Source organism: Mus musculus, chromosome 5 (assembly GCF_000001635.26).
Source record: "Mus musculus strain C57BL/6J chromosome 5, GRCm38.p6 C57BL/6J".
Lineage (NCBI taxonomy): Eukaryota > Metazoa > Chordata > Mammalia > Rodentia > Muridae > Mus > Mus musculus.
In genome coordinates, this window is record NC_000071.6 from 52,526,653 (window position 1) to 52,598,401 (window position 71,749).

Genomic DNA, 71,749 nt, shown 5'->3' on the forward strand with positions numbered 1-71,749 from the left:
GTTCGGGGTCTCGCTTCTACTCTGTGAGTGATGGGAAGTGGTACCTTTTGCCCTGAACCACCTGTGCTTCACTCTCCACAGGACCCCTCAGACCCTGGGTGGAGAACAGACTGCAGTGATGGAAGCCAGGCAGGCAGCTGGGACCCACAAGACAGCCAGGGCAGAGACCCAAGATAGCCAGCAGTGACTTGAGAAGAAGCAGGCAGATTCTGGAGTGATTTTTAAATGCGCTTTTTTTTTCCTGCTCAGAAGGTTCATGATTTTGCTCAGCTTATCAAAAAAATTACAAAGCGCTTGACAGTCACATTTAGGATATGACCAAAACCCTCTGGAAACATTTCATCTCTGAGTGCCATTGTACAAACAGCTGCACACACGCGTGCATGCGCACACGCACACACACACGAATTGTACGTCCTTCATTAAGCGTTGAAGGATACTGCTTAGCATAGGTTATAACACATGGGGCAACAAAAGTTTGCAGAGAGTGCGAGAACGGGCAAAGCAGGAATTTCTCTCTATAACTACAAGAATGTATGGAAGTAGATTGTGTACCAATCCCCCAGAGTCGGCTATAAAGCAAATCTTGAGGTTACTTTCTTTAAGATGGAGACTTTTCACTGGAGAGTCCTATCGGGTAAAGAAAGGATTGCCAAGGCGAGATGGAGGTGTGGCACAGGCTAGTCCACTCCTGCTTGAGCAGCCTCAGCCTCCTGGAACTCCTCAGGCCATGGGCCTTCACGGCCCTGCTACTTCATCAAGGAATGGGTGACGCTGCACATAGATCCCCGTGGGTAACATGCACTTTCCCTTGCGTGGTAAGGACTAGGCACAAGCAGAAAGTGACCAGGTCAGGCTTAAGGAAGGGTTCATGATCTCTACACTTCAGCTTCCTCCCCAGACCAGCCAAGGCTCAAACTCATGTGGCCCAGGCCTGGTCTCTCTCACGTGCTGGCACTAGAGGGAATGGCTGGCTAAAGGTAGCAAGACAGCGAATGCAGCCGGCTTCAGAAAGCATCGCTCGTGCCTATTACTAGGCAAGGGCTACATCAGGGTCACATACACATGTTCTGTATTATCCTGGGCAAATGTCATGAACAACCCAAGTCTCAGCTCCTCCAATCATATTTAAGTTGCTCATGAAAAACTTCACAATAAAGTAAAAACTGTTCACGCATATACGCTAAACAGAGGCCAGCATCGCTCTGCCAGGATGCCCTCATGGCTTGTTGACAGTGCCTGGCAAGGGTAAAAAGTGGGCTGCTGGGGAAAGTCATGAGATTTAGGGGAGTGAAGAAGAATAGAGATGGGGAGAACGTAGTTTGTATTTCAGGGTGGTGGGAAGATGGCTCAGCTAATTGAGTACTCTACAAGCATACCTCTAATCTCCCCCCCCCCCTCCCCGAAGCTTCAATTCCCAGCACCTAGGTGAGAAGTGGGCCGTGGCAATGCTGGAAGGTAGAGACAGTTGAGTCCCTGAAGCTTGCTGGCCAGCCAGTCCGGCCTCACTAGTGAGCTCTGCATCAATGAGCCATTGCTTGTTTGAAATTAAAATTTTACTGAGCAATCCACATTGTATCTGGAAACTCTATTATGAGGGGAGAGATGGGGGATAAATTGGTTATATTTGTGTTCTGGGTACAAAGCTGAATAATTTTTCTAACCATTCTATACCATGTTGCTCTAGTTTTGCCACCCTTTCGCTGTGTGACCTTAGCAAAGCCCTCAACCTCTCTGTGCCTCTACTTCCCCATCTGTAAGATGGGCAGATGGAGAGCATCCACTTCCCAGAGGCCTCCCAAGAATGAATGAGAGAAAGAAGGAAGGTCTAGTCCCACTGCTTGGTGCCCAGTACCCAAAAAGGTCACGCCCCTCTCTGCACTCCCTGGGTAGGGGTGAGGGGACACGCTGGAGGAACAGTGAAAACCCACCAGGCCTGGATTCTGCAGTCAGCACTTCCTCCTGCCCCAGCTTCCTCCCCACTACCACCCCTGCAACAGCTTTGCTAGAATTTGCTCTCACTTTCCCTTCCTCTGTGGTGTCATGACTGTAAATCATTGCCCGGGAATCCTGGGCTACACGGAGCCTGGGCTAGAACCTACACACTGGAGGTTTGCTCGGGTTATTTATAGTGTCAGAGGGTGCAAATGGCTGGCAGTCAGCAGAGGGAGGGAAAGCCACCTCAGCAGTCTGTGCCACTGCAAGTGCAGATGGCAGGCCGCGGGGAGCTGTGTTTTCAGTAAATAGAGCAGATACTCCACTTGGCTGGAGATACAAGCCACCAGAAAACGTCTCACTTTCTATGTGTGAATTGACCGGCTTCCTTCAGGACCCGGGTGACACTGTAGCTCCCTGTCATCAGGATGCTGCAATATGAAAATCTGGCAAGCACAGACTGGTGAGAAGAGAGGTGAGGAGATTGTTGCCACCTTGGCCAGGTCCCCGTCACAGACCTCATCACCTGTACTGCAGACTCATCCTGTCCCTCCTTACCAAACTCTTCTCCTTCCCTAACCTGCCTCAGAGAAGAAAGATCTTCTCCAACGCGGTAAAAATAGATTCCCTGGTCGCTGAGCAGAGTTTGCAAATGGAATCAGGGGACAAGGAGCCAAGCTCCCAAGGATACCAGGAGTGTTGGCTTGTCCTCAGAAGGGGACAATTGACAACTGACCTTGATGGAAAAGGTTGGTTTTTTTTTTTCCCACTTCAGAGGATTCCTTCCCCCATATGGGAATCCTGCTATGAGATTCCCAGCAGCCTCCTTGGGGCCTTGCTCTCTCTAGCTCCTACACAGTGAGTGAGCTGAGTCCTTTAGAACCTGGAAAGTGGGCTCCTTGATCCCTACCTCAGTCTGGCCTCTCTGGTCCTCTTGCAGAGAGTAAGAATGCTCCCCCCCCCCCACCCCGGCTGCTCATTCCTGTCAGCAAGTCTGCACCGTGGTCACTACAAGTCCCATGGTATGATATTTATTACTAAACAAACAGGTGCTGGGCGGACCTTGGCCCTGCTTCTCAAAGGATTCGGTACTCAGGTACTCAGATGGCTTGAGACAGAGTGATCTCAAACCCCAGGAGCTGCCAGGGACTTTATATTATAAGACCTAGAATGCTGTATGGTAGCCATACTTTCGTTTCAAATGAGTGGGCTTAAGCGTGCAGCTTAGCAGTAGCCAGAAGATGGACAAATGCCATCAAATCAGGTGCTTATGACATCCAGTAGAGATGAATAGATGTCGCATGGAGAGAAAGTTAACAGAGGTGTCATTTGCCAGTCTAAGCTTAGGTTATTTATGTATGGAAAAATGCAGTGGGGCATGTGTTGTTTCCTAAACCTTCTCAGAGTAACAAATTCCATCTAACAGTGACTTTATCCGATGTGACAATAGAAAGGGAATATATTACCCTCTGGTTCACACTAAACTTCCCCCCAAACTCGCCAGTTTTTAAAACAATAAACACTTAAATCTCACATTGTTTCCGTGAGCTAGTAATCATGCAGTGGGTGCCAGGCACAGGGAGGTGACAGTCAAGATGACAGCCAGTTCTGGGTCATTCAAAGGCTCAGCAGAGATTGCCACCCTTCATGGGAAGCCCATTTCTCCTTGGACTCCTCAGCACACTCCTGCAGTAGCTCACAGCAGCAGGTCTTCCTCAGAGATTGTGCTCAAGGAGATAAAAAAAAAAAAAGAAAAGAAAAAAGCACTCAATGCATTTTAAAACCTGTTCTCTTGAGAGACAAGGGCTGGCCGATCACTGTAAGTTCAAGTCCAGCCTGGTCTACATAGAAAGTTCCAGACCAGCCAGGGTTGCATCAAGAGACTCTGTCTCAAAAACAAACAAACAAAAATATTCACCTATTCCTATAAATCTTTAATCATTGTGCTACATTTTTACCCTACAAGCAAGTCTCTAAACACAGCTCACACTCCAGGGTGAAAATCCAGGTCCCACCTCTTGATGGAGGGAGAATGGAGGAATCTGGGAAGACGTAAAAGTTCCCAGAAGTAGAGCAGCATAGAAGAGGGAAGCCAAGGCAGAAGGGTCTAACTGAAGGGTTAGCTGAACTGAGGAAGCAGGGATGAAATACATGAGTGTTAGCTGCTGCCTGTGTCCCACTCCCTCTCTCTGCTGAGGGAGATGGGTGTGGGAAGGAGAAGGGGTCAGGTGTGGACAGAGTGGAGAGCTTAAAGAGGACATTAGAGAGAGATACAGAAGTGGCCTGTGGAAGGTTGGACAAAGGCCTTCCTCTTCGGCTGTGGACACAAGGAGAAGACCTCAAAACAGCTGGTCCTGTCTGTGTGATGTGTGGGCTGTTTCATTAAGGGTTGTACCCCCTCACTCATGTTCTCTCTCTCTCTCTCTCTCTCTCTCTCTCTCTCTCTCTCTCTGTCTGTCTGCCTGTCTGTGTCTGTGTCTGTGTCTTTCCCTCTCCCTCTCCCCCCTCCCCCTCCCACCCCTCTCTCTTTCCCTCTCTCTCTCCCCCTCCCCCTCTCTTCTCCTCTCCTCCTCTCCCCCTATCCCCCTCTCCCTCATTGGCTGACTAGGGCTATGTGTAGACCAGGCTTCAAAACTCACAGAGCTCTGCCTGCCTGTATTAAGGACTTGTGAATTCTGAGTGTTAGCCCGAGTCACATGGTGAGAACTCAGAATTAGCTAGAAAGAGTCGGATAGACAAGAGACTTGGGATTTTCGTGGGATGTAAGATCCAAGATGCTGTATGATATAAAGGGACTAGGAAAGGAGGTAAACATGAAATTCAAAAACAAACCTTATGGAACTGCAGTGTGTCCACCATTCATGGAAGACTGAAGAACACGAACATGGGAGTCTTGGGGGGGACAAGCATCCAAAGTGGCTCTTTACCCGAAGCCCCTCCCCTGGTTCATTGTTGCCTTTGACTATGATGCCCTCCCTGAGCAAACTGGGTTGTTTGCAGTGACTATCTCTCACCCAACCTGGAACTAAGACGGGGCTCTGAACTCTGTGCCATCTTGAGGGGTGGGGGCAATGTCAGTCTTGATTCAGTGAGCTAAACTTTCTCCTCTTGCCCTGAGGGAAACCCAGCTGTCCTTCCCCTCCTGTCCGTTGGAAGCCTCTTGGACCAGACACCCAGAGGTCTATATAGAAGGTTCTAGAGTGGTCAGAGATGGCTAAGCTACCGCCTGAGGAAGCCTTATACCCCCCACAGACTTCCTGCCTGGTTTGCTGCCTGACTCCAGACAGGACCAGAAGTTCACACTTAAGGAGAGGCTGCCTGGAGCGGAGGCCAGAAGGTTGGGTTTGTGGGATGCCTTCAGCTTCACCTCTGCTACCAGAGGGGTGTTTGTTTGTTTGTTTGTTTGTTTGTTTTTTAAAGTCATCTGTGCCAATTAGACCTGGTAGTAAAGGAGTGTCCAGTCTAGGAGGCAGGTACCAGTCAATTGTACAGCCAGTTGATCAGTGACGGTGGCACATCTCTTGGGGCTCCAATTCTTCCCAGACAGTTCAGCTTCAATTAGTGCTCTGATGAATGAAGAAGGAAAGTGTCTTTGCCTCTATTGGGGTTGCCAAGCCTCGAAGATATCCAAGACCAACCACACCAGGGTGTCAAGACCTGCCGCTGCCTTAATGAGCTCCAGGCTTGCAGGCTTGGAGATTTATGTTTCTTTTCCGCACTTCACAAACATGAAACAACAGAATAAGAATCCAAAAGACTTTCTCTGGTATCTTTCTGTCACTAAGGTATTTCCTGTGGCCCATGATGACCTTGTCCCTAAGAATCAGCTCTATGTACAGCTCCTGTTGCCCTGGGTCTGAGAGAATGCCAGTTGATGGTTGGGGCTTGTTCTGATGAAGTCCCCATAAACTGTGTCCTCATAGAGACCTTCAAGGGATGAGAGCAGAGTCTGTGACCTGCATCAAAGCAATAAAACCAGGCCAAAGTGTTGGGTTTTCTCTTCTGGGCTCCAGAGGACCTGGAGAAGCCCACAGATATGGGGCTGAAGGAACACCGGAGAAGGGCAGGGGCCTGGGGGTGGGCTCTCGGTGCTGAATGAGGCCCCCAACCAAAGGCCAGCAAGGAGATGGGGACTCCCACATTCCAATCATGAGAAAGTCAATTCTACGACGTGAACAAGCTGGTTCTCTGGGGGATTCCACACACAGTCCTAGGGGACCTTGAACAGAGGCACCAGCTATGCCATGCCTGGGCTCCTGCCCCTGGGACTGGGGTACAACTGTAGCAATAGAAAGCTGGTACTGTGTCAGGCCTGGGCAGTCATCTGTCTACTTATGACCCCTAGTGATTTGTTGTTGTCGCTCAACTAGCAACACAGCTGTCTATGAGCAAGTGAACTACACCTAAGTACTTTTTATGAAATTTCACGGCACATCAGAGTGCTCCGCACACAGTAGGTATTGTCTCCGTTATGTAAATTAGGCTGTTGACCCTTCCTTTGTCCAGGTACACCAACGGGTCTGAGGCTAAGGTACATGTGACAGCCATGTGTTATAGACCTCTATGCGTCACTTAGACCCTAGACACACAGAGGGCTGAGGTCCCTCCCTCTAATTGTCCCAGGTAACCACAAGCTCCTGAGAGATTCTTGAACCGCCCCCCAGACCACCCAGCAGGCTTCAGAGACCACAGATCAGGTAGCACGTTCTTCAGCGAATATTTAATGGCTTTTAGAAAAATTCTTAGTTTCCAAGTGAAAAACCAAACCGTCCCCATGGTGCCTATCTTCTGTTTAAACAGCAAAGCAGCCACATAAGCCTCTCCATCCTCCCAACCCCCCCTCCCCAACTGCTCTCTGTATCACCCTTCAGCTCTGCCATCCGGTGGGTGCATCCATTCTTTAAAAGTAGACCAGAGATCAAAGCGGTGTTAGGCATTTACTACTTTTTATTCACAGGATTACAGAATATATAGAAGAATCAAGAGGCATATCATGTGTCCAATCTATTTTCCAAAAAGAGCTAAGTAGATACAGCTTTAAAACACATCCAGCATTGTCCGTCCACTGTAAAATCCACGTCCATACACGTATAAAGTATTATTTCACCTAAGTTGTGCATTTAAAAGACATAAAAACAGTACCAAACGGCATATTGGACTAGTTTATCACAGTTCTCATACATTCCTGATAGTCAGGGGGTTGGATAGGGAACGCATAGTTTCCCCGCTAGAAAGAGGTGGCTGCTGGCGCAAGCAATGAGACAGGGTAAAGAGCAGAGTGCTCGGCTGAGAGCCCAGTGGCCCAGTGATGTCACTGTTGTCTGAATCAGCATTACAGTGGATGCTGTTCAGTGATTGGCATGCTACGGATGTGCCTGGCCATCCTACCCTCTGCTAAGGCAACGGAAGTTATCATTGCTCTTTCAAGCTCATTCCTCCTTCCCCCACAAAGCATCCACTCCCAAACCATCTGCCCTGCACGCCTCCCCCACTTTTCCCATGGCGCCCCAGGTCTAAACCACCCTATTCTTTGCACCCGCTGCTAGGTTGCTGACTCTGCTCTGGCACGCTGTCGAACACAACCCTTGGCCCTGCCTAAGGAAGCAAGGAGTGAAGTCACACAAGGAGCGAGTCTCCTGCAGAAGACTCGGGAAGCTGGCTCAAGGCTTCCTTTAGGGGGCATGCAAACCAGAGCCCTTCCTGCAGACCTTCCTCTGGTTTGCCTGGAGTCCCCTAAGCCAGAGAAATCTCCATCGTGAGCACTCCCAGAGGCTCAGCTTGTAGAACCTCATATTGATTTTTTTTCCCCTAAAAACATGCAGCCTCATTCCACGAGAAGAACACAACACTGGCCCGGAGCAATTCACCATTGCTCCTGAGTTGGGGTTTTTAATTTCTCTCTCCTAGAACTCATCGTATCTGGTAGACACCATGACAAGAACCAGATGTGTCTAGCCTCAGTATTCCCTCCATGGCTATATGTGAGAAGACACAGTCATGCCGGCTAGAAATCCTCGCTAGACAACTGAAGCCATCCACCACTTCTGGAAGGCTTTCTCAAGCCTGGCTAGGCATGCCCCACAGTTCTGAGGTGCTTGCTAGTTGTTCGATGGCATTGACGATTGAACGGTGTGTGTCAGGCATGACTTTCACCCCTGGCTCTTCATTCTGCTTGTACGTAATCTACAAGAACTGCTGCTGTCTTCACTGTCATGGTAACAGAGTCTGACTTTGGGTGGGCACAGCAGAGCATTAGAAAGAGAAAATGCAGCACCTGTCGTCCACGGGAAAGTTCTAGCTTTGCTGCTTAAAACCGGATAATCTCAGGCAGGCCATCTACTTCGGTTCTGTGTCTATTTCCTTCTCTATGAAATTAGAATAACACCTGCCCTCCGTAAACCAAAGAGCTACATGTGACACGTGAGCAGAACACAGATGCACAGGCGGGAATGACAGGAAGCTTCCGGGATGCGAGCTGATCTTATCCACAGCCCAGGAACAAAGTGCTTGTCAGCCCTAAGGTTTATTTTTAGTCTTTATAGAAATCTACTGCGGATCCTACAGAGTCTGAGGACTAACCCTTGCTTTAGGTTATGGCCTTAAAGCCGCAGGACTGATTGGAGGGATCATCTTCTGAAGCCAGCTGCAGAGACGGACAAAGGGCGGGCTGAGCAGATGTCAGTGCATGGGTGTTGGGAAGGAAAGAAAGAAGAAATGAGGAGGGAGGAAGGAAGAGAGGGAGGGGGGAGGGAGGGAGGAAGGGGGAGAGCAGGAAGGAGGGGGAAGGAGAGACCAGTCCCCCTCAGCTGGACAGTCCTATGCATTTCTCTGCCTTGGGCTCTTGTTATAGCTGTGTGGGTGGGTTTTGTTATTTTACTGGAAGAAAGCATTTTGCAGAAACTGCTTAAAACTTCAGGGATTCTTGGGAGAGAGCAGTAAGATTAATGAAGCAGAGCTTCCCACCTTATGCCAAGAACATCTATGTTCCTTCGTTAAGTTGGCCAGAACAAATATCTCCTCCCATAGCGCAGGACTCAGAAGGCTGCAGACTCCAGTCTGGTATAAACTTGTCTTAAAAAGAAAACTCGATTGCTGGTCCTCTCATACCCCTGCTGCACCACCCACCAGGGTCTTTTTCACTCCCCAAATGCTTCATCCGGGTCTGACAGCCTGCCCCACCCCCAAGTCAAACCCCACATATCTTGGCTTTTTGAACTCTAAGCAATGGCCATGGCTTCACCCTGTGAGGAAGCACAGAGAAGCTGGTACCAGGCTCTGTAGAGGTGGCACTCTGAGAGATGCCCCTGTGGGTTCCTCTACAAGCGGTGAGAAGCAAAGGTGTTCTCTCTGCCTGACATTAGTGCTACGTGCCTGTCTGCAGGACCCATGTATGGAGGAACATGGCTCACCAGTTCTTCAGAGAAAGGAAAAGCAACCATCACACTTCCAGCCTCCAATAGGGAGAGCCAGGAACTCATGGGCAAGCCAAATGAACCAAGAAGACAAAAGAAGGCGAAGAACGCATACGTGTCATTTACGCTTAGAGCATTAAAACAGACCGCTCTTTCTATTTGCTTGGCATTTAGCACCAGCAGTCTAAGCAACCACACTATAGAGCCAGAGTTCATTAAAGTCCTTGATTCCCCCTAGGCTGGAAGCATCAGCCAGGAGTGCTGATTACCATCAATGCATAGCTCTCCAGTATGGCGTACCAATCATCCCCTGCTGCTTACAGTCAGGAGACAACAGACTCATTCGCATTTGTGGGGTACCCTCTACCTAGCTACAGCGAGGATGACCATTAAAACGACATCGTGCTGCAGTGGGACTCTGCAAAACACTCCCCTAAAGCAGCTGCTTAGACAGAATATCCACTGTGCAACCATCTACACAACCAGACCCCAAGCATTTCCCTGCTGTCCCCACAGGAGGCCTATTTTGAAATAAGCCACCTGGTCCCACACACAGACCTGGCCTATGAGATTACGCTCATCTGGTTCCAGCTGGTCTCGCCTGAAGCTCTATCAGATACCCCAGCACTAGCGCACGACCTGCCTCCTATTGCTAGCGTGCTGGAGGAGGGAGGTGTGTTCCCGTGATTTTGACTTTTGTATGTTCAGAAACTTCTGCAGGGCCGCACGAGCCAGCCACTGTGCACACCTACAACTTAACAAAGGACTGTTCCAGGAGGAAGGGAGGCAGGTGGGCAGGTAGGCAGACTGCTATTGAATCAATTACTTGAAATATTAAGTTGTCCAGAGGGCAAAGACATGCAACAATCAAAGGACCCCCTCTGGGTCTCAAAGCACATGGAGATCTGAGTTAAGTGCCCTCTGACTCCGTAAAATCTCACTTCAAAAACCCTACCCAATGCCCAGGAGATGGGAACACCTGTTCCATCCCTCTAAGGGACAGATGAAAAGCACCAGTCAGCCTTTGGCCTGCCTGCCAGTTACCCACAAACTAAAAGGAACGGCTCAGAGATTTGAGCGCTCAACGGATAACATCAAACACACATGATTGCTCCAGCCACCTCGAGGGTTACCTTTAAACCACACACACACACACACACACACACACACACACACACACACACAGGGAAATCCCTTCATCTTGGGCACATTCCAGGCTGGCCTAGACACGTGTCACCAGAATATTTTCTCTGTGGCAGAGGAAACGATGTTAAACATTAACCTATGAGCATACTCATGACAGAGATCGACCCTGATGAGGGCAGAGCCAAGGTTCTACTCTAAGGAAGATTCTGGAAGACTGGCCTGGCCATGACTTTCAGGAAACTAGGATGGCTCAAAATAGCACTGTGGAGTGTTCTAAGATTTTCAAACAAACAATCAGCAAATCTTTTCAGCTCACTTTGGCTTTACCAGTTCTTAATTGAAAGACTGCCTTATCAGTTTTTCTTAATTTCTTAATTCCTATCTTAATAGGAATGGAAAGGTCAGTGGAGTTAGATGGGTGGGGGTCTCTTGTCTTAATTTCACTAGAAGGGCTGGCCCATCTTGTCTGTTTTATCCTTTTTTATTGAAATTAAAGTAGAAGCACACTGCCTTCTAGATGGTAAAGATGCTGCGCTCCTGTCTCAGATATTACAGGCTTTAAGATGTCGCTTGTAAACAGCAGCATAGGCCTCTCATGCAATCAGCCAAAAGAAAAATGCAATCCCTGGTTAAAATGTGAATCCTAAAAGTTTGAAAATGTCTAACTATTTCCCCCAGTGCATTGTGAATTTTAGTTTCAGAGCTCTGAGCCTGGCTTATTTTATGATTTTTTTATTATTATTATTATTTCTTCTTGGTCCTGTCTCTCTTGTGAGAGCTAACACTACACATCTTTGAAATGCTTCTAGTCACACCTTCACAAACTTAAATCAACAATGATATGTTCAAAAATCTTTGTCTTCCCTTTGAAACTGGATGCAAAAAAGAAATCTCTCCTGTCGGTGGAGACGGCTGTGAAGGACCGAGGCGCCTGCACATAGATTTCTTTAAACTTTTTAAACTGCTGTTTCTCTTTATCCCACTGGTAGATCTGTGAGAACGTGTAGTCACTCCCCAGGGCCAGGTAGTGGTTATCTTTGAAGGAGAAGGGTTGCAAGGTCATAGCCCCCCGGGAAGGAAGAGCCTGGACCTCCACAAACTGCTTACTGTTCCAACGCATGACCCGCGAGTCCCCAATGAAACGGGTGAGGGAAAGGTAGAGGGTGTTCTGCATCCGGAAGCTCTTCACAGCCAGCACATCCTCCATATTGGGGATGTCACCATGGGGGACAAACTTCTTGGAACTTTTATTCCACTGCAGGATGATGGGGACCTGGGAGCGGCTAGACAGGATGAGGTGAGACTTCCCGTCGATGTCAACAAACTCCGCATCTGTGTCCCTGAACCACTCATGTAGTGACTGGTAGGAGTAAAACCCTTTGCTGTTCCACTTGTAAACTGTGGACAGCCCCGCTTTGGAGCTGTCGGCGATGATGAAGAAGGTCTCGTCGTCGATCTCGAACAGCTCAATGTCGTTGGGCTTGGAAATCCGAGACACCTCTATGTCTTGGAACTTGACAAACTTGGTCCAGCTCTCGTCGTATTTGTAAATGTGAGAGCCACCGAAGAGCTGGGCCACCACCACAAAGACCTGGTCGTCAATGAGGATGGCCTTGCAGCCCACGATGGACTGGCCTGTGGCCAAAAGAAAGAGAAGACGTTAGTGTGACTGCAGTGAGTGGTAAATCTCCCTCCGGACCATGGATCAGGCACCGCTGGCCTAAAGGTACTGTGTATAAGACACCGTGTGCTTTCTTGTGAACTTAAACCTAGACTGGCCAAATGACAATTCTATTTCTTGATACAAACCCAAAAAAGCTTAAAGCAAGGCCTGGAAGAGATACCTGGATACTAAATTGAGAGACCAAATGTTCATTTTAGTCACTTCCAAAGGGACCATTGGGAAAGATGAAGAAGGCGACTTGCAGTTGGGGTCTGAAACAGCCAAGCAGACCAAAGGAAAGCCAGGGCTCTAGAAACCTGACCTTGGTTGTGTTTAAATCAAATGTTAGGGTTGAACAGTGAGGTTGGTGTCTTAGGTATGGCTTCTATTGCTGTGATAAAGATACCATGACCATGACCATGACCAAGAGCAACTTTGGGAGGAAAGGCTTTATTTGATCATCTGGGTCCATATTACAGTTCATCACTGAAGGAAGGCAGGGCAGGAACCTGAAGGTAGGAATTCGAGCAGAAACTATGGAGGAAGGCAGCTTACCACCTTGATCCTTGTGGGTTTGCTCAACCTGCTTTTTTTTATACCATCCAGGACCACCTCCCCAGGAGTGGCACCACCCACAGTGAGTTGGACAACCTCCCCCAATATCAATCATCAATCAAGAAGATGTTGTACAGATGTACAGATACACATGCCTTCAGGACAGTCTTATGGATACAGTTTCCTCTTCCCAGATATGTTTAGATTTGTGTCAAGTTGACAAAAGCCAACCAGAGCAGTCCCTGGGAACATTGGGGAAAATACAGAAGAGAGCTTGCAGCTGGGGTCTAAGACAGCCAAACAAACCACATGAGAGGAGAGGCAGGGCTCTAGGAAAACCAACCAAGCCAGTCTTGGCCAGAACCCACAATCCCACAGATTCCTCTTTGGGGAATGTCCTGGCCAGTTTTATGTCAACTTGACACAAGCTAGAGCCACCAGAGAGGAGGGAGCTTCAGTTAAGAAAATGCCTCTGTAAGATAACACTATGAGCAAGACTGTAGGGTATTTTCTTAATTAATATTGGTGGGGGAGGGCCCAGCCCATTATGGGTGATGCTATCTCTGGACTGGTGGTCCTGGGTTCTATAAAAAAGCAGGCTGACAAACCCACAGGGAGCAGCACCCTCCATGGCCATCTGCATCAGCTCCCATCCCCAGGTTCCTGCCTGGCTTGAGTTACTCTCCTGACTCCCTTTGATGATAATCCGTGATGCTGAATAAACCCCTTCCTCTTCCCAGTCGCTTTGATCATGGTGTTTCATCACATCATCACTAGAAATCCAAGCTAAGACAGGGAGCATGAACCACTGCCCTTTCTCTGAGTAAACTTGTCAACTGCACTGATAGTTACACCTTTCTTGCATTTCGATGCATTTGTGCATCAAAGACATTTAATAACAGACTGAATTGTGGATGAAAATGATTCAAAAAAAATATTCCTCAAGCTATTTTAGAAAAGGGACCACCCTAAGTCACCCCAAGGGTGAATCGCTGGAGATTGGTTAAGTCAAGGATTAGAAGTCCAGATGTAGAGATGGCTTACTGCCAGGCTGCTTGGCTGGGCCTGGCCTCCATTCTAGTGGGCATATTTACTTTCTCTTACCCTCCTGTTAAAAAATAAACAGAGTGCTCGTTCTAGCTGTGCCCCTCTGTGAGCTTTTCTTCCTCAGGAGAGCAAAGATTTCTGCCATGGCTGGGGCTAGGGGGACTTCAGGAGTAGGGATTTCTCCATCTATAACAACTTTGAGGGAACTGTGCCAGGAAGTAGGGGTCTGGAGCAGTAACTAGGCCACTCATGATCAGAACTACCCTGACAAAAGAAACACTAGGGACCCCCTTCTGCCCTTTCACCATGAAGAGACTTGGGCAGGACTGGAGTGGGGTGCAGTTGCACTGAGAGACTAGGGAAGTGGCTCTGGGCATAAGCACAAGGATCTGAGGTCAAATCCCCAGGTCCTACAGTCCCCGTGCTCCTATAGCAAGATGGGAGATGGAGACAGGGGAAACTCTCCAGCTAGCTAGCCTGGTGCAGACAAACAACAAAAGAGAAATCTGTCTTGAACACCACGACAGGCAAGGATGGACATCCAAAGTTTTCGTCTGACCTCCACACATGCAATGTGGTACGCATGTGCCTGCACTCACACATGGAAGCACTCATATACCACACACATATGCACAGCCATGATGGGTGATCTTGCACCAGACATAAAATCTGCTGGTCTCTTGATCTTGGATGGCTCAGACTCCAGAACTTGAGAAAGAAATTTCTGTTGCTTATACGCCTCCCTGTAATAGCAGCACTAAATATACCAAGACAGTCTGACTGAAAGCATCATTACACACAGCAGCTGAAAGGTGGATGCTATATCCACGCTTCCACAGACAGATGAAGGGATAAACCAACTGTGGTCCATGGACACCAAGAATAGTATTCAACCTCCAAAAAGAAAGAAAGCCCGATGCTTGGTACAACCTGGACTAGCCTCGAGGACATTCTGCTAAGTGCATAAAGCCAGCCATGAATGGACAAAGCCATCAGTCCTCCTGCAGGTGGAGTCACAGGCACAAAGACTGGACATAATGGGATGAAGAGGGGAAGAGCTACTGTGTAGTAGCTACACTGTAAAAGAGACATGAAAACTGATCGCCCACAATGCCAGTATACCTAACACCACACAGCACAGTACACAAGAAGTGGTGGAGATGGTGTTTTGCACTGCATGCCTCCATGGGGCAGGGGGTGTCCTCAGGGCCTCTGAAGACATCAAAGGGTATACAAGACCCTTAGTGCATGGTGCTGGCACACAGGAGTGGCTGGCATCACACGATAAGTGAAGTAACTGAACTGTCCTGACAATCTCAAGACATCCCTCACCTCTTAACGCTTTCCCACAGTTCAGAAATGCCTGTGGAGTTTACAGTAGTCTGAGACCCAGCTCAGTATCACAAGGGACCCACTCCCACTCTGCTCTGGGTTGCCACGGGCATTCTCTCTACACTGGATTCCCATCCCCCACTGAAGAAGGCCACCTACCAAAGATGACTGCCCCTCCTTCGAGATCGTAATACCGTTTTGTCTTTTAATTTTCCTGGTAATTTGACCAAAGTGAATCTGGTCTGTAAATTACAAGGATAATGACCCAATTTCTGTCCTAAAGATTAGCTTTGGGGCTAATCAGTGGCTTTCAGAAAGGTATTTGTTTTTCTCTCTTTTATTGTTCTGAACTTCCCGCAACCTGATCTCTTGCCTTTGTTTAAAACAAACTCTTGAATTGTATTTTTCTGAGGGCAAAAGTGAGGTTCACCAAAGCAAAAACTGAAATCACCACGGGTAAGACTTAGGGAAGCGGGTCCTCGTAAGCAGGTCCCATCCTAAGGACCTGTTCCTGTCTGCTTCCTCTTCCCAGGCACTGCTGGAGACAGTACAAGTCCTACCAGCATGTTCATCTTGCCAACGAGACTCAGAAGAGCTAAGCAGTTCATAGAAAGTCACATAGCCATATGTGATTGCACCTGGGTTTTAAGTCTAGATCACCCGTACTCCATCACTAAAGTACCAAAAGGACACACCCAAAATTAAAACCTATGCTGAAACCAACATTAACGGGTAAATGTTAATATTTTGATATATTTCCTTAATCTTTAGTCTATTATCAATATCTATATATCACTATATCAAATATGCTTTTTAAAAAAACATTGGGGGTTATACTATATACCTGCTTTAAAAAAATCTGCTTTTATGTGTATGAATATCTGGTTATCATATATGTACATGTGTGCCTGGTTATCATTTCTCATTGCAAGCCCCAGGCATCCAGCTGTCTCTGCCTCCTCAGAGCTGACATTATAAGCACAAGGCACCACATCTGTCTTTTTTTTTTTTTTCTTAATGTGGGTTCTGAGGATCAAACTCAGGTTCTCATCCTTGCCAGCAACGCTTTCCCAACTGAGCGCTCTCCCATCCTTAGAACCTACTTTTTTCACTGAACCCATGTGCAGTTAGCTATCTTCTACAACTGGATTTTTTTTTTAATTACTATGTGTTGGTGCTGGAGAGATGGCTTAGAGTTTAAGAGCATTTGATGGTTTTTGTTTTTGTTTTTATTTTGTTTTGCTTTCCAGAGGACCCCAGGTTAGGTTCCAAGCACCCACATTGCAGCCATCTGTAATTCCAGTTCCAGGGATCTTATGCCATCTTCTGGGTTCTGTGGTCACCAGGAATGCAAGTGGGGCACATACAAATAGGGAGGCAAAACACTCATAAAAATAAAGTATAATAAAACTAAAAGAGAAAAAAACCCACAGCACTATGCAACATTATACCACATGAATGCACCAAATCCTATTTAACTGATCCTATACTACAGGACAAAGCCGTTCGAATGTGTTTCATTATTGATAATTCCTTCCACATACCATTAAATAAACATGCTTTTAAAACCTCTGACAGTATTCTCACATGTAAAAATCTGCTAGCATAAATGTTGGGTGTCTTTTCTAAGGCTTTAGGGCTTGAACTACCAACATGGCTCTTCAAGAACTCCCACTCTATAAACAGCAATTCTAAATCAAGCTTCACTTTTCCCTGGGGTGGAAAGGCTGGCTAAAGAGGTCCCTATCCCTAAGGGAGGCCTTAGAAGTCTGTCTGTCCTAGAGAAGGATTTCAATCCCATGGCCCAGATGACCAACCTACGAGTATGTCAGTAGCAATAGAGATTGAGTGTGTGTGTGTGTGCGCGCGTGTGCGTGTGCGTGTGTGTGTGTGTGTGTGTGTGTGTGTGTGTGTATACACTCAATATACACTCATATGTCTCTCTGTCTGTCTGATTGTCTGACTGTCTGCCTGTTAGTATAGGAACAAAGATTACAAGTTTGAACACGTAGAAGTCACAAAACAACAAAAATACAAAAAGAGTGAGAAAGGAGGAGAGGAAGCCGTGGGCATTGATGTGAACACGAATTTTCTCACTGGAGACAAAGGAACACCTTACCAGGGCCCCAGAAGAGAAACCAGGTGCCTCTCTGATTCCTCCGACACTCCATCTAACAGGCACACACTGAGAACACACTGAATAGCTTAGAGTCACCCATGACTGAGCAAGATGATGGAGGAGGAAGGTCCTGCCCAAGGAGGCAAGAGCCATCCACTCTCTCCCTACTCTTGTTTATGGCCAGTGGCTCCACACATGGCTTTGCCTGACCACCCAAGCCAGAAGGACTCTTTCATACCAAGCTAAACTTCAGCTCCCAAGGACAGGCACATATTCTTCCCCTGCCTGAACAATTCACTCGCAGAAGTCTCAGCCAGTTCTGGGGTTCTCTGTGCCTATAAAAGTCTCAGAAGTCTTAGCTGAAGTCAGAAAGGTACGGTCTCTGATGGAGGAGAGCTGGTTCCATTTCCACCATAGTGGATAAGGCTACCATTGGCCTCAGGGTCTGCCCACTACACAATACCTATTACATCCTTTCCAGACCCCAAGGCCAATACTACACTAATCCCATTTCATTGATGAAATAGAAGCCACAAAATTCCCACTGGGCAGATGAAAGAAACCTCTGAACATTAATGATCTTGCCCAAATACTATGTCCCCACCAGCTAGAATGCAGCTAGCTCAGAGAAATGCCCAATAAAGAATGCATGAAGAACGAGTGATTTACAGTTGCTACCAGTGCTAGAGTTTTAAAAATAAAATCTTAACCAAGAGACATGAATCTCTGGGTGGGAGGAAAATCTACTTTAGCAGCTGGGCTGGGTCAAACACCTTGGCTAAGGACCACCTCCAGAGAGGAAGGCTCACCTTAAGCCATGCTAATGAGTTAGGTGGACTAATTAGTCTTTTAATGAGATTTTCCCATCCCAGAATCCTCTCTTCTGGTGCAGAAGCTCGCAGACCCAGACCACAGCCGAGCAGGTTCATAAGCCTGATTTTCTGAATTGGTCAGATAAGGGTCTAGCTTTTCCTTTTCCTCTCTCTTTTCTGAGTCTGCTTTGCGCTACTCTTCAGCCTTTGGCTTCTTCCTTACCCTTTAGAGAAAGCCTTCCTCCCCACCGCGTGGCCTCTTGCTCACCTGTATCTGACTGCCCCAGCTTAAATGGCATGGCTTTTTCTTCTCCTTCGTTTACCCCTCCAGGCAGCTGCTGAGACTTAGAGCTGTGTATCCTGTACTGCTCCTTCTAATACTGATAACGTTCTCCTTGTGCTTACATTTGAGCTCATTCTTAAAACCTTCTATAAATGAGACTAAAGGGGGACCCCAGTCTCCCCTGCATGGCCAGCTGCCGTGAGTGGCAAGGGCAGGTGAACAACAATACTACTCCCTTCTGTCCTCTTCGGACTGGGACAGGGACACGCATAAAGGATAGGTTCTGCCCCTGAATGAATAGAGTAGGTCACTCATAAAGCTGTGCCAACTGCACTGTCACAGAGGCAGGAGCCAGCCCATGCAACCTCCACCAAGCGCTAAGCCCAAAACCACGAAGCCAACTCTGCCAGGATATTAAGCTCTCTGTGCATCCTCTCTTTCCCTTGCCGCGGTCCAGGTTCAAGGTCCTTCATGCAGATCTGCACTGGGTCTGAGCTTCTAAACTCTACACCAAGGACAGTGTGCTCCACATCAGAAGGCCAGGTGTCTGTGGCAGCAGCAACTAGCTCATCTGAGATGGCATCTCCTGGGCATCGGGGCTCATGATTAGACTCATTAGTAGCCCGTTCCCCAGGGGTGAAACACCGTTTCTGCCTACCTATGCGCATGCATTTGCTGTATAGCCGCTTGTGCCTGAGAAACTCCTATGATCTTCTCAACCCAGACTTTGTACCAGATCCACTCCAGAGAAACAGTTCAATGCCTCCTGGAGCCTGGGCAGGACAATGGTCAGACTTTCAGAGTGCGGTTTCTAAACGCCGGTATCAGTTACATGGACAAACTGAGAAGCCTGAAGGATTGTTTCTATCCCTAATTTTATCCTTTTACTTAAGAAGCAAACAGATAGCTTGTCTTTAGTATCACTAAAACCCTCAGAACTCATATATCAGGATCGAAAGAAGCCAAAGGTTTGAACTTATGACCAGTCCATTCTCATTGCTATGCTTTTAATGAGTGTGAGCAGTGATCATCATGACCCAGCAAAGGAGCATGGGAGTGAGCACTGGGAGGAGGGGTGGTGTGTACATGTATATGTGTGTGTGTGAGTATATGTATGTGTATGTATGTATATGCATATGTGTGTGTGTTGAGTTCATTAGTTAATAATCAGCTTAACAAGAACAAAGCAGTAACTTAACTCTGATACAGACAGGCCACCCTAACTATGCAAGACCATTGGATTCCCATGGGACTTCATGCCATTGAAGGAAGAAGCTCTCACCGTTCTCATGGAGTCGCCACCTCCCCTTTTCCAAAAGGATCTCCACCAGTGAGAAATCACCACCTGAAATTCTACGCTCATCATCTCTAACCATATGGAGAAAACTTTAGAGGGACCATTAGCGTGGACTGGAATGTAGTCCCTGCCTCCCCTCCAGCTAGGGCATCAAGCCTTCCCTTGACGGCGGCAGGGGGTGCTTCTCCTCACAACACACCTGTGATATTGTCATAACTCCGGAAATTCATTTCTATGTGGTCCCACTCCAACACCATGCAGTTCTCCATGCTGGGCTGAGCGATGGCCACGTACACATCGTTCTTGGAGTTGAACGTGTCTACTGACACCGACTGGTACGGCAGAGTCTGATGAACGACAAAATCTGAGAGTGGGTGTTGAAAAACAAATATTAGTTCACAAAATCCCAGGGAGAGTTCCAACTGCCATCCTCTCTGCTTGGCTTCATCAGTCTGGGGACCTGGGGAGGAACAGGTAACTCCACACTGCCCTGGGGAACGTTCTGCTCTGTAGACTCTGAAAGATAGGACTGTCAGGTCCATGCAGTTTGTGATACTGCTTCCTGGGGACACACCTCCAAGTTACCAACAAGGTCTCAATGGTCTAAGCAAATGTGGCAGACCTGGCTTTCAGAAAGCCAGGGCAGAAAGAAGGTGGCAGGAAATACATGAAGCTGGCATGCAAATTATTCTGTGAAAGGGGATGCTGTGTTCTAGTAAGTTCTGAGAATGCTAAGCCTCTAGCTCTCTCAGAGCAGCCCCTGCAGGAAAGAAAATGGCTGAATATAACTTGATGATATTCTTCTCAAACTCACTCAACACAGGGACCCTGTGGTCACCCATGATTTAAACCCAGTTCCACAAACCCCTACCGGGAAACAGCGCCCCTGCAGGCCACAGTGAGTACTACACTCCAAATAGGGCATGCATAAGTTTGGGAACAAATACCTTCTGCAGTGGTCTTAGAGGTTTAGGAAGGGCCCCCCTGGGGAAGTTGACAGGAACCTAAATGAGCTCCCTGGACACTGGTCTTGATGTCCCGTGCCTATGGTCTGGGCATCATGACATAGCAGCAAGCAGGCACAGAACTCTGCAGGAACATGTGGCATGGGGATTGAGTGTTCTCACCCACAGACAGTCCATAACCAACTCTCTCTGAAATTTGGGTATGGCACAGAACTGCCAAGGGACGAGGGGCTAGGGGCATGCCCACAGTGCTAGCATCACCTGTATGTGGAGGAATTAGAAATCTAGAAAAGAAACAAATTTTTAAGACACATACACACACACATCAAGATGTGTGGAGCATGCCTCTAATCCCAGTCCTCAGGAGGCAGGCACAGGCAGATAGGTGGATTTCTGTGAGCCCAAGGCCAGCCTGGTCTATATATGAAGCTCCAGGCCAGCTAGGGCTACAGTGAGACCCAGACTCAAAAAAACAAACAAACTAATAAACAAACAAATAAAACCTCACAACGAATGGTATAAAACACAGACTAAGCAGTTCTTCTGGCCGGAAATGCTCCAACACATGCAGCCCGTCCAGGGGGAGTTCACAGCCAGGAGGAGATGCAGCGCTTTCTCACCTAATCCTTAACCATCTCAGTTCATGTCACCTACAAGGCCATCTCTGACCAGCCCCCACAACATTAGCTGGGCTCATCTCTGGACACTGATGCTTAAGTCGTAATCATAAGACTCCAAACAATAGTGCCAAGAGTCCCACTTGGAGACACTGTCTGATCAAAGAAGTCACAGGGGCCATGCATGGAGGGAGCCCGTTCAATCACAGAGGCAGGAGAAGTGACAGCGGCTGCACAAGGGTTGGGGTGGCAAGAGTGAATAGGGGTGAGAAGGGTTAGTAAAGGCTAGTGGTGAGAAAGTCAGGGCTCAGGGGACGAGGACTGTGTGAGGTACTAGGGTGAGCACTGTGCCTGGAGGCAAATGGCCTGAAGCGACTTCCTGCCCTTAAGACCCCAGACTGGTGACTTTCAGGTCTTAGTTCATCTGTCAGAAAATGAAGGAAGGAGCCGGGCGTGGTGGCGCACGCCTTTAATCCCAGCACTCGGGGAGGCAGAGGCAGGCGGATTTCTGAGTTCAAGGCCAGCCAGGTCAACAGAGTGAGTTCCAGCACAGCCAGGGCTACACAGAGAAACCCTGTCTCAAAAACAAACAAAGATGAAGGAGGGAGCCCCACCCCCCCACCCCCTCACCTCCATGGTGGGGACAGATCAGATCTTGCTCGGTGAAAATGCTCACCTCAGGGCTGAACATACACAAATGCAGACAGAGGCTGTCCCACCTGAGTCTGTATCACCCATCTTTGTGAGGTGAGAGGTGTCTATGTTAATAACATTGTTGCTGAGTTGATTCTTCATGTACTGAGTAACCTTGGGGAAATGACATTCTCTCTCTCTCTCTCTGTCTCTCTCTGTCTCTCTCTCTCTCTCTCTCTCTCTCTCTCTCTCTGCCTTCCTATGTGTGGGGGAAGGGAATGCACGCATCTGTAACACACTTGCATGCATAAGAGCACCACTTAGCCCAACACAAAAGGAAGTTCCATACACCTTTACTGTAAGAGGTGCCCCTTCTTCATCTGGGGTACCCAGTAAGTGCTCACTACGCTATTTTACTTAATTGGTGGGCAGAGCCTCAACCCGGGTCTATCGTAGAGACTGTGGAGGGCAGCAGGCAGGTCCTGTGAGAAGGGGGAGACAGGAGAGGAGTTTGTCACTGGGCACTAAGAGTAGATGCTTCTGTGGTCCAACAGGCAGAAGGTAATTGAGGGGTGGTAGAGGAATAGATGTGTCTAGAGAAGAGGACGCCCCTCCTCATATTCCAGCAGAGAGCAGACTCCATGGTGGACAGGCAGGTCAAGCTTCCACGTGACCAAAGGTGATCAGAGGAGCCTACACTTCCAAAGGCAGTGGTGGCAGGCATAGCACCTGGCCCATGTCAGTCATGGAGGATTTTTACTTCTGCAAGATGACAGTAGCAAGCCACCTGCTGAAGACTTTGGGAAGATGCCCTATAGCTTCTAGGCTGCTCCTCCTGACGTCCCCACCAAGAAAAAACTGCCGCCCCAGTGCAGAAGGCAAGGGGCAAGTGCTCAGGCTGCTTCTGTTCAAGGCAGGTGGACAGGGAGAAAGGCAGCTCCTGCAGGCTCCCTCTCTTGGCCTCTACAACATGGAAGGACACAGCTCTTTCCACTTCAGTAGACACAGTGAGAAACTCTTTAGTAAGCTGCTCTTCTTTCATCATGAAGGCCACAGGTTCTAAGCGCTCCCTGACATCTACCTGCTGGCTCCCGTTTCTCTCCCAACTGTGTGTGTTCTCAAGGCCCAGAGATGTAAGCCTCTGCAGGAGAACGTGCGCACTTTAAGGCGAACAAAAGCTTTTCACCTTTCCTAAGGAATCCTGAAATACAAAGGATCCACCAGAATAGGGGCTGCAGAGATGGCTCAGTGCTCAAGAGGGCTTGTTGCTCTTGCAGAGGACCCGAGTTCAATTCCCAGCACCCATGTCAGCTGCCTCACAACTGCCTGTAACTCCAGCTCCAAGGGATACCACACCCTCTTCCGGTCTCCACAGGCACAAATGTATGCACAAATCCATAGGTATATCCACACTTTAAAAAAAAAATAAAAAGAATTTTTTTTGTTTAAAAAAAAAAGTTCTAGCCCCCAAATTTATCCTGTCTACAAGAAATGCTGGGACAAGGATGGAGCGGAGGCTGGGGGAATGGCCAACTCAATTTGAGATCCAACCCATGGGCAAGCACCAATCTCTGACACTATTAATGATACTCTCTTATGCTTACAGACAGGAGCCTAGCATAACTGTCTCTGAGAGGTTCCACTCATCAGGTAACTAAAACAGATGCAGAGACCCACAGCCAAACATTGGGCAGAGGTCAGGGACTCTTATGGAAAAGTTGAGGGAAGGAGTGAGGGACCTAGAGGGAACAGGAACTCCATAGGAAGACCCTTGGGGCTCTCAAAGACTGAACCACCCACCAAAGAGCATACAGGAGCTGCACCTAGTCTCCCAGCATATATGTAGCTGATGTGTAGCTTGGTCTTCATGTGGGTCCACCAACAACTGGAACAGAGCTATCCGTAAAGCTGGTGCCTGTCTGTGAACTATATTCCCCCTAACTGGGCTACCTTGCCAGGCCTCAGTGGGAGAGGATGCACCTAGCGCTGCAATGAATTGATGTACCAGGGTTGGAGGGATACCCAGCAGGGCCTACACCTTCTCAGAGGAGAAAGGGAGGGGGGATGGGAGGAGGAACTGTGAGCAGAGGGACTGGGAGTGGCGGCAGAGGTCTGGACATAAAGTAAATTTGAAAAAAAGTTCTACTAGAACACAGAACACGTTATACAAACCAAGCTTCCCTGGCCCTGTTTTAATTATTTTCCAAATTGAATTCATTGTTTCATAATATTTTCTATACTCTGACTACCTAGTATGACACACACTGTTAATCACCGAAATGACTAATCCTACATAGAAAACCTAGGACCATACCGACCACCAAAGGGACAGTGACTGAGGCACGGGCCTCCTCTATCCATCCTAATGAAAGGGAGGAGACAAATTTACATACCCTTTCCTACCCTGTATCTGCACTTGAACTTTTACAAAAAAAAAAAAAAAAAAAAAAAAAAACCACGGTCATTGTGGAGAGACCTCAGAGGACACGCATACCGAAGTGTCATCAATTTACTGGCGGTAAAATATTGATGGTATGTGCCTCCATGAGAGCCACCACTTCCATTCACACCAGATCAAGTTCATGATGTCAGTGGGTCTCTTACAATTTCAGCCTTTCTCCCACTGGAATCCATGGATTTTTACATAGCTATTTATAGAACTTGTAGAAAATAAATTATACATGATGCTGAGCCTATGGGGAGAGAGAGTGCACATAAATGCATTATTTCTCTTTGCATTTTCATCAGCCCCGAAACAGGGACGGTAACAGGACAATTAGGATGCGCAACTCACTCCCTCTAAGGAATTTAGCGAATTATCCACCTAACATGGGATCATCGATGGGTAACAGGAATCTCTGCCTGGTTAAAAATAGACTTGAAGGGGAGGGTGTGGAAGAATTGTGATTAATCTGAATTGCTGAGGCAGCGGGGTGATGGCTGCCTGCTCATTTCTCTCCTCTGCAGAGGAGCAGCATGGTAACAATGTCGCCATCCTCTCTTGGGCCAAACAGCTCTGAGCTAAGTGAAAGACTCCACAGTAAGGAAGCCATAAGGTGACCCTACGTGCTTGAGTTCTCTCTCTCTCTCCCTCTCTCTTTCTCTCTCTCTCATTTCCCACTACCCCATGCTACCTTTCTCTCTTTCTGTCTCTCTCTGTCTCTGTCTCTCTCTCTTTTCACCCCATGCCACCTCTCTCTCTCTCATTTCCCACTACCCCACAGCACCTTTCTCTCTTTCTGTCTCTCTCTGTCTCTGTCTCTCTCTCTTTTTACCCCATGCCACCTCTCTCTCTCTCATTTCCCACTACCCCACACCACTTTTCTCTCTTTCTGTCTCTCTCTGTCTCTCTCTTTTCACCCCATGCCACCTCTCCCCCCCCCCAGGAGTCTCATCTCCACCCTCCCACCCCCCCACACCCTCATACCCACCCTCCAAAGTCTTTGGTAAAGCACTAGAGGCCAGGGCTTGAAGTGAGCAGAAGACAAGAGAGTCATAGCTCATAATTATAGAGGGTATATGGCAGGGACAGTATCTGAGGATGGGTCATCTTGTGTCATTTCACCCATGCACCCACCCCATAGAGAAAACATTGGAGCAGAGCTAGGGTGTCCAGGAGCTTTAAGATAACAGAGGCAGAACAGTCCGTGATGTCTCATCACTTGAAAGCCTCATGTGGACTTTGCAAAGGAATAGGAACCTCATTGGCAAAGACAAACCCAAGAGAGATGGCTCCGATGTGTTAAAAGACTCACCACATTGCCCCCGGATTCTGAGACTCAGAACCTGGACGTTCTATTCCAAAGTCTCTTTGCCAAAGACAGTTCTTAATCCCAGAATGCGATTTGAACCGTCCAGAAGGCCTTGAGGTCAGAAATCCTTTTTATTGTTGTTGTTGTTATAAATGATGCTCTGTTCTCAGAGCGTTCACTTTCCATAAACCCACGTCATCTTTTCAGAGGCAGACACTGTGACCAGGTCAAAGGGAATGATGGGAGACGCCAACTTCACTGTGGAGCTTAGAGAACTCTCCAGAAAGGAATTGAAGGCAAGGCCCAGAGGCGCCTCGGATGCCTTCCTATGCAGTTAATGTCAAATGGTCTTGAGTGACACCTTTCTGCACAAATGTCATTGACCGTGACCTCTGATTTATTGGCCTGATGGCATAGTAAATAACCCCTTAGTGGCCTGCCTGAGCAAGGGACGCCTGCCAATTACACAGCTGAATAGCCCCAGCTCTAGGGTGAAAGACAAGGTTACTTCCTTCAATCTTCCAGTTGCCCACAAGAGAGCAGAACTTGTGAGTTTCTCCAGCTGTAAACACACCTGGGCACGGGCACACAATTCAAACACCTGGAATTCACTTCCTACTCGGTGGCTTCCGGCTTCTTTGCTTGGAAAGGCAGTCGTATATTTTGGCCTAAATACGATACTTTGTTCCTGGGAATCTTTATGATTTTTGCGTTTCTTTAACTGTTTTTTGATTTTTTTTTTTCTGAGTTCTCTTGACATGCCTCCAGGCTTTGTAGATAGCAACTCCTAACCCCGCCGTTTATTTCCACAAACATCTAGAAAGCCGGCTGCACACTGTGGATTGATCCTCCCTCCTTGAAAAATCTGCCTTCAGAAGCAGTGGAAACCTGCTTGAACCTTTCAAATGGAGGCACCCCTCCCTCCATCCTCTACCTGCAGGGACACGGAGGGAGTCGGCATTTTAAATTTTATTCCATAACCTCAAAAATGTGGAAATGGAAACCCTGAGGTGGACTCTGAAAAAAATAATTTGTAGATATAAAAACACAGTATTAAACGTACTGTATCATCTTACTAGAAAAAAATAAATAAAAAGCCTATGACAGTAAAATTATCCAGATCCCTCCACACTGGCTTCCAACAAAAGGCAGGCCAGGCTTGTTCAAAGAGGGTCCTCATGCTAAGTTCTCAAGTCTGCATTTTAATCTTTAAAGAAAGGCAGACAGATAGGCAGTCTGGGAGAGCTAGCTTAGCCAGAAAAGTATTTTCTGCATGTGAGGACTTAAATTTTCTTACCCAGAACGCACATAAAAAACCTGAATGTGGTAAAATTCACACAAACGCTCAGTGCTGGAGAGGCGGGGACAGGCAGAGCCCTGGGTCTCACTAGGTATCCAGTCCAGCTGAGTCGGCAGGTTCCAGACCAATGAGAGATGCTGTCTCAAACAGCAATCTCGGAGGAATGACCCCCAAGTTTGACCTCTGACATCCACATACCCATGTGCACACACAAGAACACGTGCGTGCACTTGGACACACAAGCATACAATTAAAGGGAAGAAACAACACTGGAGGATTTGAATTTTGCAAAGAATCAAAATGAAATCAGCCCTGGTGAAAGAGCACTTGCCATGCCTAGCCCTTGGGAAGTGGAAACAGATTTGCCTCAACTTCAAGGCCAGCGTGCTCAGCATACCAAGAACCAGGCTAGCCTGAGCTACAGAGCAATACCCTGTCTCGAAAGGGGCAAAAAGATAAAGAAAAAATTAAAATGAGAGCCAGTACAGCTAACAAAATCCTCCCCAGCTGTTGAGATGTTCTCCGAACCCCATTGATTCTTGATCTTAAACGTTTTACACGATTTCTTTTGTGTGGGTATCTGTGTGTGCACGAGCGTGCTCCTGTGTAGCTCAGAAGACGACTGAGAGAGTCACTTCTCACCTTCAACCACAAAGGTCTCAGGCATTGGACTCAGGTCACCAAACTTGGTAGTAACTTTACTCAATGAGCCACTTTGTCAGCCCTGATTCATTTCTTCTAAAATCCTTACACTTTCTCTAAAGTGATTTTTATAGAAAAAAAAAATCTCCATTCACTTTCCCTCGTCTGCAGCTGACAGTCTACAAGGAAGACAAAGGGTTGTTCTATATGCCCACCTCTGAGGACGGAGGCTCTGCCTACCTGTGGTGGTACACTCATAGTCAAAGCTGGTCACTTCGTTGAGTTTCTTCTCCTGGTATTCTGGTGGACCGATACACAGCACATCAGAGACGGTGGAGTTTGTCATCTTCAGCCATAGATACAGCCATTTGGCTTTGCAGTCACATTCAAATTTATTACCCCTTAAGTCTCTGAAACACAAAACACACATACATACATAGGGAAGCAGACATATCTGATGTGCTTTGGTTAGTTGTACTGGCTGGTTTTGTGTGTCAACTTGACACAAGCTGGAGTTACACAGAGAAAGGAGCCTCCCCTTAAGGAAATGCCTCCATACGATCCAGCTGTGAGGCATTTTCTCAGTTAGTGATCAAGGGGGGAGGGCCTAGTCCATTGTGGGCTAGTAGTCCTGAGTTCTATAAGAAAGCAAACTAAGCAAACCAGGGGAAGGAAGCAAGCAAGCCAATAAGCAGCACTCCTCCATGGCTTCTGCATCCATACCTGCCTCCAAGTTCCTACCTCTGTGAGTTCCTGTCCTGACTTCCTTTGGTGATGAACAGCAGTATGGAAGTGAAAGCTGAATAAACCCTTTCCTCCCCAACTTGCTTCTTGGTCATGATGTTTTGTGCAGGAATACAAACCCTGACTAAGACAGTAGTAATAGGAAACACTGGAGTTATTCATAGCCTGATAGATCTAAAACATTCCATATATGGAACTGTTTTTTTAAAAAAAATTGTTGAATTTCATGGATCTTATTTCTTGTACAGACTATTGTCTTGATTGAGTATTCCTTGATGTGGTGATTTTAGTTGAATGGGATACAGAAGGTTCTCAAAAATGAGACATCAGCCCTCTTAAAATTGTCTCAGCACAAGGCTGGAAGTGGGAAGGGATGAAAGAAAAATATCCCAGTATTGCTTCTCATAAAGGAAAAAAGGATGTGATAGGAAGACAGCATTCACGAATACAACTGGAACATTTAAAGTCTTGTTAACCTGCATCCAGTAAGATGTGCTACGGTCGAGACGCTTCAAGTGAAAGTTGAGAAGGCAAAGCAGGTGGATCGACTACACAGGAGCCAGCCAGCCAGCATGCCTAATTTACTATTGGACGCAGGGTACAATATCTAATGGCTGAAATCAACACAAGACAACACACACGCTGTTTCTCAGTGTGTACTACTTTGTGGTCAACGGTCGAGAGTAAAGGGATTTGAAAGATGTTATTGACTAGGGCCTGTGGCAGTATACACAAATTTAAATTGCATTACTCACAGTTCAATGAGGGAGTCCAGATCACTGAACACGTCCCTTGGAAGTGCTTTTATGTGGTTGTTGGCCAAGGAACTAGAAAACGAAAGTCACATTTTAATGTGGTTACTACCTTCCTGCCAATCATCCTGAAGTCCCTTAAAGTACATCTAATGATTCAAGGAGAGTTCTGAGCCTCCGCATCAAAACATTGCTCAATCCATAGCTTGATCATCACTGAAAGACACAAATTCCATTACACAAAGACAACTGGGTTCCAACGTAAGCTTTTCTGCTTTGAAAATGAGCACTTTATTAAGTAAGCTCTTTATGCACAGCTATTAAAGTACAGTTGGCTTCTATAGTTGCTGGAATAAAAGCCAACATCCTAGGCCAGGTTTAGTGGAGCAACACCCTTAATTTCAACCCTTGAGGGGCAGAAGGAGCTGGGTCTCTGTGAGCTTAAGACTAGCCTGGTGTATTTAGTGAGTTCCAGGCCAGCTCATCTTATCTTCAAAAACAGGAAGAATAAAAAAATGCAAGGTTCTATTTCATGGCATGTAGGACTCTCCATAGTCTAAGAACATCCCCATTAGGTGAGACTGCACCACACACTACTCTAACCCAGCCATACAAGAATCTCTGTCACAGCTCCCTGGTCTTGATTGGAAGATGGTCATTTGCAAACTATGCTTTACATGTTTGCTTCTTGACTGTGTAACTTCTTAACACAAAAGCAACACACAGACAGACACTGCTGTCTGTCTGTGGTTTCATCCCATCCCTAGAACAGGGTACACACATAGGAAGTTGTGAAACTTTTGCTAATAAAGAAGATGGATATGCTATTTTTTTAAAAAAATGAATTAATGAGGCATCAATATAAGACAAACAGCAGAAGGTGCACAATCCTCTTCCAAGTAGTCCTCCTGTGGTCCACCCAAGTGTATGTGATCATTTGTGCCTCTGAGACGGACCCAGTGAACACTCTTTTGCATGAAGACACTCGGCAATAACAATAAAACCTCACTAAGGTGGCATGCTTAGCGAAGAACTGACTGTGATCAATTTTATCTTCTCCTTAACCAAGGCTGATGAGAAACCATTTCTTTGTTTCTTCTTAGGGTTGCAGAGGTTTCTGAGATGCTAGCCCACACCCACCTCCAGCCAGAGTAGAGGTTGTAAAGAGCCTCAGCTCCCATCGATTCGGGATTCTGCACTGCCCTGATGCCAGCCCACTGAGGATGGATGGCTAAAGCGCAGCACTGCTGTGGGAAGATGCTGAGTGGAAATGCTGGGCACCAGATACTAAAGTAACGTGGTCAGGAAATATATACCTTCCTCTTGAGATTTCTACTACACATGAGAAAATGGCACCATGTATAACTGATAAACACATAGGTGGTTTATAAAAATGTATGAAATTAGTCATACCTAGTCATAGCATGGTCATGGCCCATCCCAGAACGACAGGCAAATGAACAAGCACTCCTGCTTACAGTCAGTTGGGTGTAGTAGAGAGCGTAAGCCCATTTTTATTGCAAACATTGTTTCTTCAAATACTGACTGAGACTGCAGAGAACGGTAGTTTCTAATTAGTCCCCTTCCCACTCAGGCAACCATAAATGGATTAGAATACCATTCTACGGGCTATTTTACCTTGCTTTTCATAATGAGGTACTTACACATTTTTTGATGTGTTGGGAAATAAGCTGATTATATAATCACATTGAATATACGCTGGGGGTGACTTGTAGAAAAAGTTTAAAGGGGGTGTTTGTTTTGATATAGAAAACAAAGCACAAAAAGACTTTAGCTAAATATCAGTTCATTGTTCAGTTTTGCTTGGTTGGTGTTTTTGTTTTGTTTTGTTTTAATGTGGCTACCTGAAAGCTGTTGCATTGTAATGGTAATAATGTAACAATATATATAGACTGGTCAAAGAAAAAAAATCAACCAACCAAATGAACAAATATATTTTGCAATTGTTTCAAGCTTGTAATTTAGATTTCATAAGCCAGCCCTATTTCCATGAGCTCTCCACCCTATCCAGGCTAAGTGCTTAACATCTTCCTTTTAATTTTTTCTTCCTTTTTATTTTGTCTACAAACCCATAGCACTTACTTCATTTCTCAAACTATTTAATAGCTTCCTGTCCCCTGGGTTCTATCAGAGTGCTAGAACACAAACGTCCTAGATTTTAGTTACAGATTGGCACTGCTCCCTCTACTTTGGAACTCAACCTGGATTTTAATATGAATGTGGGTATCTAAGTGTCAGGAAAGCTCACCGAAGGCCAACATCGAACATCTCATTTAAGTGTCAAGATTCTGGCTAGTGACTTCCCCGAGCGAGTGCTTTCTGGAGCCTCTGCATGCTTCCTCTGCATGAGATGTTTAAAGAGGAACAAGGGGACAGTCCCATCTATAAACAATGGGTTAGTTCTGCCTGCAGCCTGTGATCAATAGCAGCGGTGGCCCTCCTTCCTTCACGAGTTTTGAGACCCACCCCTATCTGCCTCAGTTGCTCCTCTCCAGACAACCACATCTGCCCTTCAGCAGTCTCTATCTGGATATTCAAGTCACCAAGAAAATTTAGCAATCCAGGGAGAAAACCAAGACTTTTTAATGACTGGAAGGATGAAATGATACTGTCATTGAGGAGAGGAGGAGGAGGAGGAGGAAGAGGAGGAGGAGGAAGAGGAGGAGGGGGAAAATGATGAAGAAGATGATGGTGGTGGTGGTGGTGGTGGAGGTGGTGGTGATACCTGCCAAACCCTGGGCATTGGCATTTACTGTGGAGAATAGGGCTGCAGTCTTTGGAGACTGCAAGCATCATTAACCATTATGTACATCATACCATCCACAGTCAGTAAAACAATGCTTATCTCGAGAATGAGGAAAGCTAAGTAATATCAGTAAGTAATCACTGGGTTGTGAACCCAGACCTGACGTCTTAGTCCACAGGAACTAAGGACTCCGGTAAACAGGTTGACTCTCTACTTCCATAGAACGTGAAGAAACCCGAGAACAATGTTGCCAACGGGATGCATGTTCTCCTCTGTGCAATGTGCTGACCGCTGTTTTGATCCCCCACGGTCATTCCCTACGCCTTACTCTCCAGTCTCCAGCTCAGCCAGGGCTTCTGCTTGGTGGCCCAGATGCCAGGCTCACTGTGCCCACCAGCAGGTGTCTTCATCAGGACCATTACAGCCTAATAAGAAGAGGCTTTGGGGTTGGTTTTGTTTGTTTTTCAAGACAGAATTTCTCTCTGTGTCCCTGGCTATCCTGGAACTCACTCAGTAGACCAGAGTGACCTCAGAGATCCACCTACTTCCACCTCTGAGTGCAGGATTAAAGGTGTGCACCACCACCTGGCAGAAAGACTCTCTTTTTTTTTTTTTTTTTTTTTTTAATGAATATGCCCCTACACTGTGGTCAGGGTTACACTCAAAGGTACCACCATCCTTGCCCTGCACCTAGACTCAGTGCTCTCAGTTTCCCCAACTCTCCTTCTTAATGTAGACAAGGTGACCATGGATATATAGAACCCATCATCTTGATTATGCAAATTAAGCCCACATCTTAGCTAACAAATGCCCTCTTCTACTGTGACAGTGATTGGTTTTGCATTTCTACAAACACAGCCATTATTTTCTCCAGTCTTATTAACTTTTCTAAGTGTGTGTGCTTGCTTCATTCTGATATGCCAATCGATTCAGATCAATTCCTCTCCCCCCCCCTTTGGTCTCTGGAACACTCTTAAGGAATTGAAAAGCTTAGCTGAAATTCAACATAAAAGAAAAAACAACTTTCATCCTACAGGGAGGACATTCAAGGTCTCTATACCGCTTTATCCTCTAGGTGATGTCTTTTGCTGAGTCGCTTAAGTCATAGTTCCCAATTCTGTAAAATGGGAACTCACAAATTATCTTAAAACCTGGGAAGGCCTGTGGGTACCAGGCCTGGCAGCTGGCACCAACTGATATGAGAGCCATGCCTCTATCCCGCTTTCTTCCTGAGCACACGGCCCACACAGCACTGACGGTTTCCCGCTTCCCATGGAGTCCTGTGGTCTCCATGGTGACATAAGATGATGGAGATCAATATGCAGTTAATCACCCCAACAAGTGCTGTGTGACAGCAGTGGAACCTCTTAGGCAGCGTGGGAATGAGTCTCCTTTGAGAGGTGTTGTGAATGTGGAAACATCACAGAAAACACCAAAGAAAAACAACTGTGTGTGTGTGTGTGCATGTATATGTTCATGAACATGTGTGCACATGTGACCTCAGGAGCCATTCACTTTATTTTTTGAGACCAAGTTTCTCTCTGGGACCTAGGCATCATTGCTTAGGCAAGGCTGGCTGTCCAACATGCCACAGAGATCCTTCTGTCTCTGCTTCCCCAGCACAGGGATTTCAAGCATGTACCATGATGCCTGTCTGCTTACATGGGTTTTGGAAATCAAATCAAGAGGCCTCATGTTCTCGTGGCCAGCCCGTACAAGAGATTGCATAAGACTTACAGGTGAGTCAGGTCACGGAGGCCCCGAAAGGCATTTCTTGAAATGGTTTCTATTTTGTTCCCTTCAATGAACCTAAGGAGAGAAGCAATAGAATATAACTGAATTCCCTCCCCTTAACATCTCTAACGGATGATGCAGGGTGCTTTGGCAATAAAATCAGAAAGCACTTATGAGGTACAGACACTCCCAAGTTAGCAGCAAGCTACGCTCAACTCCGTGAGGGAGCTGGGCACGTGAGCAAGAACACGTGCTCTCTGCTCCAGCCAGCCCAGCCTGGGTGTCTCCAAACTCAGAGCTGGCAACGTGGCCAATCACATCTTGGGTTTGAGCAAGGGAGAAGAACGTACTGCACGGAGGCCAGAAATTCTCCCATCTCTGCAACACTGGAAAGCTTCCAGGCAGTCTCCCTGCTCTCTCTTACAGTGCCCTGTGCCTTGCTGGCCATACTTTTGTTAATACCATAGTCCCTAGAGGAAAGCCCATCGTTTTACATCTCTATGTTTTAGTTTTTGCTGAGGAAGGAAGAGTTCCATTAAGCACAGCTTCCAGAAACCTTGAGTTCGTTTTGTCCTATACAGCCTCCTAGCTGGGCAAGTGATAACAAGGTAGAGGTGTTCTCAAGCTCCGGACAAGGCTGAGAAGCAGAAAGGGCTGTATCAGGAGCAAGGCTGGCTTGCTCTGGGCTGAGATGGTACAGGGCTTACAGCAGACACCTTGTAGCAATGACATTGACTAAGCCATAAACTCTCAAGATATGACAGGGATACATTGTAACTGTTCTCCGGGGCCAAGGAGTTAAGTCAAATAAATGCTAGCGGGTCTTTGCTGAGATGTTCTATGGGAAAGGCTTTGCTATGTCTGTGACACAACTGATGAGTTAGGTCTCACAGGGAGCAGTCTCTGATGCCAAACTCTGGTGTCTGTTTAGTACTAGACATTAGTGTACCCTGATAAGCTGCCTTTCTCCCTGACGCCCTGGGCAGCATCTGAACTCCCCACCAGAGAAAATCTCAAGTACCCCACAGCTATTCATGGGCTTTGGGGCAACCCTGGTGGCTTCAACCCTGCAGCTGTGACACTCTTTGCACATCAAATACATGTCAAAATACAGGATTATAAGAGGGTTCTCCGGAGAAAAAAGTTCCTGGGGAGACTGCGTTCCCTGAGAGTTCATATCAGCAGAGAGCTTTTTCTACCTGGGAGGTGTCTAGAATTCCAACATCTACCTGTTCACCTCAGATAAGACAGCAGGAACAAGGCTTTGCAAATCCTCTGAATGCTAAGCAAGGAAATCCCAAACTGATAGCAGGATTAATGTTATTACTGACTTACCAAATACAAGGCTAGGACAACTTAAGGGGGAAGAGAAAGGTTTGAATGTGAGAAAGGCTGACATAAGAACCACAGCCAAGCTCAATGCTCAAGGGGGAAAAAACGGTCCATCTGAAGAAGGGAAGAGAATTCCCTCTCCTGTTTTCTTGTTGTTATGGTTTGGTTTGGGTTTTCATTTTTAGAAAAAAGAAAAATCTAATTAGACCTTCAACACAACTCCCAGAAGCCAGAGCAAATGGGATATGGGACAGCTGGATAAAAACCAGGCAGTTTACCCCCAAATAGGGAAACTTTGTTTAAAAAAAAAAAAAAGCCCCCAGAACTGTCCAGCTCTATTTCTGGCCCATCAGCAAACCCATGCCTAGTTATGGAGGTAAAAATATCCAACACGATTTCCAACTGTGCTTGCTACATGACAAATTAAAGGTCAGCAGAGAATGAATGAGTGAGTGTCTCCCTTTCTGGGCTTTGTCTCCAGCCTCTTCCTGCCCTAGCACACTGAGAAGTAAGTCAACTCACGGGTCAGAGTCGCATGAGAATGGGGTTTGCTGCCCCCCTCTCCCACCACAGGACACAACTCAGAAATCTCCCAGAGGCAACAAACTTTCAGCAGACACCACACAACACTTACAGGTATTCAAGATGAAAAAGGCCAGCAAAGGCATCGTCCCGGATCACCGTGAATGAGTTAGAATTCAGCAATCTGAAAACAAGGCAGGTTTTAACAGAGATGGAAACGTGATGTCACCTGAGGAAGCCATTTCTTTTTCTTTTGCTAGGTGATGGTCCCTATGCAAATGAGGGCTATTCTCAGCCTAAGGACAACCCCTTAGGTCCCTAATGTCCTCACCACTGTGATAGGGACAGCAAGAAAGGGATCCCTGTTGGCTGAATTTCCCCCACTGTCTCCAATACTACCTGTCTCACGCCTGGAAGAACTTAGGAACTGATGGCCATCATTCAAAAGCAGTTTTCTCCTAGGCACAACAAGGCAGCCAATAAATATTTCAGGATGTCCAAGAAACCATGGAATTTCAGACCTGCAAGGTCCATAACCCAACTGTATTCTAGAGATTTTGAGCCCCAAGAAGATAAGAGACTTGACTAAAGTCATACAGTGGGGACCTAAGAGCAAAACTCCTTTCTACCACACTATACCTTCTCCTGAGAAATAATCATTTTTAAAAGGTTAAGAAATCTCCAAAAAGACTATCTCTATGTAGTTTTCAATTTGCGTGGCTAGGTACATCCATTTGATAAATATTTACAAAACCACCTATGTTTATTTGACCAAATAATATCTATGCTATATTTCTATTCTAAAAGAGTGGAGATTTAAGGGTATGTATGTATGTATTGCAAAGTTGCATGTCCAAAAATATATCTGTGAACACAAGTGTGCCATAACACATATGTGAGGTCCAAGGATAGTTTGCTGGAGTTAGTTCACTCCTTCCACCATACAGGATCAAACTCAGGTCATTAGGCATGGCGGCAAGCTCCTTTGCCTACTGAGTGTGTCCTGTTGCTGGCATACAAACTGAGATCTTAAGTGGTAAGTTTAATGTTATAGTAGCTATACAACATATTAAAAGCAACATATTAAAATGGCACCTTATTGTGGCTAGGTAGTGATGAGCATCTCTGACCTTTTCTACAGTGCATTGCTTGCTATAGGTATAGTCTCACTCCATCCAAGAAATATGGCAAGCGTCAGTGCTATATACTCACGACTGCCTGCTGATCTTTGTGTTGTTTGTGTACTGCTAAGGATGGACCCCAGCGCTGCATGGTAGGCAAGCGCTGTACCACTGAGCTACATACCCTCCACACACACATACACCCCTGCCTAGTGAACTGCTTTCGAAAAGTGACTGTGGGACAATTATTTTCACTATCATACATTAACTGACTTGGGTTTCGGGACCTTAAATGGGCACTCACCATGACTCGGTAACTTGGATGTGATTCCCAAAGAGGAGCTGGGGCAAACATAGTTTGGGGCTTCCAGGTTGGATCCTGACTCTGTGACTCAAGGCAAAGCATTTACCTTTCCTGAGCATCAGTTTCTTCATCTGTCAGATGGGAAAACAAAAGTACCTTTCCTGCAGAGGCGCCTTGCCCGTGAGATAAAAACGCACACACCTGTGCTGCTTGCTGCATGCATGTGAGACAGACTGGAAGCATTCCTATCGAAGAGCAGTATCAGGATTTTTTTTTTTAAGATAAGCTTCTTTTTGAGGTGAGATGTTGGAGGTGAAACTCTGGTTATGGTCGATGCAGCCACCTCCCAATTGCCTGATCTGTGACTGGGATCTACCACAAGTCCCAGGGGAGAAATTGGCCTAAGTCAGGGAAGGCCCTGGAGCAGGAGAACAGTGGTTTAATGTGGACCAGCTAGGGTGACTCGGAGGGTTGTTGGTTATAGGAAGACCCACTAGAACAAGGCAGGCACCACGTCTCATACTCACAGCAGCTGCAGAGAGGGCAGGTGGGAAAACATTCGGTCCTTGATTTCCAGAAATGTTCCATTTACTAGGCTCCTACGGGCAAGAGAGGGACAGAGTGAGGCCCAGGGTCCTTTGAGGAAGTGCCGAGCCAAGTGGGCAGTGGGCAGTGGGCATTTCCTCCACCTGAACTTCACACTCCTCCTCTCTGGGGTAAAGATTCTTGTGTTTGGCCATTGTCTTCCCGGGGAGCAAGATGAGAAAGAGGAGAGTTGCTTCCCAGTATACTTGGTCAAGAGGAAAACTAGTCTGGCTAACAGAATCCAGTGCTATGTATGGGTCTGGCTCCTCTCACAGACATTAGCTCAGTCAGCTTAAATCAATTCCCGAGCTTCCCTCCCTTAACTACAGGAGGCCTCCGCTGAAGGTGGATAATTACTTCACCCAGGATTCTGTTTGTGCAGACACAAAGTTAATGTTGGCCCACAAAACTCTGGGGTAGGATTAAGCATTCCCCCCTTGGAAGCACAAGTCTCTGGAAGACACTCAGAGCACTTCTGACTAAATGCACTGTGAAAGCCTTGGGGGAAACTCAGAGACACCTGAACTGGCCCAGGAAGCGAGAGGCAGGGCCATCTGCCAGATAAATGGTCGAGCTGGGAAAAGAAGCTTGGCTGCTTCTGCCTCAGGGTCTCCTGCCCTTTCTGGCCACAGCAGGATTTCCATACATGACTGGAGTTAACATGCAGAACACTTCAGCTTTGATCCCATCCAAAGGGTTTAACAAGAGAAATTCTAGAATCCTCCATGTGATCTAATTTAGCAAGAGTAAGAGGCAAACGGGCCTGCTGTGCCCACAGCCAAACTCTTCCAACTTTTTACAGATGTAAACAGGACCTTGAACCCTCTCCCTCCCTGTACGCTGATGCTGTTTTTGCCTTGAAGAAGCACAGGACACGATGGAGAAGGCACAAGCAACGTGGTACCCAGAACTACCTTACCCTCAGGATCCCCTCCTCTACATCTGCAGGGGTACTCCAGCACCTCAGCCTGGAATAAGGGGCTGTCCTAGCAAGAGATGCCCCAGCAATAAACAGACCACCCTCAGATCCCTTCCATAGCAACACTTCACTATTGCCACTGTGTGAGACCTAGTTGAAAGTGCTTAGCAAGCAAGTGGAGGAATCTCTCTGGTTAGTTCTGTCAGTGCTGGTAATACAACCCACCATGGAGAAAGATGGTAAAAAGGGGGCCCTCTTGAACTCAAGGCAAGAAGTTGGAAGGTTTCCCTCACTAGGGGGCTCGGCTGGACACCATATACGGAAAAGCACTTAGAAGTCTTCCGGGTTTCCCCTCTCTAAGCCACGTGGAGTAACCCCTCTACTTCCAGAAGCTGTGTGCCTTTGCACAGCTTAGGCATTTCCTAGCCTGCAGTGTGGAGAGGTCAGGAGGGGGCCAACCTCCCAGCAGAGCTGAGGCCCGCTGCAGTGAGGCCTCACCCATTCCTAATTAGCCGCTCAATCCGGGCGCATACAGCTGCTCTCCAGTCACACACCCACCCACTCACCAACACAACAGAACCACTCAAAACTTTAAGGTGCCCCAAGGATCACCTCGTGGCCCGAAATACAGGCTGTGAACTCTGGTGCAGAGACCCTATCCCATGGTGGGCCCTGGGTCTGCAGTAGCATCAGCTCCCCCCCAGGTAGGTCTGATGCAGGTGGCCTCGGGCCACAATGAGAAACTGTCACGCGGACCTGTCTGGATTCCCGTACTCTGGGGTTTAGAGTCGCCCCCCACCCCACCCTCCACTCCACACAGATTCCACCCACGTTCCGTGCCCCCCAACCCAAAGGCAAAGAAAGGGACTAAGGAGCAGGGTCAGGTGGCGCTGCCCCAGCACCAGCCGCAACTCCCTGGCGGCGGCCGGCGCAGGGCAGGGCAGGGCGGGGCGGAGATGGAGGGGTCCCACTCACAGGGAGCTGATGTCGCCAGGCACGATCCTAGGCACCCAAGAGGAGCCCACGCAGATGATGGACTCCTTGGTACAGCTGCAAGTGGCGGGGCAGCGCGCCAACCGCCTCACCTGCGCGCTCGGCGGGATGAGGCACGCGGCGCTCAGCAGCAGCAACCCCAGCGCCCCGCCGCCTCTCCATAGCGCCATGCCGGGTCCCCGGGTCCCCGCCCGGGCTCGGACCCCCGCCGCCGCCGCCGCCCCGCGCCGTGCGCTCGGACCCAGCGCCGCAGCAGACGCGGGTGCCGCTTGCCGATCGGCCGCCAGCGCTGCTGGCGAGGACGCGGGCGCCGCGGGTGTGGGAGGCCGAGCCGCAGCCGAGCAGCATGCTGGCCGCCACCCCCACTCGGCGCCCCCCCACCCGCGCCCGGGCTGCTGGGCGGCCGCCGCACCGCCTCACCCGCGCTGGCCTGACATCAGCACCCGCGCCTGCCGCGGGCCCGGACCAATGAATAATGCACGCGGGGGCCCGCCCCGCGGGGGAGGGGGGGGGAGGAAAAGTTGGATGACCTTGGGGGAGGGGCCAGCCGTGGCTCAGACCCCCTGGGAGCAGGGACCCGCAATCCTTCTGTGGCTGCAAAGGATTTCACAGACAGTGGACTCCTTTCTACGGGGTCAAATCCTGAGCTTCCTTCCCCGCAAAAAATAAATAAATAAATAAATAAATAAATAAATTTTAGAAAGTAGAAACCGTAAGAACTGGAGCCTCTACACCCCCAGAAAAGTAGGAGTGGGGAGCACTGTCTTGACCTGGGAGAAAGGTCTCTATCCCCGAGTGCCCCGAAGAGGCCAGACCTTTGTGCAGACTTCATTTATCTTACAGAGGACCTAAATGACTGTAGCACAGGGACCCGACTGGGCCACCTTGGCTGGCCCACCATGTTTCTGTGGGGTCTGAGTCTCCACTGCACCTCAGCTCACTGAAGCCATCCCTTTTCAGTTGCCCAAGAAAACTAGAATCGCAAAACTGCTACAGCAGGGTATCCCCTGCCTGGCTGTTGGGCCTTGCAAGAACCTAGCCTGCGAAGAAAAGTTTCCTGGCTCAACACGGTAGCTACACACGGTAGCTACGCCCCACCCCCACCCCCTGATTAAATGATGGGGGACACAGATTGTTAGGAGAGACAGAGTTTGTTGCTCTGAGCACTGGGCCTTTCATCTCCTAACCCTTAGCGGATGCTATCCATCTTCAAGAATTTAACTGATGAGAAAACTGAAGCCCAGGAGTCCTGGGTAGCTGTCAGAGTGTGCTGTTAACAGTCAACACCAAAGAGAAAGACTGGAGCCTGAGATGGGGATTTGTAACTGGCCCCAGGGAAACCCTTTTTACTTCTAGAATCTGTCTTAAGGAGCGTTAATGTTATCATAAGGTCGTGTGCTGCTGGGGGCATGGAAGGAAATGCCAAAGCAGAACAAAGCATTATAGATTCCCCTACCCCACCCCTGCAACTGCTCTGAGCTCAGACCTGTCCATCAGGCTACCAACCTGGGCAAACCATTCTGATGTTAGCGTGTGCCTGAAACAAGTACAGCCAGTGCAGAAGAGGAAATTCATCGGTGCTGCCTCTTATTCCTGAATCATTTTAGCACAATTCAACGGGGGAAATATCTGGCTGTCCACTATGGGAAAAGAGAAAAACTCTCCCTATGGGCAGGAAACTTCAGTAGCTGGACAGATAGCCCAATAGAAGGACCTTCCCATAGTTACATGGATATAAGAGACTGGCCAAAGGGTAGAACATGGGATGCTACTATGGCACTTCATGGAAAGAGTAAAACACGGTCTTAGTTACTTTTCCTGTTGCTATGATGAAATATCCTAACAGAAACATCACAAATAAGCAACAGTGGCACTATCTAGCAGAGATATCCAGGGCTCAGCCTCAGCACCAATCAGCAGGTGGGACCAGGAGGGACACCAAAAGAAGTTCTCAGTTGTGCCTCTCTCAGAGAAGCAAAGATCAGCAAAGACAGGAGACCAACAAGCATTGTTCAGCTAGCTCTGCTGGCAAGCCAGCTCAGCCTCCCTCACTGTCTGTTGAGTCCTATCTATAATCCCTCCAACCATCACATGTCCCCCACAGGTCTTGCCTCAGCACATGAGTCTGTCTCAGCTGACATCACTCTGTCATCAGACCGAGTCTACAGAAGTGACAAGAAGCCGCAGCACACCACCAGAACTTTTTCAGTGCGTTTCTCTCTATGGAGTCCTGACAAATGAAGCTCAACTATGCAACATAAGGCGGACCAATACATGCACATGAGCAAAGGATCCTTCATCATGTGTCCTTTCACCGCTGTTTGCTTCGGTGAAATGTTCATTGACGGGTCGGCCTTAGCCTTTCACCTGTGTCCACTTCAGTGAAATGTTCCTTCATGTTCCACCCAGCAAAACACCATCCAACACAACTGACTTTCCAAAGAACACTAAAGTTTCCATCTCACTGAAAGACTGATTTAAGCTAAATAGTTCCTCAAAGATGTTCCTGAAGGTTTGTCCTCTAGGTAATTCCAGTTGGCACTCAACCATAACCATCACAGATATCGCTGAAGGTCACCATGTATCCAACAGGAACATCGATGTAAACCACATATTACCATAGACTAGTCACACACACATACACAAACACACCCATACGCACACATCCTGATATGCAAATAAGAGGCAGAGAGAGAAAGCTAACTGGGGAAATGGCATGGGCTCTTGAAATCTCAAAGCCCACTAAGCAGGGACACACCTCCTCAACATAGCCACACCTCCTAGTCCTTCCCAAACAGATCCACCAACTGGAGACCAAACGTTCAAAGATATAAGCCTATTGGGGGGGGGGGGGGATTCTCATTCAAATCGCCAGCAAGCTAGAATCAGCTGCAGCCCATTCTGAGTAGAGTGCAGAAAAAGACCAGAGGAGTAGGCCTGGCAGAGCTGTTATTTGTTTAGGCTCTGGTAGAGACTCTAAGTGAGTGCTTGTAAATTATAAGGCACAGTTTATAAATTAAGAACATAAAAATGGAAATGTAGATTACTTTGGTTTGGTTCCAAGATCTTCAGCAGTTTGAGGGGAAGAAAAATGTAATAGACAATCAGAGAGACACAATCTGTTTCCAGGAACTAGTCAGAGATTGTGAAAATGTAAATGCCTTCATTGCGATGGACACTTGTCCCCGCGAGGCCTGGCGATATGAACGCCCAGTCCTGTAGTGTAGGAAATGGTAGAACTCCTGTTTCTTTTTCTGAATTCTCGCACTGTCTGTACTTTACATTACTGCACATGCTTCAGCTTCAGAACTGTGTTCATTCATGCCCCTGCACTCAGCCACCAGTCAGCACTGACTGGGAGCTTGCTAGGAGCTGGCAGTGGTAAAGTAAGGCCAAGACAGACATACTCCCTACCTCCATTGGAGCTAGACATTAAATAAAAGAATGTACTAATGGATAGGCAAATACAAGCAGAGGACAGGATATGGGAAGATCTAGCTCGGGGTGAAGGAGACAAGGAGAAGCAGAGGCCAAGGAAGGGGGAGTGCAGGCAGAAAGCACAGCACATGCAAAGGCCCAGGACTGAGAAGAGCTGAGTGCCTGTTCAAACCATATATGGCATGTTCAGAGATAAAGGATGGGGTGCCCTGAGTTCTGGAAGGTAGGAGCAAACAAATCACACAGGACTCTGCAAGCCAAAGCAAGAAGCTCGGCTGTCCTTCCTAATGCCAGAGGGACCTGAGTCAGAGAATTGGCATGATGTCATATACTTCCAAGTATCTGATTCTGACTGACAAGTCAGGCCCAGAAAGGGGTAAAGGCAGCTGGACTCAATCTACAGCAGGAAAGAAGAAATGTGGTGCAGTTTCAAGAGGCATCCTCAGGGAAGAGTCAGCAGAGTTCACGTTCATTTCAGGCGGGAAGTCAAAGGAAGCGAGCGCCAAGGTTACCTCTCAAAAGCTGGCTAGGGCCTGTGTGTGATGGATGGTGGTGTCACTTCCCAAGATGACAATGTCTGAAGAAGAAGAGGGCTTGGTGAGAGAGGGATGTCAACAGTTTGGTGTCAGGGACATTGAGTTTTAAATGTCCAGGAGGCATCCAAGTACTGTACATGCCGAATGGGTCTTTAGATGCCCGATCATACTGGTCCATACTGGTCGGGAGGAGTTATGGGAGTTAGCCTTCACATCCTCTGGTGAAGCTTCCGTTCTTTCCCAGTTCTCAGTGTGCTGTTGGTAAATTGCATAAGCGGGAGGGAGACATTTCAGATGTGCATTAGCGAGAAGATATCTCTCAGATGTATCCAGCCAGGAACAATGCATATTACAGAGAACGGTGGAGCTAAGAATACTGCAGTTGGAGACGTATTTTTAGATCACAAGTAATCTTCACACCCTAAACCGACTATAATAAGGCTTTTGAGAATCCTAAAGACTTTCTCATACAGTTACTCTCCCTTCCCAACTTGCAGACCGAAGTCTGCCAACAGCCCCACCTAAGTGTCCCCACAGAACCGCAAGCCCTGGAGAGCTATCCCAGCACCTAAAGCTCTTGGCTCCCAAGCTTAGAGAGAAGTTGCCCATTCAAACCTCAGAGGCATTTGGTTTGAATGATTGTACTTTGATGATCCCCCAGGACTGTCCTCCCTCACACACACACACACACACACACACACACACACACACTGAGTTTGCCAATCCCAGTTCCACCACATCCAATCTGCCACTCTGTGTTTGGCTGCTGATCAAGCAAACACAGAAGCTATTTCTGCCCCCCCCCCCCCCCCGTTCCCATCCCACCACAACCCCACCCCCACTGCTTTTATCAAGAAACCCGGTGAGTCCCCAGGCTGGAACCCACTCTGAGCTACCCTTGATTTCAATCAAGTCCCAAAGGACTGCCTGTGGGTGGGTGTCTTGCCCCTAGGACACTGACAATAACTTTTAGTGACCTTTGTCACCTTGCCCTCACCACCCGTGAAGTGGAACCTTACGGGTCATTGTTAACTTTCACCAGCAGCTATGTGGTCTCATAGCAACAGGACATAATTTTGCATGATAAAGAGTCACACGTCTTCAACCACAGGGCTCACTTGAGGGACAACTTCAGCTTCCATTTCAGACATCATCCCCACGAAGTTGTTCCAGAACACTCCGTTGGCCAAGCCACACAGACTGAGTAATTGATTGGTGACAGTATTAAATGCCAACTTCATACCTGGGAGGCAGGTCTTGGGGTTCATCCAGGATGGATTGTCTGGGTAAGATTAGTCTCTAAAAATATCTAAAAGGAATTGTTTTGATATGTTACTTGACATGGGAAGACCCACCCACTGTGTGCAGGACCATTCCCTCGGCAGAGGATCCTGGACTATTTAAGAGAAAAAGTTAGGGCTGGAAAGATTGCTCCGTAGTTAGGAATGTGAACAGCATTATAGAGAAGCAAGTTTGGTTGTCAGTGCCCACATTGTCTGGTTCATAACGGCTTGTAACATGAGGTCAAAGGGAGTCCCTGTGTCTGGCCTCTGTGGGTACCTGCACTGGCATGCATAGACTCAAATACAAAATATAGATGTACATAATTTTTAACTAAAAAAGGGGGGCAGGCATAGTGGTCAACACCTTTAATCCAGCACTTGGGAGAGGGAGGCAGGCAGATTTTTATGAGGTCAAGGACAACCAGAGCTACATAGTAAGACTTTGACTAGAAAATAACTGCAACGACAGTAATAATAAACACTTAAAGAAAGAGTGGAGAAAGTAAGTGTTGTGCTCATCTTACTGGAGAGGCGTTGCCCAGCTGCTTCAAGTCCCCGGGCTCTTGGCTTCCCTGCAGTGGCGAACCATGCTTTGAACTGTGAGCTGAAATAAACTCTTTCTCCTTTAAGTTGCTTTGTCAGGCAACAAGAACAGCAACAGGAAAAGAAACCAAATGTAGGTTTCACAAAACCCTTGATGGAGCACTTTCATGAAACAATAGGGAGTACTCCCTTCCCTACTGACCAGGGAGCTGTGTTGCTGAGGGTAAGAGAGTCCACACAGCAAGAGCCAAACCCTACCTACAAGTGGGCTGCTGTGGCAGTTTAGGGACCTCAAGTCAAGCAACCCATTCAAGTGTTCAGTTATGTGGGATAATAAATATCCCCCTTCGTTTAAGTAGTATGAGTCTGGGTTTTGTCCAAACTCAGTCAGACAGGTCCAACTCTTCTCTTTAGCCATTATCAACAGGAGAAGACAATATTCGGGGACACTGAGAGGAATCCCAGAAGTGACCAAAAACAAAAGCTAGGTCCCCATCTTCACTTTTTCTATGGTTACCTCATTTAGTCACTTGTTCGTTTGTTTGTTTTGGTGGAGGTGTGTGCACATGTGTATGCACATGCATATGCAGGTATATATGTACTTGTATGTGTGTAAGGGAGAGGCAGGGCCAGAATTCAACTGTGAGCATCTTCATAAATGATTCTCCACCTTATATTTTTGAGACTTCATCATCTTTTATTGAACTAGAACTTGTCAATTTAGCTGGACTGGCTGGCCAGGGAGCCTGCAGGGACCCTCCTGTCCCCAAAACCCAGCACTGGACTATAAGTCCGTCGTGCCCAGGTTTTTGCAGTGCTTCTGGGGATCAACTTCCACTTCTCAAGCTTGCATAGCTGTCACTACTTTACTGACTAGGCCACCTCTCCAGCCTCTTCCCACAGTTCTGTGATGCCTTTGTCAAAGAAATTTTAATGATATGGTGGTTCCATCTTTACCAAATTTGCATGTTAATGTTTATTGTGGCACTATTAACAGTTTTCAACAGGACTCCACTTCCAGAGGATTTGTTGCCCCCTTCTGGCCTTGAAAGGTAGTGCATACACATGGTATGCATACCAACATGCAAGCAAAACATTCATACACAAAAATTAAATCTTTTTTTCTTTTTTTTTTTTTGGTTTTTCGAGACAGGGTTTCTCTGTGTAGCCCTGGCTGTCCTGGAACTCACTCTGTAGACCAGGCTGGCCTTGAACTCAGAAATCTGCCTGCCTCTGCCTCCCAAGTGCTAGGATTAAAGGCGTGTGCCACCACTGCCCAGCCAATATTTTTAATTTAAGTTAGAAAACAGAAATGCATACACTCAGCAGTGCCTTCTTTCTTCTTTTGAGCAGCATTTCTGTTCTGCTAATTTTCTTGGGGGGCCTTTGCTGACTTTTTTTTTTTTTTCTGCTTTGGTTTTCCATGCTTTGACCCTACATTAACTACCTATTCTGTCAGGGACTGCTGTATTTTCTATACCTATCTGTATGGAATTCTGCATTTTGTAAAATTCTTCACCAGTTAGAGTCTCTTTATTATTCAAGTCACCTTCCTTTGAGTTACTTTATATTTATAAGCCAGAATACCTTTAATTATGCTCCTACTTCTAGGAGAAAATGCTAACTCTAGTTGGGTTAAATGGGATAGAGGCACACCTGAGAGGTCATGCACAGAAGGGTCATGATCCCCTAAAACAAGCACAGTACTCTGCATGACAAGTGTGCAATCTCAAATTCACGTGACAGTTTTATGGGATATCTCTGCTCTTCCTAGTGAGCACGCTTAGAAGAAACTTCACTTTATCAGAACGAGTCGTGAAGTAGAGATTTAACTTAGATTTATAATAAGGGGCCTTAAAATAGCCTCTAAGCTGTTCTCTTATCCTAAATCAAAATGAGTCCCGTGCTTTGCATTCTGGTCTTTTATCTTCTCCAGACTCATGCTTTCAGAGCAGCCTTTGGTTCCTACTTATTTTTAATCAAATCTGAAACTTAACAATTTTCCTGTTCCACAGAATCTGCGTTACTCTGTGATCATATGCTCTTGATCAGCTGGCCCGAACCACATCAAAATGTGTTCTGAGGGAATCCTCTGAAAGGCTCCCACATGAACCCCAAAGACTGCTTATCTATTGGGTCTCCTTATATCATGGTTCAGATCTAAAATGTCCCCTAAAGGCTCCTGCTATGAGCATTTGGTCTCCAGTTTGTGGAACTATTTAGAAAGCTCTGGAGCATTTAGGAGATGAGCCTTGGCTGGTTGAAGTAAATTACTAGGGTTGGACCTTGAAAGGGCTGTAAACTGCCGATACTTCCGACCTAAGTCTTTGCTTTCCTGGTCTGCCAAAAATGTGAGGAGGCCAGCCACATACCCTACTCCTTGCCACAGATACAACTGCCCGAATTACTCAACACAGGCACAGCTGCCCCCATTCTCACCATAGAGGCAGCTGCCCCACTACTCACCATAGATTGATCTGCTTACAGTAAGACCTTTCCCATTCTGGTAAATGGAAATCCCTCTGGAGCCATGGGCCATAATAAACTTTCCTTTCTTTGAGTTGCTTCCAGCAGGTATTTTGTCAGAGTGCCAAGAAAAATAGCTAATGCAAAAATATAGTACCAGGAGTGGGGTTGTTGCTGTGGTAAATCTGACTCTATGGATAGTACCAGGAGTGGGGTTGTTGCTGTGGTAAATCTGACTCTATGGTTAGTGGGCTTTATAAGTGGGTTGCACGAGGAATGCAGAAGACTTTAGAAATGGAGGCTAGAGAAGCCTCAGAATGCTAAGAGTAAAATGCCATAGGCAATATGTGGTAAGTGTTCGAAAGACTAGACTTGATTGGCATGAAGAAACAGCTCTCAGACTTAAGCCAAGAGCCATGGCGAGGATGGCAGAAACACATTTCTGAACTGAGACCATGGACTCTGTTTTCCACTGCTCCCTGTAGGCCTAGCTATGGGTGTCTCCTCTTGACTTCACCTATGTCTTACAGGAAGAATTCTTCAGATAAGAAGTCAGCAAAGCTTATTTCTGGCACTCTCCACACACCCAGAATCTTCATTTTCTGGGCACTTCAGAATGGAGTACAATCAGTGTAATTAAGAGAATTCCCAACACACTTGCTGGCAGCCTGTTTTTATGGAGGGGATTTCTTAGTTGAGGTTCCCTTCCCTCAGATGACTCTAGGTCAAGGAGCATTGACTATGGGATCAGAGTTGATTATTTTGAACCCCATTTCCACTGTTTTTCTTCAAGATATTAATTTTCTGTTTTGAAGGTGGGAGAGGACAGTATACATACCACCTTTTTGCTAGGAATATCAGTAAATTCCTTATATGTGATACAAGTTAACCAAACAGTTAGCAAGTTTATCTCTATTTATTTAGTAAGAACCATAAATTATCACAGATACAGATACCATGATGTATGCACTACCCAGTTTTATGTCAATTTGACCTAAGCTAGAGTCATATGAGAGGAGGGAACCTCACTTAAGAAATTCCATCCCTAAACTTGGACTACAGGCGAGTGTGTTTGGAATCTCCTTAACTAGGGATTGATTTAGACTACCCTAGGACCCTGTAGGCAGTGCCTCCCTTGGCATTGCCTTAGGTTCTATAAGAAAGCAGGCTGAGCAACCCATGAGGAGCAAGCCAGTAAGCAGCACCCCTCCATGGCCTCTGCATCAGCCCCTGCCTCTAGGTTTCTGCCATGTTTGAGTTCCTGTCCTTCAATAATGAACTATGGAATAATATGGAAGCATAAGCCTAATAAACCCTTACCTCCCCAAGTAGCTTTTAGTTATGTTATTTTATGGCAGCAATTCTAATACTAACTAAGACAGTGGGTAAATAGGTATAGACATTGGAAGATATAAATCTAACATGGATCATTTTCCTCCAGAAGTTTCAAATGTCCTCGGGAAATTAAGATTCCCTTGTGTCAGAAAAGCCCCCTGGACTCTCAGAGTTATCTTAGTTCTTTCTCGTCACTTTTCTATAGCTTCAAGAGATGGAATTTATGTGTCAAGCTGAAGACTAAAAGGTGCCATCTTCTCCTTTCTAAGCAACTCCTATGGACCTGGCTCTATGACGGACTCTGAAATCCACTATAGACAATGTGATATCTGCTGCCTTCAGAGAACCTTTTATATCAATGAATCTAGTGAACACTTTGAACTCTGTAGTTAACAGCCACCCCACTCTCAGCCAATGGGACTATCTTAGGGTTCTACTGCTGTGAACAGACACCATGACCAAGGCAACTCTTATATGGACAACATTTAATTGGGGTTGGCTTACAGGTTGAGAGGTTCAGTCCATTATCATCAAGGTAGGAACATGGCAGCATCCAGACAGGCATGGTGCAGGAGGAGCTTGAAATTTCTCTGTCTTCATATGAAGGCTGCAGGCAGAATACTGGCTTCCAGGCAGCTAGGCTGAGGGTTTCAAGACCACTTCCACAATGACACACCTATCCCAAAAAGGCTACACCTCCTAATAATGCCACTCTCTGCACCAAGCATATACAAACCACCACAGTGATTCACAGGATCCTGTAAAAGAGCAAGATGGTAGAGGTGCTAAGAACCACTGCCCTCATACCAGGGCAGCACCAGACTTTCCACTGCACAGAGACATATTTCCACCCCTTAAGGAGGCCTAACTTCCTGGTTCTGAGTCTTTTGATGACCCTGGAGCTTAGAATTTATGTGTCTGCTAAAGACTGATAATTTGTCAGGCTAGCAGGTGATCCATCATTTATGGAAGGGCAAAGGGTCTTCCTATGGACCCTCTACCTGTCATACAAGAGGAGCAGATGGTCATAAATCCCATATTTGTCCCCAGCAGGTCATCTTCGTTCATATCACGCTGAGGCTTATTTTCCATTATGCAGAAATTTTTGAGAGTGTCTGTTAAAGCACGCAGAGTTGTTGAGATATTTACCTTATCTACTCACTTTGAAGAAGAGAAACAGCCCTTAGGGGCACAATGACAGTATCTGACATTTGCACGGAGTGCTTACAATTTGTAATGCCTTTTACCTCTCTGATCTCAACAACAGTTTGTGATAACCCTGGATCAGAGAAAGAAACCTAGGCATAGCAAGTAGCTTGTCCAGAATCAGACAACTAGAGCTGCTATGTCAAACAATGTACTGGACACTAATGCTTTCCACATTCTAGAGAAGGCAGAAACCTAGCTGTTCCTACCTCTTACCCCAACTATTTTGAAGGAATCTTTGATGTTAAAATTTTTCTGAAGGCAAGATGAAATATGACCATTCATAATCATCATCAGAGAGCAATGTTGTAGGATATTTGACCACACTGTGACCCCTGCGATTGTGTTGTTTACTGGAAAAACCAGTTTGTAGTTGTGATGTGTCTCAGCCTTAGCACACTGACATGCCCTTAGTACACACCTTTAATCCCAAGCAGTAAACTTAGTTTGTAAAAGGAAGTAGCCATGTTTGAAAGTGATGCCTAATTGAGTGACAGACAAAGTGATGAATCAAAGAAAGATTTGACAGAATAGGACATCCCAACTCTCCAAGAAGAGAGGGGAAAGGAAAATTACTTAAGGAGCAGTGCAGAGAGGAGAAGGAGGCAGCTTTATCAAGGCAGTTGTACAGAGACAGGTTGCAGAGAGAACAAACTAAACACAGGGGAAAACGGAACAAGCCAGAGAATGAGAAGGAGCAGAAGATTAGAACAGATTGCTAGAGTTAAGTTTGAGACCAAGCAGAACAAAAAATCAGAGCCCGAGAAGGAAGCCAGATTGAATCAGTCAGCTTGAAGAGTAATTTGAGCCAGAACAGCTGAGTTGAACCAGCCATCCAGAGCTCAGAAAGGGCTAGGAAGAGTGAGCTTATTTGGAAACAAGACTCAGAGGCTGAAAACATTCTAAACCTAGATAAGATTAGGTTAGAAGCTTCTAGGACTAGGCCTAGGTTAATGGAAAGAGGCAATAAGCCTCTGAGATGACAATTACATCAGCCAAATAAAAATTACCTTTACAGAGTCAGTCTTGACAACTCAGACACATGGGAATGACAAGATGGCCATGCCCAAACATCTCCGTAGGTCCCAGCTGAGTGTGTGGGAAATGGCAGAATGACTGTTTTTTATAAACTTTCTCTAGGTAACTAAGACCTAAAGGCAAAAATCTCCATGAACCAAGACAGAGCTGCCAATGGTGGAGAAGAGCAGCAGGGAAGACAGTCACCCTTGGAGATCATTCTTGAGGGCCAGCTGGAAAGCTTCCCCAGCTGCCCTCCACAGCCCTCATGGTTCTAATGCAAGCTTCAGCACCTCCGAGGGGTGCCATCCCAGACAGCCCTCTGTATTTTTATTTTTTTATCTTTTATAAGAAATAATAGAATTCATAAATAATGTCTTGGTTTTAGACTCATTTGGGAAATCCAAAAATGTGCCTTGAGAATAGCACACTCAGATCGAGTTTACTATATTTTAGACAATGTAATTACAGCTGGATTCCCCAGAAAGATTCTTAGCATCCTTTCTCATCTCTGGACAGGCCACCGGAAAAGGCATCTGATGACCTTCAGAGAGCTAAAAGTTGCTGCTGCTGCTGCTGCTGCTGCTGCTGCTCCTGGATCAGTGGGCTACTCTTGAGATATATCTTTATATTGTTTGTATATGTGTAGGGGTACTTGTACCACTGTGTGTGTGTGTGTGTGTGTGTGTGTGTGTGTGTGTGTGTATGTGTGTGTGTGTGTGTGTGTGTGTGTGTGTGTGTGTGTGTGTGTGTGTGTGTGTGAAGTCAGAGGACAACTTTCAGGAGTCAGGAGTCAGTTCTCTCTTTCCACCATATAGGTTCCAGGGATCAAATTTTAGGCCATCGGGCTTGGCAGCAAGCATTTTTAGCCACTGAGCCATCTCAGCAGCCCATAGCAGGATATCCACATCAGGATACCCTGGGCCTTCATCTGCTACGATGTGCAGTGCGATAGGAGCTTCATCTGCTCCCGAGCTCACCCCAGGCTCTCTTGGACCTCTGGCATGCAGTGAGTGCTGTTTGACATTGCTCGGAGGCAGACCTGATCTGGACTGAGAGGGAAAGGCCCAGTGGGGAGCAGAAGTAAAGGCTGGAGTAATCTGGGCAGAGGAGCCATCTATGGCAGGGCAGGCATGAAGACAGTCTCCACCAGCCCATTGGGGAGCTGGAGACAGAGAGCTACCACAGGGAGAAGTCCCACATGGGTCCCCAGTGGAAATGGCTGGAGCTTATACCATCACCTTGTTCAGTCACAGTCTGGGGTTTCCTGGATGAAGAAGGATCTCAGCTCACAGACGGAGGAGGATCCCATGAAGCAAATAGCTGGAGGCTATCAGCCAAGCACACGGCTAGCCGCTGAACAGCTTAGTCCTTTGGTGGGGAGTCATCTGAAGTACCATTCTCTGGTTCTGCTGCAAAGGGGGAAAGGCATCTGGACTGGGTCAGTGGACATAAACAGAAAGGGCCTCAATGAACACTACTGCACATCTCTAGGGCTCTCTGACTGACAGACATTATTCCTGATGCTTCATGAGGACCCCGTGCTCTACACGGGACTTAGTTGTTGCCTACGCTTACAGGATGCTAGCTGTTATTTCTGCTGGCTTCTCTGTTCTATAGGAATGGGTAACCGGTCAAGAAAGATGAAAAAGGAGGCTTAGCGTGTAGCTCAACAGTAGAGTGTTTGCCAGGCAGGAGGGCAATGAAGACCCACATCTGTGCAGTTGCAGAAAACATAGGTCCTGGCTCATCACAGGCCAGAGACTCGAGCTTGCTCTGCCGTCTTCACCATGTAACAGGGATAAGCTGAGAACAGAGGTATTTAAGGCCACCACTGAAGAGGCTACAGAGGACACCATGTCCAGTGAAGGAGGCTACAACCAATCAAGAAGGCCACACCCGGGTGTGTTTTAGCAGAGGAGGAGCCTGGACCAGTGGCCTCAGAGTTCTGGGTCCTCACATGGATCCCCGGCTCAGGTGATCCCATAGCTGACCCACTAGCCATGCCTTGGGACTCTGTAGGAGAAGGGATCTCAGAAGGAAAAGCTGGCTGGCCTTCTTGCAGGAGGAATGTGACAGAGGGCAGCTCCCAGGGACACTGAGAGCTGAGCCCAAAAGGCTTGGGAACTTGGAGCCATGAGCTAGCTGGCACAAGGGCAAGGTGATGTTTGTATTTCAATGTTAATTTGGGCCCCCAAAACTAGTTGTCCCAGACTGAGAAAAATAAGGACATAAACACTAGCTAAGTGATCCTACCCCCCGTTAGTTGTGATTGCTAATTAAAGATGCCAACAGCCAATAGCTGCACAGAAGAGACATAGGTGGACTTTTGGTTCCACAGGCTTGTGGTCAGAAGAGAACAAGAACGAAAAAGAAGAAGAATATGTAGGAGAGGAGGAAGGACAAGCCACCATGGGTTAAGGGGTCAAGAGAATATCGTGGCCCTGAGAGTTCCCAACTGAAGTTAAGAGCAGCCCAGATGGAACATAGTAAATGATAACTCGGGGTTATGGATAGGAAAGAAGATTCTAACAGCATGGAGGGTAGGCAGCTGCCCAGCTCTTGTGCTGTTTAAGGCTTATTGTATATACAGGAGATGGAGTGTGTCTTCCATCCAGGAACTAAACGATCAACACATTGGATGGGGGTAGGGTGACAGTAGTAGAGCCCCGGGCAGTCTCAGTACCTACCGTTCCTTTTTTGTAACGTGCTGAGCACAGGTGTGTTCAGCTCGGCATAAGCATCTCTGTACCAGAGTCAAGTGGTCACCCTGGGGTGCATGTCTGGCATGATTTCCTGATTCTCCAGGACAGCACGTTCTGTCCTGCCCGTTGACCCGCTTCCCAGAGCCAGGTGACAAGAACCCTGTGGCCCCGGAGATAATTAGTTTGTGATCCAGCAGTTTTAGGAAATGAGTCACCCCTCCCCGAACAGATGAAGGACTCTCAGGAGACAGAAGAAATCAGAGTATGTGTGTTGGGGCCTCCTTTCTGTCACTCAGTGACCATCCCCAGCATGTTGCTATAGTCTCCAGCTAAAGAGGACATTGAGGCTTCAGGAGGGATTTCATCAGCCAGAGGGTGGATGGAAATGCTACTAAGATCCTGCCCGCCATGCTGGCAAATCCTGTGCCCACTCAGGTGCTGAGGACTGAGGCTCCACGTGATTCCAGTTCTGTCTCATGGTCTGTCTCACCTTCGGTGAACCATGGTCCACCCTTTGCTTTGTTAACCCCATCTCTCAGAAGAGTCTCCTGATTTTAAATCCTGTCCCTGTTGTCTTCTAAATTGTTCCCACCCTCATCTTCATCCATGCACACAACCTTCTGCTTCCTAAATGGTTCCCGTACTTAGCTTATTTATTTGCATTGATGTCTGTTTTCTCATAAGAGCACAACCTTTCTAGAAGCAGAGTCCCTGCTGTCTTGTTCTCTTCTCAGTCCTAAACTCCCAGGATATCCCATAGAGGAGAGCGAGAGGATGTATGGATGGCATTGAGGCTGCTCCTGCAGAGGTCTGAGGTAGTGGCCTTCCACTGCCTCAGCACAGCCCACGCTAGATCACAGCCTCAAAAGTTCACTTACTGGGCGCAATAAGTCCGGCGGGGAAAGATGGCGGATGACAAGGATTCTCTGCCCAAGCTTAAGGACCTGACATTTCTCAAGAACCAGCTGGAGCGCCTACAGCAGTGTGTGGAAGGTGAAGTCATCAGTGGCATAGGCCAGGATGGCTCCCTCTTGTCCTCCCCATTCTTCAAGGGCTTCCTGGCGGGATACGTGGTGGCCAAACTGAGGGCATCAGCAGTATTGGGCTTTGTGGTGGGCACTTGAACTGGCATCTATGCAGCTCAGGCATATGCCGTACCCAACGTGGAGAAGGCACTGAAGAACTACTTTAGGTCACTACGGAAGGGGCCTGACTAGACCCTTTGAGGAAAGCAGGACGAGCATGTTGGGCCTGCAGATAGAGCCCTTTCTATCACAGACACTCTGTCTGGCTTCCCCTGCTATTATTGTTCATGTGCTAACTCCGTCTATTCTGCCTCTTTCATCCCTGCCTTTCTTCCTGCAGAGAGTGGACAGTGCTTTGTCAGCCTGCACCCTAGACTCCTTCCCTCCCTAGTTCCATGGGACTGACCCCAAAACTATGGGTCATGAATTTCCTCTTGAAGACCTAACTGGAATGTGCGGCTGTCTCTGATCCTCAGTATTCTCTCTGGTGATGTACCACAGTTCTATACTCAATCTACAAATGTGTCCCAACCCCTCTGTCCCTTGCTAGCTACCCAGGCCACCTAGGGTCTGGGGTGGGCCATGAGTGTAGAAGATGGGGGTGTGCCAGGCCTAGCCCGCCCAAGACAGGCTCGCTGGACCCTATTGCTCTTCCTGTCCACTGCCATGTATGGTGCCCATGCACTGTTCTTAGCACTGTGCCATGTGGATGGCCGAGTGCCCTTCCGGCCCTCCTCAGCTGTGTTACTCACTGAGCTGATCAAGTTCCTGTTTTGCGCCTTCTCCCTCCTGGCAGGCTGGCAAACATGGCCCCAGGGCACGCTACCCTGGTGCCAGCTGTGCCTTTTGCACTGTCAGCCCTGCTCTATGGCGCCAACAACAACCTGGTGATTTATCTGCAGCACTACATGGACCCCAGCACCTATCAGGTGCTGAGCAATCTCAAGATTGGAAGCACAGCTCTATTGAACTGCCTCTGCCTTGGGCATCGTCTCTCTGCGCATCAGGGCTTGGCGCCGCTGCTGCTGCTGATGGCTGCAGGAGCCTGCTATGCATCAGGTGGCTTTCAGGAACCTGTGAACACCCTTCCTGGGCCCGCGTCAGCAGCCAGAGCCCATCCCATGCCCTTGCATATCACTCCACTGGGACTTCTGCTCCTCATCCTATACTGCCTCATCTCCGGCTTGTCCTCCGTGTACACAGAGCTGATCATGAAGCGACAGCGGTTGCCCTTGGCTCTTCAGAACCTCTTCCTCTACACTTTTGGGGTGATCCTGAACTTTGGACTGTATGCTGGCAGTGGCCCAGGCCCGGGCTTCCTGGAGGGCTTCTCTGGATGGGCACTGCTTGTGGTGCTGAACCAAGCAGTCAATGGGCTGCTCATGTCGGCTGTCATGAAGCATGGCAGCAGCATCACACGCCTCTTCATCGTGTCCTGCTCGCTCGTGGTCAACGCTGTGCTGTCGGCCGTGCTGCTCCAGCTGCAGCTCACGGCCATCTTCTTCCTGGCCGCACTGCTCATCGGTCTGGCTGTGTGCTTGTACTATGGTAGCCCCTAAGTCCTTGACCACGCCACTCACTTGTGACTGTGTAGATTAAATGCAAGAACCAGAGTCACCTCCCATCCCTCTGTAATTCCCAGCAGCCCTGTAACAAGTGCCTTGTAAGAGAAGCTAAGGTGTCCAGGTTAGCCTTTGTGTGTTCAGGTGGGAGAGTTACCCCTAGGAGGCATAAAGAGTGGGCTTGTTTAAGGAAACGCCTAACTGCACTCCTGAATTCTTTCGTACTCAAGAGGTGGGAGCCCCAAACCCAGACCTGTCCTTGAAGATCCCTGCCTTGTCCTGCATGGACATGGCTGCTTCAAGTGAAGCGTCAGTCTTCTTACCTGCTGTGGTCACTCCTGAAGACTCTGTCCTGAAGTTTGATGCTGGCTGCTCCAGCCCAACATGACTTCCACATAAAGATGCTTAGTTTGCCCCCTCCACAGAGCTGTTCCCCTCACCCACCTGTTATTCTGGAGGGGTCAGAGGAGGCTGGGGCTTGACTCATCTCAGGGAACATTGGCCCTGGGCCCTGGCTTAAGCCTACACTCCTGACCCCTGTGCTAACTCGAGAGCCTTTACCTCTGAAGCACTTAGGAGCTACTGCTCTTTCCACTCTCCATGGTGTCCTCGCTTCCAACAGCTCGGGAGGGCTCTGCAGAGTAACCAGGGACCAGGTCCAGAAAATGTTTATAGCCAAACAGTGTCTAACTACTTCAGCAATAAGGTCTTAATAAAGTGTTCTAGGGTGTGGGGTGTTTCCTACAACCCCCCCCCAAAAAAAGTTCACTGACTGAATAAAGGAAAGAACAGAGTCAGGACTCATGTTCCTCCAGAAAATGCTAAAGACGGAGCACCACACAGAGAGAAGCCAGGGAGAGCCATGAGACCACTGGGGTCATTCAGACTCTGGTCTAAGAAAGGAAAGAGAAAGGAAGAAGAGATGGAAGATGGAGGAGTGGGGATGGGGACGAGAGGAGAAGCTGTTCCGATGTAACAGGCTCATCCCTAAGCCGTCCTGAACTAGTTAAGTCCATGAATCCTTAAGTTAATGACTTACGCTAAACTTGCAGTTGGACATAATATAATTTCCCAATAGGCTGGTGGTTTTCTTTTGGTTCTTCTTTACAATTCTATAACTATGGTCATTTACTATAGTGCCCCCCTCCCCACCAGCCTGGGGTGGGATGGCAGGGAGCCATTTATCCCGTCTCTTCCAGATCTCATCAAGTTAACACTGAGATAACAACTGTAGATGTTAGGTAACTGTAAACAATCTATGTGTGGGTGGGCCATACATCCCATAACTTTAAGCACATTTATATCTCATCATGTGTGCACACATATGAGATTGTAAATATGTTTTGTTCTGGTTTGTTTTGGTTTTGGACAGGTCACTTCAAGGCTAGACATTCTTCTTGTTTGTTTGTTTTGTTTGTTTTGTTTTGTTTTGTTTTTCAAGACAGGATTTCTCTGTATAGCCCTGGCTGTCCTGGAACTCACTCTGTAGACCAGGCTGGCCTCAAACTCAGAAATTTGCCTGCCTCTGCCTCCCAAGTACTGGGACTAAAGGCATGCGCCACCACTGCCCCGCAAGGCTAGACATTCTTTACACCAGTCCCAGGGAGCTAGAAATCCTCTATCCTGTGGTTCAATATCATCTTAATGAGAGACATCACTATATCAATGGGGACCCTACTTCCTTCAGAGTCCTATCCCAATGCTGTGGGTTAGACCTTTGACGTGTGAATTTTGAAGCGACCTCAAATCAATGCAGATATTCACAAGATGTTTTCATTTCAATCTTCTGATCAATATAAAAATATTGAGCTATTTTATTTTCTTCATATTAAGTCATTGAAACACAGAGTTGAATTTTATACAGAGGCGTCAACTTTAGCGGTGTGCTTTGCAGTTAATGACAGTTTACACTCACAGTGCTAAATTTTCCTCAGCTACATTTTATCTATGTTTGCTATTTAACACATTTCTAGTTGAAAAAAGAAGCATATGCCCAAAGTTTTCAAAACATACTTCAAAGTTGTCCAGTAATTGAACGGAATACCTAAAGACCCATCTTCCTTCAACTGTTCTGCATGAGAACACACGGGGTGTCTTTACCCACGTAGACTGCTACCACGTCCTTGAACGTCCCCCAAACCCGTGCTACATAAACTGCTGGCTTTTATTAAATGCATAGTCTCGGAGATTTGGTTATAGCAACCAATTGTCTAAAGTAGACATTTAGGGGAAAGAAGCTATCATCTTAGAGCATGGACCAGCAGGTCTGGAGACACTGGCATCTTCCCTAAAGAACCCAGGAAGCCTACTCTCATAGAATATCTCACTAGTCTTTATTCCTTTCTCCCTGAGAAGGAAGCTGGAGCTTAGAGAGGTTAAACAGCTTGTCCAGGTCATGTTTGCTTCGTAGCTGGCTTAGTCCTTCAGCATCCCAGAGGCCCACTGTAGAAATCCTGGTTCCATCTCCCCTTGAGCTTCGTTCTGGCGCTGTTATTCCCATAGGCTTCATATCTCATAGGAAACATAAATACTCGTGCAATTAATACAGGATTCCAGGTAAACTCACAGATGGCCTCTGGACCCCTTAGTAGCTTCCTCCTCAGACCACAGGGGTCCAGCTGTGCTGGCTGAACCTAAGCACCTTTTAGGGTCCTAAAAACTTCTTTGATCTGAACCGGGTGAGGTTTTGAGTATTTAATCCCTGCTCTCTACCATACAGTTGTGAGAATCTGCGTGGACTATCTACCCTGAGCGAGGGAGGCAATATTAATGAGGTTTCTGGTGCTGTTGCTCCATGGTTGTAGCTCAAGCATGCACAGTTTTAAAGTTAGGGAGTAATAATCGTGTTAAAATGTAAAACGTACCTCCTCAAACTCCAAACTCAGGAAACCACTGTGGTGAGGGGTTCGTTCATTCAACAGGCATTGATAGAGTCTCTAATGTATGCCAGGCTCTGTCCCAGGCACTGGGGCTGTAGGAAGTCGGTATTTGTGAAGACTCACCCCTAGGTTTGGGAACTAGCAGGTATGCACATGCTGAGAAGCATCCGGAAGGCATATGAGGACATGGGTGGTATTTAGGAAGCTGAATAAGTGCAGGGAAGGTTGCACAGAGGAGACAGAAGGCAGCAAAGGCCTTGGGGCACTTGAGGGCATGGTGTGTGCAAGGACAGACAGAAGGCAGAGGCAGGCAGCCCTGACTGTGGAGATCAGCAGACTGACATCAGAGCAGTCAGAGGGAGCTTGCAGGGCACAGGGAACAGTTTGGGATGCAGTGGAAGTAGCTGAAGGAAAGGAAAGAGGTGAGAAGCTAAGACACGCAGCCTCTAAATGGCTTGCTGTGCAAAGGACAGACCGAAGCAAGCCAGAGGAAGCAGGAAGGTCAGGCTCTAGAAGGGTCCTGGGGAAAATGTCACACAGGCTTGGGCTTGTCACAGTTGTAGAGAATTGAGGCTGCCATCTGTACTTCCAAGAGTTTCAACCCACACTTAGCCTCTTCATTTAGTAGCCCTGAATCCTGGAGGTACCCAATCCGTGGATATAGCATGCAAACATTGAGCTAATAGCTAAAAGCAGAGAGATGAACGTGTGGATCCTGAGCTGGCTGTGTTATGCCAACCCATTCAAACTTCAGCTCAGCTCTCTCAAGTGAGATGGAGAGAGAGGGGGAGGAAAGGAAGAAGGAAGGGAGAGGGGAGACCAAGCCATTTAGTCTTTTCCCACAAGGAAACATATTGCTGGGGAGCAGAACAAGTGGGTAGCTGGCCTGGGTATGAGGGCCCCGGGCAACAATTCTCACCCATTAGCTCATAGTGAAAGAGATAAATAGTAAACCATGTCATGCTGTGAATAAATTATTATCGAGTTGAGGTGCTCTCCAAATGACGGTCAGCCAAGCTGTTGTATATTAAGACATCAACAAAAAGAGCACTTCAGGTACTTGGTGCAAGACGTTTGCTCAACCCCTATCAACCTGAATGAATTTGACCTGCAAAGATTTGGCTGCTTCAGCTCCAAAGCTGGCTAGTCAGACCTCTTTAGTAAGGTTTGAGAAGCACATGAAAAGGTCCACGTGAACTGAATCAAGGACATACAAAACCACTCTCTCAACAGAAGTCCACGCAGTTAAATTCATTACTATATCATGGTTGCCGCTATTATTAATCTGTTAGCCCTGGGTGTTGAGGAATCTGGCTCCATCTGTCTTTCTTTCTTCTTTTAATTTCCTTTTCCCTAGAGTGGAGAAAGAAGAAAGAAAAGGAATGTTGGAGCTTTGGGACTCTGCCATTAATTGGGCTGTAGAAGCTCTTGCAAAACCATGAGCCATTATGACGGGAAATACCCTTTCCATTCCCACTTCATTTATCTGAATCAAGTTGGCTGCCTTTCACGAGGACATTCCATTAATCCCATAAGACACTTCCCGTCACTAGCAAACGCCATCCTGGTGATGTCAAAACAATACCAAAGCAAAGCAAGTGCCTACGGGTTAGAAAGGACATTTGTCAGAGCGCAGCGTGGTTACCTGCTTGAGGACAGGCACTGGGCTGAATGCTGTTCTGTGTGTGAAGAGCAAACATCTACACAAGATGGGTGTGGCAACAGTGAGTACAGCCACTTCCCTAAGACCGTGCTGAGGACAAAACACTCAGGGTTCATGTGTGCTAGGCGGGCAGCCTACACTGAGACACAAGCCTATCTAGCCCATGGGTTTTAACTCGTTGGGCTGTGTGAAGTCACCACTGTCATGGTCTTGGCCATTTGAGGTTTCCTTGGCCTCTTTTGGTGAGAAGTTGCTCTCAGGATGAGAAGGGGAAAGGAGGCTGGGGAAACTCATGCTGAATGCTCGGCCCTCCAGTCTGAAGTAGGAGAGGCGTTCCCGTATTTTCTCGATGCTGGGCCGACCCTCCAAACCCAGCACTTTGCCTCCACTTTACCCTGTTATCTCTCTGCCTGGAGCAGAAGGCTATGGTCAGTCCCCATCTTCCCCGTCCCCCAGAGGTTTCCCTAGGCTCCATAGGAGAACCTCTGCCTCCTCCTTTGCATCTCCTACAGGCTTCCGTGGTCCATAGTTGGGGGCCCTTTCCCCATATTCAAAGCCTGTTATTGTTGCTACCACCTCCTCCATAAACTAGGCTCCTCCTGACTCCCGCCTGCTTCCAAGGCCCCAGTGATCCACTGAGCTCTAGGGACCCAGAATCATCTCTCCATCTCAAAAACCTTCATTTACTCTCAGATAGACAGTGCCCTCTGCCACGGAAGGTAACCTGTTTCCAGTTCTAGGGTTTAGGGTGTGTGCATGTTGGCCTGTCTGCCTCAGAAAGGGAAATAGAAGATTAGCAGGGGCAGGTGTCTGGGCAATACCCAGAATGCCTTTCACCTCTACAACAGCTTTTTCTGAAGTATATCTTAGTGAAGGCTCCAAGTCCTGGTGGCTTTGTCCTTGGTCCATCCCTTGCCTGCTTTTGTTGTTGTTGTTTTGTTTTGCTTTGTTTAACTCTGTCCAAAGTAGCAGTTTCTTGAATTGCCCAGTCAGAAAGCTGTGGTATGTGATTATCCAGACGGAGAGGGGGGAGAGAGAGGGAGAAAGAACTGGCATTTCCATTCTCCTCTCATCTCGGGTTGTCACCCACTATCCTCTGAACTCCAGCATACCTACCACCAAGTCACACCCACCTTGTCCCCAACCTCCTGTAGACAGCCCTGACCCCTGAGCTCTGGTAATGTCGCATTGTCACAGATTCCTCCTGAGGACTGTCTTGTATTCCTGCTGCTGCCAACTTCTGAACTACCTCTCTGTGACCTTTAGACTTCTCACCACCACCACCCCCCCTCACCAGTGTGACCAATTACTTCATTAAATTCCCTCTCTTCACAACCCTGAAGTGGTTTGTTTTCCTAGTTGGATTCTGATTGATTGAGCTGGTGAAAGATTAAATAAGCTTCGCATAAAAATAGACACTTCGTGATACTCTTACTACTCAAAGTTCCAAAACTCTTCTCTCTCTTTCTCTGTGAATTGTCCCAGCATTGGGTTTTCAAAGCAGACAAACAGGTTCCCAACTAGTCTGCCACCTTTCTAGACCTGTCACGAATGACCACTTAAAAATCACAGAAATGGATCCTCAGCTCTGGAACCTAGACATCGAAAACCAAGGTGTCAACAAGTCTGTGCTACCCCCCAACCACCCCACCCCGCCTGCCTTACGTGTGTAGCTTGGATCCTAAAATCCTGACTAAGGGCTGCAAGGGAACAAAGCTGGGGTCAGATGGGCTGTGCACACTCGAGTGGAGCAGCACCCACTCCCACAATGACCCAGAACCTTGAATGTTTATTATGGGTGAAGGGCCAGGTAGTCTCATTAGGAGGCCTCTATAGACAAACAGTCTCGGGCTGTAAGAAAGAGTTCAGGAAGAGGAAGCTGCAGTTGCTAGTTTTTGTACGCACAGACTGTGATAGTCTGGAGACACTTTTGCAAGAAGAAGGCTTTGTCCATTGAGATCCTGGCCCATATGGAGGAAGGCTTGGCCAGTTTCCCATGGGTCCAAGGTGTTGGTCCTTGTTATGGCTATGCCCACGTCTACAATGCACACTCACTGGGGACTTCACTCACTCAGAACTTTCTCTGCTCCTACCCCAGAAAGCTCAGAAAGAAAGGGCTGCTGGTCTTTTGTAGTACCTAGGGCTACAAACATGACTTAGCTTGCAGCCGCATCCTCTAGTCTCTACTGCCATCCTGACGGGCTTCCCCTCTTGGTGTCTCTCAGTCTTTCTTCAGCAAAGATACTCTGTGATTTACCTAGACTTAAAGCCCTTCAGGGTAATCCAGGATGGTCTCGTTGGAATACTCCTAACTTAATCACATCTACAAATACTCTTTTACTAAATGAGGTCGCAGATCCCTAACATTAATATACAGATATGGGGGCTAGCAAGAAGGCTCAGTGGGCAAAGGAGCTTGCTGCCAAACCTGAAGACCTGGGGTCAGTCCCCACAGCCCACATGGAGGAATGAGAGAACCCACGCCCACAAATTGTCCTCTAACCTCCACACACATTCACATAGACACACAACCAATAAGCGTGTTAAAACTTAAACCATTTCTAGAAGACACAGATACATCATTTGTACAGAGGTGCCACTCAACCCACTACAATAAGTTTGACTGCTATGGGACAAATTGAAAATATCTATCTGTGTGTATGTGTGTGTTTATATACAGATTAGGTTTATTTCTTTATATCTGTTTATGTCTGACTCTTTCTCTCTGTCTATCTCTCCATCCCTGTCTCTCTTTGTCTCTCTGCATCTGTATCTATATCTCTATTTCTTTCTCTCAATGTCTCCCTCTCTTCCATCTCTGTCTTTCTCCTTGACCCCTACATGAATTCTCTCATGTCACTTCATCCACTAAACTTAGCATCTTTTGCAGTTCCTGGAGGTCATCTCTTAAAGACACAGTTTGTCCCCAGCAGATACTGAAAAGCATTCTCTGTCCACACCTCCAGAGCTAGTTAGTGGAAGCAGCAGCCTTTGAAAGCTGCCATAGCCTTGGCCAATGTCAATCAGTGGAAAAGTGGCTGGGACCTCTCTGTGGAAAGTGTCCTGGTTCCTTCTTCACCCTTCCCTGCCCACCCTGGCAACAGCTTTTCCTCTTTTTAATCGAAATGTATGCTTCCTAGTTTATTCTTAGTAAACATTAGTCTGCCAAGCTAGAGGTTGGCCATCGGTGCAAAGTTCCCCAGAGTCATCCAAAGACTTCACACGCATGGGTGCCCGGGCCTGACTCAAGTTGATGGAAGAGCAAATGATGACGTAAATGAACACTTCACATGGCTTCTCGGAGAACCCCAGCTATGGGTTCAGAACAAACAGAGGTTCGGACTGAAATATCGTTACACTGACTAATGCTCACCAAGAATAAACTGCAGAAATCGTTCAGAGCAGAAATAGAACAAGTAATTGCCCTAAGTTTAAAAAAAAATGGAAATAATGTGCTTCAAAGATGAGTCAAATTCTCTATCTTTTTTTTTTAATGTAGGAGATAAGCAAGGTGCTACATAGAACATCTGTACAAACTCGGAGTGGAGGAAAGAAAACTACTTTCAGAGCAGACTAAACCAAGAAGATCAGGACTTCTGAATTCAAGGCTAGCCTGGGCTACATGAGATACTGTCTGAGAAACAAACAAACAAAAAAAAAACCAAGAAATAAAACAAAACAGTGCTCCATGGGGTTGTGTGAATGGCATGGCCCTTTTTTCCTGTGTATGGACAGTGCCTTACACCGTGCTATGCATAAATTCGCTGTTATCCTAGGGAAAGAGGAAGACAAGGAAGCAAGAAGGTAACATCACCGGTTAAGGGCTCCAAAAAGGACACTCTGCTGTGCTGATTTGAGTGAGCATAGACCCCATAGGTTCATACGCTCATACCCCAATTGGTGGAACTGTTTGGGAAGGATTAGAAGGTGTGGCCTTGTTAAAGGATGTGTGCCACTTGAGGGTGGGCTTTGAGGTTTCTAAAGCCCATTCCATTTCCAGTCAGCTCTTCCCACCATCAGGTACTTGCAGATCAGATGTGAGCTCTTAGCTACTGCTCCAGTACCATGCCTGCCTGCCTACTGCTGCCAGGCTCCCCACCATGATGGTTATAGACTCGCCCTCTGAAATCATAAGCCTATAAACTCTTTCTTCTCTAAGTTGCTATGCTCATAGTTTCTCCATAGCTATAGAACATTAACTAAGACAGCCTGCTTCTATGTAGAAAACGGATGATTGTCAAAAGCTAGCTGTGGTGGTACACACCTGTAACCCCAGCACATGGGAGGCTAAGGCAAGAAGATGAACCTATGAATATGGGAGCTCATGTCTCAGTGACATATAGAAACCTGATTTAGAAACAAGTAGTAAATTTTTTTTAAATAGACAGTAATAAGGGATGTAAGGAGTAGTTGATCATGGAAAGGAGAGAAGCTATAAGCTGGCCTACTCAAATTGTTGTTGTAATAGGGATGGCATATGAGTTTGGGAGCTAGGGTGGAGATGGAGAGAGGGGCAGCAGGAAGAGACAATCAGAATCCTGTAGAACAGGGAGAGGAGAGGTCAGTATCACTGATTCTACTGGTGAAAGCTTAGGATTGGTGGTCTGTGGAAGGAAGACCTCAGGCCAAACAAAACCAAAAAAAAAAAAAAAATCTAAGAGGGCTATTTGCAAAAACATACAAGGAAGCTAGGGAAACAAACAAACATGTACTGGAGGGGGTGTAGGGGAGACAACACCTGCCAAGCCAGCAGGAACATCTGTACCACCCAAGCCAGCCAGGCACACCTGCACCACCCAAGGCAGCCAGGCACACCTGCACAGCCCAAGCCAGCAGGCACACCTGCACAGCCCAAGCCAGCAGGCACACCTGCACCACCCAAGCCAGCAGGCACACCTGCACAGCCCAAGCCAGCAGGCACACCTGTACCACCCAAGCCAGCCAGGCACACCTGCACAGCCCAAGCCAGCAGGCACACCTGCACCACCCAAGCCAGCATGTACACCTGTACCACCCAAGCCAGCCAGGCACACCTGCACCACCCAAGGCAGCCAGGCACACCTGCACAGCCCAAGCCAGCAGGCACAACTGCACCACCCAAGGCAGCAGGCACACCTGCACCACCCAAGCCAGCATGTACACCTGTACCACCCAAGCCAGCCAGGCACACCTGCACCACCCAAGCCAGCCAGGCACACCTGCACCACCCAAGCCAGCCAGGCACACCTGTACCACCCAAGGCAGCAGGCACACCTGTACCACCCAAGGCAGCAGGCACACCTGCACCACCCAAGCCAGCCAGGCACACCTGTACCACCCAAGGCAGCAGGCACACCTGTACCACCCAAGGCAGCAGGCACACCTGTACCACCCAAGCCAGCCAGGCACACCTGCACCACCCAAGGCAGCAGGCCCACCTGTACCACCCAACGCAGCAGGCACACCTGCACCACCCAAGCCAGCCAGGCACACCTGTACCACCCAAGGCAGCAGGCACACCTGCACCACCCAAGCCAGCCAGGCACAACTGCACCACCCAAGGCAGCAGGCACACCTGCACCACCCAAGCCAGCATGTACACCTGTACCACCCAAGCCAGCCAGGCACACCTGCACCACCTAATCCAGCCAGGTACACCTGCACCACCCAAGCCAGCCAGGCACACCTGTACCACCCAAGGCAGCAGGCACACCTGCACCACCCAAGCCAGCCAGGCACAACTGCACCACCCAAGGCAGCAAGCACACCTGTACCACCCAAGCCAGCCAGGCACACCTGCACCACCCAAGCCAGCAGGCACACCTGCACAGCCCAAGCCAGCAGGCACACGTGCACCACCCATGGCAGGTCCTCAGCAGCTGTCGGGGTGGCCTCCAGGATTTTTTCTCATGTTCTAGAGTCAGACAGTGTGGTCTGTAGTGTGGTCAGTAGTGCTCCTTTGTCTGTGGTTCTATTTCAGGAGTGAGAGCTTTTGAGTTTCCTTCCACTTATGGATCAGGATGGCTCCACTCACTGATTCATGGTGGAGATGGAATTCAACCTGCTTCCTCCCATCCCCACTGCTGCCTCCAGAGCTCTGGACAGACCTTGCACATCTTTGGAGGAGTGTCCTCCCTCTCCCTGGTGACCAGTGTCCTGCCTGGAGTAACAGACAGTATTTGGAGAGAAGGAGTGTAGTGTACTGAACAGTGGCCCCCAGGTTCACATCCACCTATGGTGTGACTGTGTAATGGGGTGGCTGAGGAATGTGGTGTTGGGGCAGAGATGGAGAGAGAGGCAATATGTTTTATAAAAGCAACCCAAGAAAAGAATGGATGATTCGGGGTCACAATTCAAGTGACAGCTGGGAAGTCATAGCCACAAGAGTGTGAGACAACTGGTCACATTTCATCCACAGTCAGGTGGCATCAAGTGACTTTTTTTAAAAAGATTTATTTATTTATTTATTATATGTAAGCATACTGTAGCTGTCTTCAGACACTCCAGACAAGGGCATCCAATCTCGTTACAGATAGTTGTGAGCCACCATGTGGTTGCTGGGATTTGAACTCAGGACCTTCGGAAGAGCAGTCAGTGCTCTTAACCACTGAGCCATCTCTCCAGCCCCCCAGGTGGCATCAAGAAATAAGTGCATACCCAGCTTGATTATCCTGCTTGTTCAGGTCAGGACCTCAGCCCAGGACTGTTGTCATCCACAATTAAAGTGGGTCTTCCCGGCCAATTAACGGAATCTAGATAATCCCTCACAGACACACCCAGAGGTGTTTCCATGGTGGCCTAAATCCCACTAAGCTGACAGTCAGGAGGAACCCACGCTGTGACTTCATTTGGAAAGAGGGTATGATGATTAGTTAGGAATCTGGAGATGGAGGCATCCTGAGCCCAGGATGGGGCAGAAATCACATGAAGAAGAAGACACTGGACACAGATAAGACCACGGAGATGAGACAGAGGCTGGAGTGACAGGTCTGTAAGCCACAGAGGCTGGGGGGTCAGAGAGGCGGCTCCTCCTAGGGCTGTCTAGGCAGTTGTGTGCCACCCTTGACTTTGACTTGTGGCCTCCAGAGCCATAAAAGGGTAAATTGTGATCTTCTTATGGCAGCTCTGGGAAACCCATCAGATGGAGAGGGACCAGAGTAGACTGAATGTAAGAGATGAAGGGGAGGAAAAATGGTTCCAAACAAGAGGTCCATCCCTTCTGCTGAAATGAACAGACAAACGAAACTAGGACAGTCTGTACTGGAGATCTTTGCTGGCTTGCTTGGTGTTCTGGGATTGGACAACAGTCACAATCAAAATGGAAAAAGAAAAGAAAAATATCACATTAAAACTTTTAAATGTTGATTATATGTCCAAAATTATGTTTTAAAATATAGTGAATGAAATATATATTAAAATAACTACATTATACCTCTTAAAATCTTCTAATATCAGGGTTTTTTTTAAAAAAAATTCTTATTTTGTGTGTGTTTCACCTGCATGTGTGTATGTGTATCATATATGTTCCTGGTGCCTCCAGAGGATGTTAGATCCCCTTGAATTGGAGTTGTAGATAGTTTTGAGCCTCTGAGTGAATGCTGGGTATTGAACCTGGTTCTCTGGAAGAGCAGCCAGCTCTCTTAACCATTTAGCCATTTCTGCAGCTCCATGTTATACTATGTGGTCTTTCTTTCTTTTTAAGATTTATTTATTTATTTTATGTATGTGAGTACACTGTAGCTGTACAGATGGCTGTAAGCCTTCATGTGGAAATTGATTTTTTAGGCCTCTGCTCACTCTGGTCAACCTCTCCACTCCAGCCCAAAGATTTATTATTATATCTAAGTACACTGTAGCTGTCTTCAGATGCACCAGAAGAGGGTGTCAGATCCCATTACAGATGGATGTGAGCCACCATGTGGTTGCTGGGATTTGAACTCAGGACCTTCAGAAATTCGGTCAGTGCTCTTACCCGCTGAACCATCTCGTCAGCCCCTTATGTGATCTTTCTATTGAACAGTTTCCAGAGGCCAGCAAACATGGCCCCCAGGTCAAATCCAGCTTATTGCCTAGAAAGTATTATTGCCTATAAATAATGTTTAGGGTACAAAATAAAAAGGGGGGAGGCCCTAGGGAAAAGTGGGGGAGGAAAAGGGTCCTAACGTCCGGCCAGAGTTCCCGGGCAGGCAGACGCAGGCAGAGCTGCCGGACGCTTTTCCACTCGGCCCCAGGTAAGCATGCCTGATCCTCGAGGTGGAAAGGGGCAGCCCCCGACTGGGGACCCCCCCCCCCCCCCCGCCCAGCTACCTTGCCCCAGGGTTGTAGGAGAGAGGAAATAGGGGAAGGAGTTCCCAACACTGGCGAGAGAGCCCAGCACAGCGGGCCTTGAAGGAGCAGAGACTCTCTATGGTTTAAGAGCTTTATTATAGAAATGTAAAAGAAAGAAAGAAGGGGGGGAGGCTAGAGAGAAAGAAAGAGAGAGAGGGGAGGGGAGGGGAGGGGAGGGGAGGGGAGGGGAGGGGAGGGGAGGAGAGGAGAGGAGAGGAGAGGAGAGGAGAGGAGAGGAGAGGAGAGGAGAGGAGAGGAGAGGAAGGAAAGAGGAGAGAGAAGTGAGAGAAGTGAGAGGTAAAGGAACAAAGGAGTAAGAGAGCAAAAGAGTAAGAGAGCGAGGTGGGGGCTTAACAGCCCCTTTTATGGTCTTCACTGTTGCTAGGTAACTGGGGAGGAGTTTAACCTGAAGGTCAGAAGCTTGGGCCATTGCTGCTTACTCTGCTACTGACCATGCTTCTCTTGTGGGGGCTGTGGTGGGTGGTACCTTAGGCAGGGGAAGGAGTTCCAGGAGCATGAGGGAACTCCTACCATGTCATGTAGGTGAATTATGACCATCGGGGTTCAGACCTCAGCCCAACTGGAGACCAGCCTGCAATTCCCCACAGTTTTATTGGCATATAACCACAGTTTCTGGCTGCTTTAAGGATAAAGATGTACTGAGTAGACTCACTGAAAGCCACATGGCTCACAAAACTTGAGCTGTCTGCTGCCTGATCCTTTGCAGCAAATGTCAGAGAAACACTCATTTGAGGATGGACCCAAGTCTCTGGCCAGCTCTCAGATGAGGAGAACGGTCCACCCAGCCTGGCCCATCCTACTACACCCTAACAGCATTTTCTGGAAAAGACATTTAATCCTGTATTTTCTGGTCTCATTGTGAAAGTTTGGTGCTGACTTGGAAGCCTAGACGGCTTTAGTGAGTGCCCACCAAGACGGATGGTTTCTGGTGGGAGACCGGAGCACAAGTCAGGAAGACAAGCAGAAGCTGTGGCCCAGAGGAATGAAACTTATCTCTAGGATTGGTACCCCATTTGGAGAAAGGCTAGTGATTATAAAGGCCACAGAGGTTAATCACCAGATTTTCCTAAATGCTTATACACAAGGCATTTTAAATCCCTGTGGTGGCTATTCTTGGCTGACAACTTGACTATATCAGGAATTAACTAAAACCCAAGTGGTTGGGCACACCTATGAGGGATTTTTTTTTTCCTTAAGTAAATCATTTGAAGTGGGAAGACCAAATTTTAATCCAGATCTTTTGAGGTGGAAAAATCCATCTTTAATCTGACCCATGCACTCTGCTGGCTGCCTATATGAAGGGCATAGAGAAGAGGAAGCTTGCTCTCTTTGCCTGCTGTTCTCGCTGACATGTTCATCCCTTCACAAGAGTCTACTTCTTTGGGATCCCAACATATAATGAAGAATAGCTGAGACATTCACTCTCGTGGACTGAATAACTACTGGCTGGACCTTCTATTGATAGCCATTGTTGGACTAGCAAGACAGCAACCTATAAGCCATTCTAATAAATCCTCTTTAGATAGGTAGGTAGGTAGGTAGGTAGGTAGGTAGGTAGGTGAGTGGATGGATGGATGAACAGTTAGATAGATAGTAAATGGTGGTATATAGATAATAGATCAAAAACAGTAAATTAAAGATAGGCAGATAGATAGATAGATAGATAGATAGATAGATAGATAGATAGATAGATAGATAGACAGATGATAGATTGATTCATTCCTCCAGAGAACCCCAACTATACAACCCTCATCATCCCTGGGCTGTGGCTTGTTTAAAGCTATGTAGGAATAGCAACTGTCTTTGAAAACAGACCCCTAAGTGTGTGCCCAGCACTTTCTGCCAGGCATAGCTGGGGCTAAGGAGCTAGATCCCCAGCTGAGTATGACAAATGGAAAATGTCCAAACACATAAGCCAGGTGCTCTCTCCTCACCCCATCTCCCAGGCCTTGAGCTCCCCTTTGCAGCCCTTTGCCTGCCAGCTTGGGCCAGAAGCCTGTCCCCTTCACACCACATTTGCTACGGAGCCATTTACCCACATCCCCAGAGACAGCAGTGCCCCCAGTCATCAATCCTCCTTCCTCCGACATGCCTGAGAGGGCATCCTCTTCAGCCCGCGGGAGAATTCACCCTGACATGAAGGCCTTACCAGACTCAGTGTGCAGCCCACAGGTCAATCCCAGGCCTCTCCTTTTTTCTTTTTATGTAAATAATGGTGTCATCAATATTGGATCTGTTCCCTTGAAACAGGGTATAGTGTGTGTGTGTGTGTGTGTGTGTGTGTGTGTGTGTGTATACAACTAATTCAATCATCTACCATGATCCATCTGTTTGGGGAGGGGAATGTTAGAGATAAATTCACAGAAAATCCATACCTTGAGTTTGACCCCCTACTGCCCTGTGTCATCTGTACAAATTCCAAGGGGAGATTTCTGAGATAGGCTGGCTACAAGCTGTGAATGCCAGGCGGTGCTGCTATT

The 71,749-nt window shown here is 47.5% G+C and overlaps 1 protein-coding gene and 1 pseudogene across 3 annotated transcripts; one reads left to right on the forward strand and one right to left on the reverse strand.

The window, feature by feature from the left end:
- Positions 1–6,864: 6,864 nt before the first annotated feature.
- On the reverse strand, positions 6,865–39,654 carry Lgi2 (leucine-rich repeat LGI family, member 2). 3 transcript variants are annotated; one of them, NM_001310604.1, is made up of 8 exons: positions 39,266–39,654; positions 37,314–37,385; positions 35,474–35,545; positions 33,511–33,582; positions 29,010–29,081; positions 27,751–27,920; positions 19,801–19,965; positions 6,865–12,128 (listed from the first exon to the last, which is right to left on the reverse strand). In NM_001310604.1, exons 1-8 carry the CDS (start codon positions 39,451–39,453, stop codon positions 11,311–11,313), a joined length of 1,629 nt encoding a protein of 542 aa, NP_001297533.1. In that variant the 5' UTR covers positions 39,454–39,654; the 3' UTR covers positions 6,865–11,310. The 3 variants fall into 3 exon arrangements, with proteins under 3 accessions (NP_001297533.1, NP_659194.1, XP_006504028.1); NM_144945.3 differs by lacking the exon at positions 29,010–29,081 and having other exon boundaries at positions 19,801–20,061; XM_006503965.3 differs by lacking the exons at positions 33,511–33,582; positions 35,474–35,545; positions 37,314–37,385; positions 39,266–39,654 and having other exon boundaries at positions 19,801–19,948.
- A 15,725-nt stretch (positions 39,655–55,379) lies between these two features.
- Positions 55,380–56,437, forward strand: Gm5866 (annotated as a pseudogene).
- Positions 56,438–71,749: the final 15,312 nt, after the last annotated feature.

Coding starts and splice junctions, on each gene's coding strand:
- Lgi2 (NM_144945.3), bottom strand. CDS start 39,453: ATGGCGCTATGGAGAGGCGGCGGGGCGCTGGGGTTGCTGCTGCTGAGC. Junction 20,062..27,750: donor CTATGAGTGTACCACCACAG/GTAGGCAGAGCC, acceptor GTTCCTCCCCAG/GTCCCCAGACTGATGAAGCC. Junction 12,129..19,800: donor GAGTTATGACAATATCACAG/GTGTGTTGTGAG, acceptor TTTTGGCCACAG/GCCAGTCCATCGTGGGCTGC.